The sequence below is a fragment of the Cetorhinus maximus genome, chromosome 12 (assembly GCF_964194155.1).
Source record: "Cetorhinus maximus chromosome 12, sCetMax3.hap1.1, whole genome shotgun sequence".
NCBI classification, from domain to species: Eukaryota; Metazoa; Chordata; class Chondrichthyes; order Lamniformes; family Cetorhinidae; genus Cetorhinus; species Cetorhinus maximus.
The window spans coordinates 117,318,956-117,391,044 of record NC_135890.1 but is presented as its reverse complement, the minus strand read 5'-3'; the positions used below and the strand labels follow the sequence as shown (position 1 = coordinate 117,391,044).

Sequence of the window (72,089 nt, the reverse complement as noted above, 5' to 3'; positions counted from 1 at the left end):
AAGATGGCATATATGATGCTGATTTCTCCAAAATTAGTTAAAAGTGAAGCAATATTTTTAATTAGTTTCCCTTTAAAAGTCTTCCAGGCCTTGTTTTGGCAATCTTCTATCTCATGAGACAGTGGTTTGTGCTTTGGTGTCATCTTCATGTTAAGCATCACCTGGTCTGACTCAGGAGCTCCACTCTAGCATGGCAGCCTCTGTCACATTTGCTGCCGATGAAGACAGCAGGCAGAGGAGGTACAGGATTTGCTGGCCTCTGTTTTCTCTGGGCCCTCGTCTCAGTCAGCTGAGTTTTCTGTTTCTCCTTGTCTCTTCAAATGCCCTTCTAAATAGTCAGCCTTCAGTGGTCACCAATATGGAAGACTGCCTCCTCGTTGTCTGCAACAATGTCTTCCATCTTCAGATATGCCTTGCCAGGTGTCTTTGTAACGGAGGTATGGGCATCGAGCAGTTTGTGACCCAGTGGCTAGTTCACTGTACAGGATGTCTTTGGGTATATGGCCGTTGTCCATCCAATAAATGTGGCCGAGCCAGCACAGATGTCTTTGGCTTAGTAATGAATGTATGCTGATGGGATTAGCACACTGCAGGACCTGAGTGAGTGATCTTGCCCTGCCAAGAAATGCTGTGGATACGTCTGAGACGGTGAAGGCGGAAACTGTTCATTCTTTTCTCCTGACTAGTGTATGTTGTCCAAACCTCACTACTGTAAAGGTGTACACTGAAGACATAGGCTTGGTACTCTTATAGTTTGGTGTTTTCAGTCAGGTTGCTGTTGGTCCGTGCTCTCTTCTTCAGCTTGGACATGACATGCGTTGCAAAAGCTGCAGTAGTTTTTGATTTTGGCGTCAACGGGCATTGCAGGTGATTTGTGGAGCCCAAATATGTGAAGTTCTCATCAACCTCAGACGTCCTATTGTCAGTTCCACACACACTGTCTTCTTACATACCAGAATTGATAGCTTGCTTGAGATCTAAGACAAATGTACATCAGTTTCTCATCAGAAAGTTGCTCTATGCCAATGATGCCACACCAGCATTCCACACCTAGGAACACCTTCAGTAGGAAATGGAAAGACTCATGCCTGTAAAGAATTTGGTTTGACCATCAGCATCAGGTAGACAAATGTTATTGTAATGGGCCTGGATGTTGTCTTACAGGAATCAGCATTGACTGTGATACTGGAGGCTATTGACAGCTTCACATATCTAGGCTCCACAATCACCTGTCACTTAATGCTGAAGTCACCATGTTTCCTGGTGTCCAGCTTGGTATTGATATGGTTCTCGTGCCACCATTATAATATGCAGAGAATGCAGTTACATATTTGTTCTTAGGCTTTTTTTGTGTCTGGTTTTTCCTTTTCATGTTGTTTTCAATGCACAAACTAGAGTAAGCTTTAGAACACATGCCCAAAGAGTACATTTGGGCCATACTGGATACTGTGTAAATTGAAATCAGAAAATATCCTATTATATTCCTATCTTAAAATCACAGACTAATTGTTTCCCGTAATTATACTTTCCGTTACTTGTTTTGGAACTAGTATAAACATTTGGATTCCATGTTAACCTCTGAAATAGCTCAACCCTGTATGCAATAACAATGTTTGTTCTGACAAAGCAGCAAACTTTACCAGAAATGGATCCAATGTAGTTAAGGGTTTTCTTATAGTTGACATAGAACAGCAACAATGTATTTATTGAACATTTTTGGCACAGGAAATGTACCTACATACCCAAGAAAACATGCTTACATACCTCAGAAGGGGAGGCAATGACATCGTGGTATTGCCCCTGGACTAGTAACCTAGAGACCCAGGGTAATGCTGTGGTGACCCAAGTTCAAATCCTGCCATGATGGTGGAATTTGAGTTCAATAAAAATCTGCAATTAAAAACGTATTAGCGACCATGAAACAAACCATTGTCGATTGTCGTAAAAACCCATCTGGTTCAATAATGTCCTTTAGGGAAGGAAATCCCTAGTCTGGGCTACATGTGGTTGACTCTTACATGCCCACTGAAATGTCCTAGCAAGCCACTCAGTTCAAGGGCAATTAGGGATGGGCAATGGCCTTGCCAACGACACCCACATCCCATTAATGAATTAAAAAGAATGAAAACAAAGAGGAAAAAGGGAAACTAGAGTAGGAAGGGTGGCCAAAAGCTTGGTTGAAAAGATAAATTTTAAGTAGGGTCTTACAGGAGAAGAAAGAAATTGCAAGCCAGAACGGTTCAAAAGGGAATTCCAGAGTCTGAATAAGGAATGGTCACCAATTTGGGGCAAAAGAAAGGGAGAGGAATAGAGAATGACAGCAGGAATTGTAAGGTTATAGAATGTTAGAAATGGGGGTAGGTAATGCCATGGGGAGGGATCACAAGTGCAACAATAATGTCATTGGGAGACCTGGAGCCAAGGTTGGTCACAATGGGGTGGGAGTGATGGAGAAGAGAGACTTGGTGCAAGATAGGATGTCGGCAGCAGAATTATGATAAGTTTCAATTTAGGAGGTGAAGAATGAGTGGCCAGCCAGGGGAGCACTGAAATAATTGAGTCTGGAGGTAAGAAAGTCATGGTGGAGGGTTTCAGCAGGAGATGGATTGCTGTGCACATGGGGATGGATCGTGTTATGGAAGTTGACTGTGTTTTTGATGGAGAGGATATGAATTGAAGTTCAACTTGGGGATCTTCAAGCTAACAGGGCTATAGACGGTCTAGTTGAGCTTGAGATTATTGCGAAGCAGGCTGTGGAGCTGATGGTGAGGGTATGGGGTTGGTTACAACGGTGATATATTTTTCCCAATATTTAACTGAAGAACTTTGAGAGTTATCCAAGATTGGATATCAGACTATCAGCCTAATAGTATGAAGGTGATGAAGTAGAGTTAACTGTCAGTGGATTATTTTTGAAAGCTGATCCCCATGTCTGTAGATCATGTTGCCAAGGCACAGCATGTAGGTGAAGAGTAGCGGCCCAAGGACAGATGCTTGGGGGGTAGGGGTACGCACTCTGAAGGGGACAGTGTAGTGTTGGGAAGATTCTCTGGCCATGAGTGGATTGATAAGAGTGGAGCTGTGTGAGTACACTCCTTGCTAATAAATTATGATGTGAATCCTTTTGAACAGCTGCTGTATCAGTTTGTCGGTGAATCAGGAATTGATCTTGTCAATGTTTAAAGAATTTAATGGCCTCTTTTCCCCAATGGATGAACACAATTTGTCAAAAGGTCTATTGTTGTATCATGGTAGCAGTTGCGTTAGATGGACCATGTGTCTTTTTTCATCTAACAGTTCTGTGTTCCTATCTAATATATCAATCCACCTGCTCCTAGTATTCTGTTGTCACTATTCTTTACTGAGACATTTAACTATTGGGAAGAAGATAGTCCTTGTTCATATAGTTAGGTTTTATTTTTGCTCTCTGTGGAAGAAGTGCCTGGCTTACTATGCTACAATTTGTCACTTAAAAAATATAGACATGAAATTCCCTCCAAGGCTCTGCTACAAAATATTGACACATCTGTGCTTTGTGCCATCAAGAATTTACAAAACTAGTTACTGAGCAATATAGTTATGAATAATTAATTTTAACATCTGTACTTTGACTTTTTTTTCTTCACTGTTTAAATGTTGCTGATTTTGGTGAGGAGGAATGAGTGAGTTCAGGTGGTGATTGTTGAATCGCCCCAGTTTTCACTGAATTGGTACACAGTCATTCTCAACAGCTGCCACATTTTATCATCTGGTTGCTAGCATTTAGCACATTGACAGTTTTGTGGATGAGCCACGCTGTAATCTTCATTTGCCGAGTGTTTCAAAAATATTTGGAAATGGACAAAAGAAAATGCACAGAAGGGGCTGAATAAAACTTTTTTTTCCTGTGGGGTGGGGAGCAGATGTCCTAAACTCCAAAATGTGAAGTGAAAGAAATAACTTCAAGCAAAGTAATCCAATGGTATTGATTTGCGTTTGGATTTACCCTGCTGCTCCTTTGGGCACTTCAAAATAATTTAGTGTTAAAGAATGCAGCTTGACAAGTCATATTATAAGTGTATTTCAGACCAGTTTCATAGCAAGTAGAAATTTGAGTCCTTTTTGAAAAGTGTTTGGCAAACACTGAGCAAAGATAATCATAAATGATTATCCCAGCTCCTACCCTTACAAGTATTTGTTCATCCTCCTTTTGGCATTGGATGTTTCTAGAGGAATGTTTGTCATTGAAGTACTCACCACTAAGTATGCTATGTATTCTTTTTAAAACTCATAGAACTGCCATTTTCTGATCACTTGGGTAAAAGAAACAGCTCTTTATCCTGCCAAACTCCAGTGTCAGTAGTCTTGGGCTTCATTTAACAGCATATAGTTGGTGGCGCCATGAGGCTGATACATGTTCAGCTGCATATGACACGGAAATATGAATATTACTAAGGGATGACCACCAGGAACTTTGCACAGATACAAGCCAACTTAACTAATATTGTAGTTACATTAAGTCTCAATAGTTGCCACATTTTGTCATCTGGTTGCAAGCATTTTGCATGTTGTTTGTGAATGATTAGTGCTGTAATATGTAGTACAATGATGGTTATAATCTACATTTTTTTAACCTCTGCTCCTCCACATGAAATAGCTGGAATTGAATACGAGAACCTCCATGTCTTACTCTTGCTAACCCTGCTGCACAAAAGAGTTACTTGGTTTGAACTGTTCCAGAAATGCTGCTGCTGCGCTCTCAAGATCATTATGCGCTGAAACAGTTGGTTTTCTCCTCTGCTCCAACATTTCTGCAACTCCCATTGAGGTGTGGTTCAAATCAGTTCAGAACTGATTGTCTCCACCTGCCTGCCACCACCCCCTCGCCAACTGCTTTAGTTTTCTTCTACCTCACCCCCTGCCTGGACTGTTTGTTCCAATATGATGCATCCACTTCACTCATGCCTACTGAACTAATCAGCCTTACTGGAAGTGATAGTGCATTAGTCTGGTTGGAATGGGCCTGTGCAGATTAAAAGGTGAAAAATATTGTCACCTAAAGCCAACCACTTTGTCATTCTTTGCCATCTTCTGTCTCCCCTCCCTCCCCATCTGCCCACAAGAAAGTTAAATGCACTGCTGTTTAGTTTTTATTATATTAACACATTGCAACACACGAGCAGTTCACTCCATGACTTGTGACTAATGCGAACTCACCTTTTGGATAGATTGAAAACTCAACACAGATCCCGTTACATTTTGGTGCCAAATTTAGTATTCCATGCTGTTGATGGTTGTACAATCTGGCATGTACAGGGATCCAAGGAACTTCTCACTTTTTTTGGAAATATGCGATTCACTAAATTTAGATACTTAATAGTGAATCATTCACGGTCAGGTCCCAGCTTGTTATATAAATCAGCCCAAGTATGAATGCAAGATGGTTATCAATTTCAGGCGATTGTTTCTTTTGGGCACATGGACTTATTCACTGCGGAGGAGGAATAAAAGAGTTAAAGCAAAAAATTATTCATGTGATGGTGAATAAGCAACAAATATCGTCCCATGCAGCCATTAAGACCCATCTTGCTTGATTTTGTAAGTGTGTTCACGGAATCTTAGTTTTACAGCATCATCGTGCCTCTGCCAGTTCTCTAAAAAGAACTTCCCACTTAGTCCCACGTCCCTATCCTTGATTTGTAAAAAAAATGTTTATTTTTCCCTTTTCCAAATATTTGTCTGCTTCTCTTTTTTTAAACAAAATGCTTTGGATCTGCTTCTACCACAGTTTCTGGGAAGCCATTTCATATCCAACTCCACATTTTTTAAATAAAACTTTGCTGACCTCTCACTTCATTCTTTTGGTAATGATCTTACATTTATGTTCACTTTTACAAACAGCAACCAGTGAAATTATGTTTACCCTATTTTACTTCAAAACGTCTAACAGATTTCCCCAACCTCAATTTTAATGAAAGCAAATGATGATAGGTTTAGCTTTACACGTTTTCTTTTGCATTCTATGCCTATAGTTAGAAAACATAATCCATGATTTTTTCCAACATATTTTCAACTGGTCCTTCCAATTTGAAAGTTTTGTACATTTGAATCCCTAAGTCTCCTTGATCCTTTGCTGCTTTTTTTCTTATGTGACATAGATTTTGCCTCCTTTCTCTTCTTTCAAGAGGCAGCACCACAAATTTCACCTGATATTTGTCTGTCCTCCTGAACTTGGTTATCTTTACAGTTAAGCAGCTGCTTAATTTTCTTCAGCAAATGTTTATAATGTGCATGCATACTGAAAGGAAGTAATCATTCTAATACTTATCCCTAAGGGAGAACACTGGTTACATCCCTGCAGTTTGAAAACCACACATTAGCCACAACTTTTGTTCTTCAAGTAACTGACTATAAGTTGGCCAGGCATGATTTGCCTTTCACAAATCATGCTTGGCTATCTTTTAATTAATCTGTGCTTTCCAGGTTATTAATTTTAACCTTTGTTAAACTTATTGAAGGATAACCAATCTTTTATAGCTGACTGCATTTTTTTCTGCTGTTTTGAACAATGTTAAATTGACAATCTTCCGGACTTGTGTTGTAACTTCTGTATCTTAGGAAGTTTGGAAGATTGTGTCAGAGCTGCTACTATCTCCTCTGATTTCACTTGGCACTCTTGGATGTTGTCAGGACCCAGGTGCCTTTTCCACTGAGTGCCACCAATTTCCCCATGACTTCATTATCTACACTTATCCTATTTAATTGCTGCAGCTCCTCTTCTTATATCCTTTAATTGCCATTGCTGCATTCCAATCAATGAAAACTGAAGCCAAGTACTCATTTAGGATCGCCACCATTCCTTCATTCTTCATAAGGTTTGCTTTTTAACCTTTTAATTGGGCCTGTCCTTTTTGTTTTTTTACTTTGTGTTCACAAAATCATTTACTGCCTCCCTTTATTACTTTCCAGCCTTTCAACATATCCTTGTGTTCTAATCTCCTTTTATGTTTCTTCTCTCTCTTTTCTATATTTCACTCAATTTTCTTCTGCCTTAATAGCTAATAATTTATTATATGCCTTATCCTTCCAATTTTAGTTCCTCTATTCATTCAAGGAATGCTAGCTGAATTATGAATGTTTGATAACCAAGTACTTTCAGCTCCCAGTCATGCTGTAGGCTAAGCCACATATGTTAATATTTATTATTCCCCACCTCACCCATGCTAATTTGTAATCCTTGTTTCACCAGTTTTAACCACGGTATACCTGAAGCTTTTTATGTACATGGAACTCAGACCTGCATTTGTTTTCTTGTATTGAGAATGTTGGCAAGTTAAGTTAATGCATGTGAATTAAATGTCATTAATATCTTCTCAGGTTATGAGCTGCTGTACCAACCTGACGTGGTTCGACTCTACTTGTCCTTGCTCACAGAAAGTCGAAATTACAACACATTGGAAGCTGCAGCAGGTGCTCTGCAGAACCTAAGCGCTGGACAGTGGACGGTGGGTGTAGTTAAATAAGTACAGCTGAAATATTATTGGGGATTTCACACTTTTTTGAATGCAACTCCCAATTAATAACCCTTGTTTCTCCACCCTGCCTCCAAATGCTAACATCTCTGTAGAGGCATTTTAGTTGACAAAGCTTGTTTTCCAGTAATAATTTCTGACTAGCCTCAAGAGTATCTACGGGGACACCATTTCAATCACATGCACTGATTTTAATAGAAAGCTCCCTTCGCTATAGTCTCTCAGTACAGGAAAATTTACTTCAAAACAACTTTCACCACTCAGTAAGCAAGGAAGCATTGATCAAAATAACAATGTTTTATTTCTTGGCTTAACATTATTAGTAAATGCACAGAAAACATATGCATGCTCATGCAAATGTGTATTGTGAACACATTCCTAATGGTGGTGACTATTTACTAAACAGAAATTCAATTATCCATATCTAGATTCCCAAATATCTGCATGTGGCTACTGGCTAATATTTAAGCCAATATTCATCTAAAAGACTTTCTTTTGCATAAGGAGTCAGGGAGAAGCACCTTCCAAACCTGTGACCTCTGCCATCAAGATGGACAAGGGCAGCAGATGCATGGAAGCACCACCACCTGCATGTTCCCCTCCAAGCCACTCACCATCCTGACTTGGAAATATATTGCTGTTCCTTCACTGTCGTGGGTCAAAATCCTGGAAATCCCTTCCCAGCAGCACTTTGGGTGTACCTACACCACATGGTCTGCAGCGATTCAAGAGGGTGGCTCACCATCACCTTCATGGTATCCCATGAACGAATTTTTAAAAGTAGCATTGCTTCACCATGGTGAAGTGCGTTCTAGTAAGGGTAACCATATTGCTGGAGCTGTACATTTTGCATCAAGTTGCTGAAACTCTACAAAGCCAGGGGAGCTGAAGAATTCCAAGAAGCTGTCCATGGAGATTGTAGCAAATCCTGTGGAAAAACAGCAGGTCACCCTGACTTGTAAGTGTTTTAGGGACTTCATACAGCAGTTCTTCTTATGGCCAATTGTTTTTTTTCATTCAGGTGCTTTATGTGCTGTAAAATTTGCACAAGAATTTTTGGCTCCTCAACAAATTGCGACTTGTTCAAAATCCTGTGCTTTATTATACTGCTGCAAAGCACATTTTGGATACGTAGAAACATGGAAAATAGGAGCCGGAGTAGGCCATTCAGCCCTTTGAGCCTGCTCCGCCATTCATTATGATCATGGCTGATCATCCAATTCAATAGCCTACTCCCGCTTTCTCCCCATATCCTTTGATCCCTTTCACCCCCAAGAGCTATATTTAACTCCTCCTTGAAAACATACAATGTTTTGGCCTCGACTACTTTCTGTGGTAGCAAATTCCACTGGCTCACCACTCTGGGTGAAGAAATTTCTCCTCATCTCAGTCCTAAATGGTCTACCCCGTATCCTCAGACTGTTACCCCTGGTTCTGGACTCCCCTACAATCGGGTACATCCTTCCTGCATCTACCCTCTCCAGTCCTGTTAGAATTTTAATAGGTTTCTATGAGATATCCCCCTCATTCTTCTGAACTCCAGCGAATATAATCCTAACCGACTCAATCTCTTCTCATATGTCAGTCCTGCCATCCCAGGAATCAGCCTGGCAAACCTTCGCTGCATTCCCTCTATAGCAAGAACATCCATCCTCAGATAAGGAGACCAAAATTGCGCACACTGTCCCAGGTGTGGTCTCACCAAAGCCCTGTATAGTTGCAGCAAGACATCCCTGCTCCTGTACTCAAATCCTCTCGCAATGAAGGCCAACATACCATTTGCCTTCTTTACCGCCTGCTGCACCTATAATTGCATGCTTGTGCTGCATGAAGCAGCAGTCACGAATAAGGTCTTAGTGGATGGAGAAGAGTATGGCTTCAGAGAGTGGAGAAATAGCCATTGAAAGAGAAGTTGATTTGTGTAGTAATTTCTTAAAAAGTAGCTTTTAGTTCTGGTCAATTTAAGTGGTTATTGTAATGACCTGAAAACAAAATATAAATGTGAATGGAGAAGAGAGCAAAAGAATAGAATACATAAACATGTCCATGTTTGGAAATGTGAAAACCTTTATTTCTAATTTTTTTCAGCGAGTACAAAATATAACTGAAATATTTTGGGATGTGTCACTTAAAGAAATATCCATTTTAGAGATCAAATGTTAGAATTAAAGAATGTTTTTTAAAATCTCATGATTACACATTTATTAAATACTGGAGCTTGTTAACTTTTAAAAAAATGTACAGCATATCAGCAATATCTGAAACAAAGCTACGTCAACAGAACCTAGTCAAGGTCAGAGGTACAGTTAGATCTGAAATATTGGCTTCTCTTTTTGGAAGCCCACTGGACTCTGCATTATTTTTTGTTCAGTTTTAACGGCAGCGTTGGAGTTTACTGAGTTTGGTGAGGTGCTGAATTAATGTATACTATTGAAGCAAATATTCCCAGATGAGATCATCAGCATTCGATTCTAAATCACAACCTAATTCTATGTGAATTCCACATTCATGGGCTGAGATATTTTACAACTGTTCCTTCATGATCTAAGTTTTTACTCTGTGTCAGCAAATAATCAATACACTTGACTAAACTGAGTACATTTTATATGTTAAGAAAATCTACACTGACCAAAAGAGAATTCAGTTTCTCTAACTAGCAAAATATCTTTTTAGTGTGCACTGATATGAATTTGGTAATTTCGCTTGTAATTACAGTGGTCCAATTACATTCGTTCAACTGTGCGGAAAGAGAAAGGTCTTCCAATTTTGGTAGAGCTGCTGAGATCAGATTCTGATAAGGTTGTACGAGCTGTGGCAATCGCATTGCGAAATCTTTCTGTAGATGGGCGCAATAAGGATCTTATAGGTAAAGTACCAAAGATCATTTTTTAATATCACAGTTTTTGTCTTGGTTTGAGTTACTCGATGGCTGCTCTTGTGGCAAACAGTGGATTCTCATCCAGAAGGCACTCATTAAAATTCTAGTCTCAACTGTTATTTGAACTTGGTCCTTGTGTCTCAATTTTGTTCTTTTTTATTTGGCCTATTGAATGGACTGCATTATTGTGAAGGACTGAAGCTTGTGATAAGATAAAACTGTCATGATTTGTCTCATCCTGTCCAAGGGAACTATCTCTCATCTGGTGACAGGATGGCAGAATCAATGGCTTTGCAAGTCCTTAGTGTATACTGTTACTCTCTCAACTGAGTGAGGCAATGTGCCAGCAAGAAACCATAGTGGGACTATAGAACCAGCTGAGGATGAATTGACAGGCCAGTTGGCTGCAAATTTCTGTGGTTTCTAATGCCAGGAAGGAGGTGGTGGCCTGTAATTCTTTATTTCTCCCCTTCAGAATTAAGAAGCTGCGCGCTACGTGGTGACCCAGTTAGTGACCAAAATTCACCAACTCTGAATTCAAGTTCCTCAATTTGGGGTTTAAAACAGCAATGCAATTTAGCCTCTACAAGGGGGAAAATTAAAGATTTTAATTGAGTACTCAGTTGCCCACCTCAATTTGTTGTTTTATTTTTTTGAAGAGTCAAAATGAGTCCCCAGGATCTCTTAGTCTATCTTAAATAACAACCAAGGATGAGCTCTCTGTCGATCGATAGGGTTCTGTGTAGAGTGGTAATACCTTGGGGTTAGTAGCACTTTGTTAATTTCTCTCCTTGTAAACTGTACCGTTGCTTGATTTTTTTCAAAGTATGCATAATTTTTTAAAAATTAAACCTGACAGTTATTAATCATTTTATCACTATTTCATGTTACCTTGAAGAGGTACAATCTGGTACACAGGCCACAATGTTGAATTCTTGGCTATGGCCATCAGAATAACACAGTACATGAATAACATGTGACCAATCAGAGCTCTGTTAACAAAGCTAGTTATATTTTGGGTATACCACCAGCACTCAAGTAGCAAAAATGTTCCACTTTCTGTAGATTTCACAAATAGAGGAATTCCCAACTACCATTTTGAAGCAATTTCAGATCTATTGATTTATTGAACCTTAGGATCCTAGGTCTATTGAAAATAAATTCAAAATGAATTTGCTCAGCATGATCAGCGCTGCAGAAAGGAAAACCTGGCAATTTTGGCATCAGATGTCAGAATAGAGCATCATCAAGTCAGTTTAGAGTTTTCTTAATAAAGCTCCTTAACCTCAGAAGAACAGTCCGCCATCTTAAACTCCATCACTAATTTTTCTATTTCCTACACCGACCATTTGTTTAACCTCCTTGGGGAAAATAAATGTTTTCTGACAGAGAGTGTTTCAACTATGAAATTGGAACATAGAATAAACCTGATCAAGTTCAGTTTACCTGGAACTTGATGGACCAACTGAGAGCCCAGACCTTTGTATTCCATTCATCTGTGAGAATCTAGAAACCTGGTGCCCCATTAACTTCAGAGATTAACCTCTGACAGTAGGATTACCATTGAGGTCAACTCGAGAAGGTAAATAGCAATGTTGTGCTAGTGGAGACTTCTCTTAAAAGAAAGGGGTGTGACCTACTATCTCTGACTTGAATGTACATGATGTCAAAGATCAACAGCTGCGACCCCCAAGTTGCAAAAATCTACACCCAATGGTTTAGAGTAATATTGGGGTAGTAACTGACCTGCAAGGAGAGAATGCAAGAGTGAAGGCAAGTGAAAAATTGGAGATTTACATGCCTTTAAAAAGAAAATCAACATTCTTGAAGAAAATTACCATCTAGAGCCATAGAAAATATTTCCTGTGTAAAACTAAGATTCTTAATATGGTTTTCAGTGAAGTCTATTAAAATGGCACACTAAGACATATAATTAGTAGGAACACTAAGAGCATGAAACAGAACCAGTTTTAATTGTCTTCAACTGAATGTTTCAATTCATGCTTTGGATAAACTGCAGATTGTGAAATTATTGGTTTTGTAAGCTCAGAACATTAAAAACCTATTGAAGTGTTACAGCTGATTTTTTTTTTGCAATTCAACAGAAGATTTTTGTTAATTTCCATAAAGGTTTCTCAACTAGATTTTAAAGGTGAAGTATCAGTGCAAAGATATTAGATCTAGCATTGCAGAATGCGAACACATTTATCACCATGCAAAAGGATACTTATTGAGAAATATTTGGCATCAATAAATTGTTAACTCAGTCTTACTAAAATGAAATCTATTCCATTCTGCTGTCTTGTCATTCTTGCAAAGTATATTCATCAAATGGGTTTTCATGGTTGTATTTTCTGCCTCCACGCTCTATTGCAGGTAATTATGCTATGCATGACCTGGTAAGCAATCTGACAGGTGGTCAACAAAGACCTGCAAAGAACCTTGAAGAAGACACAATAGTCGCAATACTCAACACTATCCATGAAATTGTTACTGACAGTTCATCGAATGCTAGATCCCTGGTTCAAGCACAGGGCATTGAGAAGCTTGTGGCAATCAACAAATCCAGGTGAGCTAAATAATGTTTATAAAGTAGCTTTAAAAATTCAAGATGTTTGGAGGAATTTACTAGAACACCTTTGCCTCTTTTTGGTGTTCAATTGACTTGTGTCCAACGGACTGCAATTAGAGAACTAAGATTTTATTTTCTAACAAATCCAAAATAAGGTGTGAAACTTGTATACATTTCCAAGTAATGGACTATCCTCACCAGGAATTGGAGGCATAAACTTACCCTACTGCTCCAGTTTGTTTTTTGCTATGTTTTTGATGGGTGAATGCATTGACAACCAAAACTGGGAGTATTTCTTATTATTTCACAACTCGGTATTGCAAGAAAATGGGACTTGACTATATTTTACAATATGGTCTATAGCAAGGAAAGTTTGGAACAAAAATTCCTGTCATGTGTTGCAGTATTTCATCTCTAACAATGAATAGCAGTGGTACCGTTAAATTTTGGTTTTTAATTTCTGAAAGCAGCTGCTTTAATTTGCGTTTAACATTCCCAAAATAATCCTGTGTATTCAAAAGAAACTGACTTTTAAATGCTGTTTAAAAAATCGGGCCTAATACCATCCATTCTGCTGCAACTGCACTTAAATATTCAAGAAATATTACCCTTCTAAATTTCCTGAAATATTATGAGAGTAAATTTGTATCACGCATTTCAGGATGTTCCTTTACCATTTTCTTTTGGGCCAAATTAGAGTTTTTATATTGCTTCGTGGGTTACGGGTGTTGCTGGCAAGACCTTGTTGTGTAGGTCCATCCACAGTGCTGTTCATGAGTTCCAGGACTTTGACCCAAAGATGATGAAGGAGCATTGATGCATTTGCAAGTCAGGATAGTGTGTGACTTGGAGGGGAACTACTGCAGGTGATGGTGTTCCCATGCTCTTGATGCCCTTATCCTTCTAGGTGGCCAACACCATGGGTCTGGAAGTAGCTGTAGCAGGAGCCTTGGCGAATTTCTGCTGTGCATCTTTTGGATCAATGGGTTTCAAACTAGAATCCATAGAGACCTTCCGGGGTGGGTGGGGTTCATGATGAAGGGCCTGCCCACTGGTTGGCAACATGGGTGACCTCCCAGTGCGTGTAGTCAAAAGTGAGTGGCAGCCAGAGGTGTGCTCAAGCTCTCCTCCACATCTGTTAGCTGGTGCCAAGCTTCTTGAATACTCAGTCTCTGACTGACCCTTGTGGCCACGGTATTTTTGTGGCTGATCCGGCAAGTTTCTGATCAATGTTAGCCCTCCAAGATGTTTATATTGGTGGTTGGTAATGTCATTGAATGTCATGGAGAGGTGGTTAAACACTCTTGTGCAGATGGCCATTGCTTGGCAGATGCATGATGTGAACGTTAATTGATAGTGAATGAAATGGATTTCTCAATGTTGTAGTGATGGCTCTTGATTAAGGTCCCAGCTTTGAAGGTTGCCTATTAAAGAATTGGTGTCTTTTATGCACTGCATTTTTTACCGTCCTTCTGGCCCATTTTTTCTTTCCATATTTACTGTGTAGGTGATTTTCTTAAAAAGGAGTTTTATCATGCTATGGAAAATGCATGCATGCATGGACAAAGCAAGTTTGTACATGCTGCTGTTAGATATCACCAGTGTACTTATAACATGTTAGAAATGCCTTTGTATGGTGTTAAGGCACAGGGGTTGGGAAATGCTGAGCTGCTGAAATCCTAAAGGGAAACTTGAAACAGCTGTCGCAACTGTTTTGCAATTTTATTTGATTTCAAGATATGTGCCTTGAAATCAGTAGTGATAAGTCCACCGAGCCTTCAAGGTTTTTTACAAAACTAAATTAAACATTTATTAATAGAAGAAAAGATTTTAAGCACGTAAATAGGTCTACAAATTACTCCTATAATAACTCAAATCTTCTAATTAATGTGACTCCCAGTTACATCTCCGTTAAGGCAACAGTAAAATAAATAGAATTAAATAGACCCAAGCAAAGCACACAATACAAAAACAAAAATACCTGGAAAAACTCAGCAGTTTCGAAACGTTAACTGTGTTCCTCTCCGCAGATGCTGTCAGACCTGCTGAGTTTTTCCAGGTGTTTTTGGTTTGGATTTCCAGCATCTGCAGTTTTTTGCTTTTACCAAAGCACACAATATCCTGGACAGTGACATTCTTAGAGTTTTCTTAGCTTCGGTTCCTATAGACAGCAACTTGAAGCGTAGAGGCTGGAGGCTTTTCACACTTCTGTTAGTCCTTGGAATGCCTTCTCCCTTACACACAACCTCACCACCTTTATACATGTTTCTCCCTTTTTAATGTAAATTCCATTGTTCCAATATGCCTTTGCAACTTTATTTTTCTCTTAATATAATAGTTTCATAGTACTCATATTATCAGTGACCTTTGGGAAAAATAAACACAGTTTGGCTTAGCTTCTTCTGGCTAGGTGTAACATCTTACCATCTCTTTGAAATTCAAACTAACCTAATTTATCTAAAAATGCAAATATTCCTCACATCACATTCTAAAACTTCAGCCATGCTTACGTCTTTAGCATTTCAAACCTAACTTCCCTTTTGATAACTCAAAAGCTCTAAACCAGCTGCCTTCAATTCAATTAAATCCCCCCCCACACACACACATCCACACAGAGAAACTAATCCAAACCCCACTAATAACCTACCTTTACAGTAAATCACAATATTATGAAAATTATTGTATTTTCATGACAATAGTTTGTACTTTCAAGAATCCTGAAACTTACGAGTTTCTCCAGTGGGTAGACTCCAATATCCCCATTGCTTTTATTGGTGTCACTTTATGGATAAGTGTGAGGTTATCCATTTTGGTTGGAAGAATAAAAAGGCGACTTATTATTTAAATGGAGAGAAACTTCAGAATGTTTCAGTGCACAGGGATCTGGGTGTCCTCGTGTATGAAAGCTAGTATGCAGGTACAGCAGGTAATAAGGAAGGCAAATGGAATTTTGGCATTTATTGCTAAAGGAATAGAGTATAAAAATAGGGAAGTGTTGCAACTGTACAAGGCATTGGTGAGACTGCAGCTGGAGTACTGTGCACAGTTTTGGTCCCCTTGACAAAGCTGGAGTTGCATTGGAGGCGGTTCAGAGGAGGTTCACTAGATTGATTCCAGAGGTGGAGGGCTTGTCTTATGAGGAGAGATTGAGCAGTTTAGGCCTATACTCGCTAGAGTTTAGAAGGATGAGAGGAGATATAATTGAGGTATATAAGATGCTAAAGGGGATAGACAAAGTAGACGTGGTGCAGATGTTTCCCCTTGTGGGGCATTCTAGAACAAGAGGCCATAGTTTTAGGCTAAGGGGTGGTAGATTTAAATCAGAGCTGAGGAGGAATTACTTTTCTCAAAGGGGCATGAATCTGTGGAATTCACTACATCAGTGGATGCCGGGACGCTGAATAAATTTAAGGAAGAGATACAGATTTTTGATTAGTAACGGGTTGAAAGGTTATGGGGAGAGGGCAGGAAATTGGAGTTGAGGCCAAAATGAGATCAGCCATGGTTGTATTGAATGGCTCAAGGGGCTGAATTGCCTACTCCTGCTCCTAGTTCTTATGTTCTTATGCTCCTAGTTCTTATAATGGACAGTCGGGAGATGCTTCAACCGAACAAAATATGTTCTCTTTCCTTCCGAATACTCATGTTTTTATGCAGGTTGACCCTAATAGCTCAAATTATTAGCTGCAGGAGCGTAATGCATTTCTAAGGTTTTGGGGATTACGTGAGACTTAGCTGGGAATTAAATTAATAGCCAAGCGCTTAAATATATGGAGAAACTTATTTTGTGTGCAAAACAAAGGCAACTACTATTTAATTTCAACAGTTTTCATTGTCACACATTGAATCTGTCTAAAGATGCATTGTTGTTTTTGCTCATTTTTAATTTAATCATACTGCTTTGAATTCAACATTGTAGCCAGTCAGTAAGGGAGATGAAGGCTGCAGCTCATGTCTTGCAGACTGTATGGAGTTACAAGGAGTTGAGAAATGCTCTGCATAAAGATGGCTGGAACAAGTCCCACTTCCAGGTAAGAGCCACATTGGGGCAGAAGGTAAATAAAGGTAAAATCATTGATTTTTTTTTGTTTATTGTAGCTTTGAACCAATCACAGTAGTCAAAAGCACTGAGCAGCAGTTGTCATGGAAAAGCCTATACTTCATTGCGCTATCAATTGAAACCCACTGGATTCCCACTCTCACCTGCTCTGTTTTTATCAGCATTAGTCTAGAGTCCTATCAAATAAAGATTGAATAATCTTGTGCTTATTAGCAACCAGAAATTGGTAGAAACAATTCCGTAATCACATGATTGCTATTGGTTTGAGATTCCCAGAGTTTGAGATTCCCAGAAAGCAGCATGAATAATTGAAGGGATGCATGATAACTGTTGACAAACAGGAATCCTCAAAAGGCACAGGAGAATCTTTTAATTACAGATTTCCATAGTACTTTGTTTTGGGAAGCTGACGGTATGTCCTAATGTCAGTGTTAAACAGAGCTTCAAGAAACACTGTGATATAATCTAAGAATAACTTTCTGACCATTTCAGATGTCTGTGATGTCTTGATGGGTAAACAATACGTGTAGCTTAGACACAAAGACCAGGAAAATCTCTAATTCTCAGATTGACCTCAGCCAGGTTGGAGGTATGGCTGCTATAATTGGCCCCATTAGCTTGTATTTTGCTGGAGATGAACAGACTGCGGTTCCTGTTGGTGGTCACAAGTAGATGATCCCTGCTGGAAAATGTTTGACTAAAGCAAAATTGAACATGGCTACAATATTCTGCAGTCAAATCAGCTGCTGATTCCCACTGTTTAGACTTGCACCGAAGATTGCTGTTTGGGAAAGGAATTTGAGTGCTTAGCACTTGTGAAACCATAGTCAATAAAAATCTCTTCAGGTAGAGCGGGAAAAAGTAAACAGAACTTGTATGTCTGTTTGATTACTAGAACTGGATTTCTTACAACCTTTTTTTTTAACAACATGCAGCCGAATGTGACTACACTTCCCAAAGGATCTAAAAGTAGTAGCAAAGCAAGTGGCTATGATGACAGCACTCTGCCATTAATTGAAAGGAACCAGAAAGATGGTGAGTGTTGGTCACTTAAATCACATTCTCTTCTGTCTCCATTATGTCGGCTGATTATGCAGCCTGACATTCATGGTCCTAGGTTTTGGAAATTGCTATCCATTTAATGATATATATATATATTACTTAAAACATTACCATTTTTTAAAATAAGGTTTGGTACAGTTTTCATCCCCCTGTCCTTGCTGTTGAAGCACTTGAACGTTGGCTCTCCTTTGCACTGTCCCACTTGAGGTCTAGAACAATGCAAGTACGAGTTACGACTCTGGCATTGACTTGTGAGCATGTGTGTCTTGCCAAGAATTAAACAAAAAGCTTATCATAGCCTCCCATCTGCCAGTCTTCAGATCAGATTTTGTACCTTTGAGGAAGGAAGTGCACATGGTGTAGAAAGAAATGAAGGCTGCAGCAATGCTGCTACTATTATAAATTGCACACCCTTTTTTGGGTCAAACCCGTGATGAAACACTGAGCGGTAGATCTGTACTGTTTGGCTATACATGGAACATAAGGCTGGAGTAGATCATGGAATGGGTGGAGAGAAGGAGGGATTTGAAGTTGAAGGGAGATTGGAAGTCAGTTCATGTGTGCTGGGTCCCCTATTATTCGTCATTTATATAAACGATATAGATGACTATGTGGGGTGTAGGATTAGTAAGTTTGCGGATGACACAAAGGTTGGGCCAGGTGGTTAACAGTGAGGTTGAGTGTCTTGGGCTACGGGAAGATATAGACGGGATGGTCAAATGGGCAGATAAGTGGCAGATGGAATTTAACCCTGAAAAGTGTGAGGTGATACACTTTGGAAGGAGTAATTTGACAAGGAAGTATTCAATATGACACTAGGAAGTTCTGAGGAACAAAGGGACCTTGGCGTGTGTGTCCATAGATCTCTGAAGGTGATGGGGCACATTAGCGGGGTGGTGAAAAAGGCATATGGGACACTTGCCTTTATCAATCGAGGCATAGATTACAAAAGTAGGGGGGGTCATGTTGGAGTTGTATAGAACCTTGCTGAGGGCACAGCTGGAGTACTCTGTGCAGTTCTGGTCGCCACATTATAGGAAGGATGTGATTGCACTGGAGAGGATGCAGAGGAGATTCACCAGGATGTTGCCTGGGATGAAACATTTAAGTTATGAAGAGAGGTTGGATAGATTTGGGTTGTTTTCATTGGAGCAGAGAAGACTGAGGGGCAACTTGATCAAGGTGTACAAGATTATGAGGGACATGGACAGGGTGGATAGGGAGCAGCTGTTCCCCTTAGTTGAAAGGTCAGTCACAAGGGGATGCAAGTTCAAGGTGAGGGGCAGGAGGTTTAGGGGGATGTGAGGAAAAACCTTTTTACCCAGAGGATGGTGACGGTCTGGAATGCGCTGCCTGGGAGGGTGTTGGAGGCGGGTTGCCTCACATTCTTTAAAAAGTACTTGGATGAGCACTGGGAATATCATAACATTCAAGGCTATGGGCCAAGTGCTGGTAAATGGAATTAGGTTGGTCAGGTGTTTCTCACGTGTCAGTACAGACTCGATGGGCCGAAGGGCCTCATCTGCACAGAAAGATTCTGTGACTCTGTATTGGTGAGGACATGGGCCATAGCTTTCTGGATGACTTGTAACTTATGCAAGTACAAATGCAGAAGCCAACATTGGAGATAAGATACACAATGGAGGGGTAGAGGTGAGCTAATTGAAGTAAAAACAAGTAATCTTGGCATATGATGACATGCAAGAAGCGGAAACTGTATACCCGCAGTGCCCTCGAGAGTGATGAGAAAAGGAAGAACTGTCAAAGCCATTCCTGCCTGCAAATTGTGGAAAGACATTGATAATGAATGTGAAATATCCCACAGGTTGAATGAAATTTACAGATGGGAGGAAGCAGTGGAGATGTTTGTCTTGTAATGGAAAGACTTATTTGAGGTACTTTGGATATGCGACACAGGGAAAGCAGTTATCTGACTGATGGCAGATATTTCTGAGAGAAGATTAGAATTTGAACTATTAGACTCTCAGGACTTCAAAAAATGCCCTACAATTCTCTAAGGGTTTGACATTAAATTCTGGAAACGTATTGATTTCAATAAGCAGATTAAGCTTTTTCGTACTGGGAACCTCATGGTCAATTCTATTTTTAGGTAACAAATGGTCTGGTGAAATGATACCCATGGAGCAGTTTGGCCCAGGTAAATATGGCTTTAAATCCCTCTTGCTGTTGTACGCCTGAACCAGCAGCAAATTGCCTTCCAATACGTGTTCCATTTAAAAAGCAGGCTTTTTACTAAACTCTAATAGCTGGGTTTGTTTTCAAAAGCAGTAATATGGCAACTATTTGAATTTGATTTTGAACTTGGCTTGGGTTTGCAAATTCCCTAGTTACAACTTTGACTTTTTTTGGGGGCGTGGTAATGGGTGTTTTCAACTTGTGTTGCAGTACTTGAAACAGCCACAGAAATGTTTGAAGTAATTCAACTGCAGCCCCTAGCTGCAGAAATCTGGTGCTACACTGAGAAAAATTCCAAAAAAACAAAAAAAATACTGTGGATACTGAAAATCTGAAATTAAAAAAACACAATGTTGGAAATGTTCAGGTCAGACAGCATCTGTGGAGAGGAATACAGTTAACTTTTCAGGCCGATGACCTTCCATTAGCACTGTCAAGTTCTCTGCAGCACTTGTTCTATTTAAAGAGCATACTTTTTACTGAAGTCAAGAGTACCTAATATCTAGCCTTGGTTGCAATTTGGTACTTATTTCAATTTGATTTTGATATGTGTGCTTTGCAAGGTGTTGAAATCTCCTGTTTTTTACTGGCCTGTACGTAATATATTTTTATATGTGTATTCTACTGACTTTTTCTAAAATGTGAACATTTTTTATACAATAGGGTTTAAGTTAATAATGTTTACAAACCGTTCCTCTGTCTCCCCTTCTCCCTTGCTTTCTTTCCCTCCCTCTTCCCCCTGACTTGGCTTAAATAACTATCTGTCCAAAATTTGCCTGTATGTTAACTTGCTATTGAGTGGTCTTGCTGCAGGTTGGGCTCTGACTGCATGTGAATTATTTTTCCGGTTTCCTAGTCTTTTTTGAAATTGCACTCTGCTGCGTGATATAAACTCTATACTTCGATAACATATTCATCGAAATAGTGCACTTGAATTCCATTGCCTTTGTATTTGAAATATGTATTCGTCACCGCAGATACTTATTCTACCTTGGATCAGAGGGAGAAAGAGCGCAAGTGTAAGACTACGGACGTTTCTGGGGATGCTTTTGAGCGGCAACCTTTGCGGGTAGGCTACGTTGCAGACGCTTTTACTTAGCACTCAATAGACCTAAACGCTACAAGTTCGATGAGGCAGGCCTCATTTGATGCCTGAATCCAGATCTGGATAGAACTGTTGAAACACAATCCTCAGATATTGTCCTGGCACAAACACACATACTTTATGATGATTAGCCATCATGTGTGATTGACCTGTTCATAATTGCATGGCAGTTGCTGCTGTAGTTAACTATTTTGAAGAGAATAATGACTTTCGTGCTTATTGCCCTAACTGATAATCTCTGATTAAAATGCTTTATCTGCTTTCTTACCCTCTTAGAAAATTCTTGTCTTGGAATTGCTCTTGTCATGTTTGATTTGTCAGCTATGTGCATGAATCTTTAATGCTACCCTCAACTGAAAGGGTTCTTAAGCGTGTATGTGAATTTTGCATGAAATGTTTTTGAATTTTTCCAGAAATGTTAAGGCCTCAAAAAAAAAAGTATATATTTTTTTTAAAGTTTCTCATGAAAGCACCACTGAATTTCAAAAGTTACCCTTTGAGAACTGGAATGCATATTGTGGTTGGTTGAAAAGCATTAATTTTGCTGCCTGATCTTGCTACAGTGCGTTGTCATCCCAGATTTAGAAGCTAGAACGGCAGATACAGCTCCAAGAGGCTCTGGGAACTGAATAAAATGTGCTGATACAGCTATATATGCCTTTCCTGAAGTGAAAGCACCATTAGCGAGGAAAGTATAAGAGTAGCATAATTTACAGGTGTGATAGACGGACATATTAGTGTGACTAGAACAATGGTAACAAATTCCGATACATGGGTATTGGGGATGAAACCAATATATGATACTCGTGAATATAATATAGAATTAAACCTCGTGCAGTTTTATTTCATCTGCGGTTTGTTTTTATTGCATGATCTCCATCGAACTTAATTGCATGATGACTTGACTTAAATTACATTTCCATCACCAAATTGCACATGCAACTGAGCTCATTTCAATTAGACCTGACTTTTTAAGTGGAACACTTTATAAAGCCAGTGTGCACAAAATTAGGATTTCAAATTCATGATTAATTAGAATTTTAAATTATCCTGATCTATTTTTGATTTTACAAAGAATAAATGAAGCAAGAAAGTAAAAATGAAGGGATAGGAGAATATAATAGGAGAGTTACATTTTTAAGAATATGCAGTTGTATGAGCTCTGTGCAATTAAAGCCTTAGATATTTTACAGTGAAGTAGAGCAGATATTCCCATTACTTTCCATTAAATCTTTGTATGCTTTCAAACTAAACCTCCAAAGATTTATAGCTTCACTTCAATTCATATTCTAATTCAGTGAATTAATATGAGTGAAGTTGCATTTCCTGTTCAACCAATCTCCATATGTCAGGCTGTTGAAATTTGACAAGATTTTCAAAATTACTCCAAATTCAATCATATCCAGTAGCCCTCACTTCCACGTGTCTAGCTAAGCAAATGAATTTGGATCAAAATGGATTTTCACTGCTCCCAAATTCTAATGTGCAAATTCCATATTAGGAGGTTTTTTAATACTAAAGATTATATTTTTGTGGTCTTGATCTTTGAGCTGTCAATTATACTTAATTGCTTTTATGTTAAACTAACTTGCCTTTATCTATTCCTGTTTTAAGACCAGCTGTCTTGCTATTAACCCTTTCCCTGTTGCCACAGAATGATACAAATAAGAGAAACATTAACAGGATTAGTAGGGCCTCAGTGAATCTTGTGGATGCTCATGATACTAAACCTCAGCCTGTTGACTCCTGGGTCTAAGTGCTTGCATGGTAGGTGTCTTGAGTTCCAATCACCTAATTAAAAATCTAGTCACATGACAACCATCAATCATATTGAAGTTAAATTGTTAATCATGTAACTTTTGGCTTTGAAGTGTCATTGATTAGTATTTGGACAGCAATTGCTTCCTACCATTGCTATCGCATTCAGAATTAAAAGGATATTTATGCAAACTGTTAGATCTTTCAGTAGCCTTGTTATTTTATACATGAAGGCAATTTTAAAATTCCATGTTTCTAATCTAATCACGATAAAATTTACTGCAGCTTTTTTTTTAAACCAGTTACATTTTTTCCTCCCATGAGATGACCCATCCATCTATCATACTAATGTATGTCTGTAGTCTAAGATAGATGTGTACTGTTTAAACAGTAACCCTGTCCAACATTCAGCTGAACCTCTGGAGCAAGCTTGGGCCACAGCTGTTCACAATCTGTATAAATGATTTGAATGCCGGGACCAAATGTATTAGTTCCAAATTTGCTGATGACACAAAACTAGGGAATGTGAGTTGGGAGGAGGATCCCCTCCAACTTCAGGGGGATTTGGACAGACTAAATGGATTGGCAAGAACATGGTAGATGGAATATAATGTGGATAAGTGTAAAGTTATCCACTTCGGTAGCAAAAAAACAGAAAGGCAGAGCATTTCTTAAATGGTGAGAGGTTGGGAAGTGTTGATGTCGTTAGAGGCCAGAGTGTCCTTGTTCATGAGTGACTAAAAATTAGCATACAGATGCAGCAAACAATTAAGAAGGCAAGTAGTATGTTAGCCTTCATTGCAAGGGGATTTCAGTACAGGAGTAAAGATGTCTTGCTGCAATTGTATAGAGACTTTGTGAGACCGCACCTAGAGTATTACGTGTGATTTTGGTGGTCTTACCTAAGGAAGGATATACTTGCCATAGATGGAGTACAGCAGAGGTTCACCAGACTAATCCCTGGGATGGTAAGATCCTCTTATGAAGAGAGTTTGAAGAAACTGGGCCCGTATTCACTCGAGTTGTGAAGAATGAGAGATGATCTCATTGAAACTTAGAAAATTCTAACAGGGCTCGACAGGGTAGATTTGCTCCAGCCTAGGCCAGGTGGGGGGAGGAGAGACTCGCTCCATGCTGGGCCAGGCTGGAAAAGGAGAGACTCGCATTTGGACTGGGCCTGGCCAGATGGGGAAAGGTGAGACTCGTAGCTGTGCTGGGCCGGGTGGGGGAAGGAGAGGCTGGGCTAGGTCGGGGAAGGAGAGTGTCTCTGTGGGCAGGGCCAGGCTGGGTGGGGGAAGCCAATACTTGCACCATGCCAGACCCAATGGCTCGGGGAAGGGGAGGCTTGTTCCATGCCGGACCGTGTGGATGGGTGAAGGAGAGACTGGCTCCGTGCCGGGTCGGGTGGGGGAAGGAGAGACTGGCTCTGTGCCAGACCAGGAAGGAGAGTTTGGGTCCAGGCTGGGCCAGGTGGGTGGGGGAAGGAGAGACTCACTGCTGGGCCGAAAGAGGCTGGATGTGATGGTGTGGGGGGTGTGTGGTGAGTATGAAAAGACTCGCTGCCCAAGTATGTGAGAGAGAGAGAGACTGTGAGAGTGAGTATAGGGAGGAGGGTAGTGAGGGGTTGTGTGTGTGTGTGTGTGGTGGGGGGGTTGGTGGTTGTGTGTGTGTGAGGTGGGGGGCGATGGGGGGGCGTGTGTGTCTGTGGGGGCGGGGGGAGCGTGTGTGTGGGGGCGAGGGGAGCGTGTGTGTGTGTGTGGGCGGGGGGAGCGTGTGTGTGTGTGGGGGCGGGGGGAGCGTGTGTGTGTGGGGGCGGGGGGAGCGTGTGTGTGTGTGGGGGCGGGGGGAGCGTGTGTGTGTGTGTGGGGGCGGAGGGGGGGTGTGTGGGGGCGGAGGGGGGGTGTGTGGGGGCGGAGGGGGGGTGTGTGGGGGCGGAGGGGGTGTGTGTGGGGGCAGGGGGCGTTTGTGTGGGGGGGGCGGTAGGGGCACGTGTGTGTGTGGGTGGGGGAGTGCGTGTGGGGGGTGCGTGCGTGTGTGCAGTGGGGAGGCAGGGGTTGCGTGTGTGTGGGGGCGGGGACTGTGTTGGGGGGGGGCTGGTGTGTCTGCATATGTGCGCGGGGTCACCCTGTGCACGGGGGAGGGGTGTTGTGTGTGGTGGGGTGGCAGAATTGAGAGGGGTGTGTGTATGTGGTGTGGGGGCGTGAATGTGTGGGGGCTGGCTGGGGAGTGTGTCTGTGGGGCAGCAGAATTGAAGTGTGTGGGGGGGTTGGTGAAGTAAGGGGGGATGTGTGTGTGTGTGTGTGTGTGTGTGTGTCTTGGGGGGTGTGAGAGGGAGGTATTTGGGACGTGTGTGTGTCTGGCTCACTCAGTCAGGATCCCCACTCGCCCCCCAACCCATCACACCCACTGTGTGAGTGGGTGTTATTGAGCGTGTGTGTGTGAGCATCAAGAGATTGGGAGTGAGCCAGACAAACGAGCTCTGTTCCTCCTCATACTCTAATGCTGACCTATATTAATTACTCTTTAATTATCAATTTATTGTTTTGACATTGTTTTATTTTTGCTTAGCAAGTTGTTTCTTTTCTTCTTACCTCAACTTTATTTTGAAATTCACGTTTAATGTTGTGCCAAACCTTAACTTTCTGAAATTTGCTCTTTGGCCCATTTGATTGAGAAGAAAATGGAAATGTGGCCCCTCCAAGTGAAAAGCTTGGACAAGCCTGCTCTAATTGAACGGTGCAACAAACTCTTGGCGCTGAATGGCCTACCCCTGTTCCTAAGTAGCACAATTTTTCATTACCTTTTTAAAATTGCACTTTGGACCTATTTTGGGTTAAATCACTGGCCAAGGCAAACACTTTTTTCGTTTCAAATTGCAACTTCAGGCTGCAAACATAATTAGCATAATTTAGGCTGGCAAATCTTGTGTGTTGGTAGAATTTTGGCTAGTTTTATTTTCTTTTAAATTCCTTCAAATAAATGATGGCCTTGGAAATTTTTTGTCATGTGAAGCAGTTGAAAACTTTATGTATAGGGTGCAAATAGTATATTTTGACAAAATAATACCTTTTTGAAATTCTTTGTGCAAAATTAACTTTCTGCTTCAAAGTGTCCTGTGAACCATGTTTACTCTTTATGGAGGTACATTTTCCTGTAGATTTTATTCTTTTTTTGCCTGCAGCTATAAATCTGTTCCTGCTCTGCCACTAAAATATCAAGTCCTGACCATGCATTAGTGCTCCAGCATGTCATACTGCACCTATCTTGGTGTGGGGGCTCAGGGAGAGAGACCTCTCAATGGAAATTTTATCTTTCGTTTCCTGGTCTGTCATTAGTCTCCGTTAGACGGCCAGTGAAAATAGACACACAGTTTCCACGCTGCTGCTCTCTCCATGGAAGTCCCCTGCTGCTACTTAGGATTTTGCCTCGAGTGTGTTGTGTGGAGTTGGCAGCAAGAGCTCCATTTGCCTGTCACTGGCACTCTCTCCAAATGTACAATAAGTAATGTGTGCACTTCGTAATGCCTGGCTCAAGTGGTGATGATGATCTCCTTGATTGCTTAATGAATAAATATAATGCAAATTCTGGTAATGAGATATACAGACTAGAAGGACCCAGACTGCATGCCCAACCTATGCCAAGTTTGCTTTAATTTAAGCAACTGTTGGCACTCTTGGTGTTGGGGGGGGGGGGACACAACAACGTGTGTTCCAATTTCTAGCTGAAAAGTGTGTGTCAGATGAAGGGCAGGACTAGGAATGGCTGTTTAGATAAGATCCTGCAGATCTAGCTTTGCACAAAAGAAACAAACTTGTGACTTCGATGAAGTATCACAGGATTGCCAGCACAATTATGTGCTTGTGTACTTAACTTGGTCAGCTCTGTCCAGCCCTATCGATTTTCTCCCTGTCCCCACAGAGCCAGTCTCAGTAATGGCTTCATGCTTGCTGCATATTACTGCCTGGTGTGGATTGCCTGTCTTTTCTGCATCATGCTATGCCATTGGACAAGCACATAGCCAGCTGAGTCACGTAACTTCTGACACTGGGAGAGTGCGCAAACATGAAGCACATTCATGGAATTCCTAATTGTTCGGTGTGATTTGTCGTAAATTTGTATTTTACTTTTAAAAAGTAACTTTTTGTTAATTTCACTAACTTTTACAGTTATTGCCCAGTTTTTTTAAAATGTCAAAAATTAGTTTGAGAGATTCTCTGAGGTTACCTGTGATTAACTGACAATTCTGATTTGCTTTTTGAAGTGTTAGCCTGTCGCCCAGGCCTATTTCCTGACCAGTTTATTCCAAGTCCCTCAAACAAAATGATGAATGACCAGTTAAACTGTTTTACGTCTGCCACCACACAGAGACAGGGCCTTGGATTAACAGCTCATCCAAAAACTGCACTTCTGACAATGCAGCACTCCTTTTGTATTGCATTGAATGGATGAGAACGATGGGCAGAGTAGTGGCAAATAGAATTTAATCCTGAGAAGTGTGAGGTGTTGCATTTTGGGAGGACTAACATGACAAGGGAATACACAATGAATGGTAGGACCCTAGGAAGTACAGAGGATCAGAGGGACCTTGGTGTACATGTCCATAGATCCCTGAAGGCAGCAGCACAGGTCGATAAGGTGGTTAAGAAGGCATATGGGATACTTGCCTTTATTAACTGATGCATAGAATATAAAAGCAGGGAGGTTATGTTGGAGCTGTATGAAACGCTAGTTACGCCACAGCTGGATTTCATTTGTGCAGTTCTGGTCGCCACACTATAGGAAGGATGTGATTGCACTGGAGAGGGTACAGAGGAGATTCATCAGGATGTGAGCATTTCAGCTATGACGAGAGACTGGATAGGCGAGGGTTGTGTTCCTTAGAGCAGAGAAGGCTGAAGGGGGTCATGATCGAAGTACACAAAATTATGAGGGGCATAGATAGGAGGAAACTTTTCCCCTTAGCGGAGTTGTCAATAATCAGGGGGCATAGATTTAAGGTAAGGGGCAGGAGGTTTAGAGGGGATTTGTGGAAAGAATTTCTCACCCAGAAGGTGGTTGGAATCTGGAACACACTGCCTGAGAAGGTGGTAGAGGCAGGAACCCTCACAACATTTAAGAAGTATTTAGATGAGCACTTGAAATGTCGTAGCATACAGGGCTACGGGCCAAGTGCTGGAAAGTGGTATTTGATAGGTGCTTGATGGCTGGCATGGACACGATAGGCCTAAGGGCCTGTTTCTGCGCTGTTTCACTCTGACTCTATGAAGTGCCAGGCTAGATTAGTTCAGGTGAACCTGTGATCTCACGACTCTGCAGTAAGCATGCTCTAACTCAGCCATGCTGACACCCATATAAGCATATTACCCTTGTAACAACAAAGTACTTGAAAGCAAACATGTTGATGCCTTCTAAACAAAAAATATAATACTTCAGTCTTAAATATAGCCTGCTGTGTGATATCCTTGTCTCATACATTATTCCTAGCCTCAAAATTCACAGTTGCCTCCGTTCTGTTAAGTAATTCATGCTTGTCCCATTGAGCAGTTATTTTGTAAAGCATGTTGCTAATTTAAAATTGCTTGCATCTAACCATTAAATAATTCTATAACTAGTTTAATATGTTGCTTCATTTTTCATTTTTGTAATAGCATTGCCTACATAAACAGTAATAATCATTTATGTCACTTGCCTTATTCCTGGATTTGCAAATACCACCATGAATATCAGAACAAATTGAATCAAAAAGTGCAGCTATATATAAATAACCTTGTAGGTTGGTGTGAAATAGATAAAGATGCTTGATTTTTAACACTGTTCAATTGAGGAAAGTTATTTTTTTAGACCATTGGTTGAGCATGGCAATGGTTGAATGAATTAATAAGCCAGGGTAAGGATTGCTTATTCCAGCAAATTTGTAAAATGAAATAATCTGCTCTATTGAGGTGTCTTAAATAAACAAGGGTATGAGTGAAAATAACAACTGGGAAATGTGTTTTGCTTATGACTCTGCACGTAAGGGGCTTCATGACATGTATGGTTGAGATCAAGACCAGGACACTTCACTGCTGTACAGAATGCGTCAAATGCCACACAAACAAAACCTTGTGCTACCTTAAATGGAGGTGGGCATTTACAAGAATATGATGATCACTTTATTCATTCCTAAAATGGGCTTCAGAGATAGCAGTGAGAGGTCCTATTGAACATTAGCTATTTGCAGCACACATGGCAACCATTTGGCCCACTGTGTCTGTGTGTCAGGCCTTTGTTAGAACAGTAGAAAGATAATCCCATTGTCCTGTATCTTCCTCACTTTCAAAGTTTTATCAACTCTTGCGTTAAAAAAATGCAATGCTCGTTTTCTCAGCAATGGAAGAAGCCCCTCGATCTTACGATAATACGACTGATGCTGTGAATGCTGCTGTGCTGCAAGGATGAAAAAGTCCATTTAACGACTGTTCCAATAGGTCCTGCTCATAGACTTACAGATTGTATGATGTTAATGAGGACCACATACAGCTTAACCTATAACTCTTAAGCCTGACTGCTTGTTCTACTAATGACAGGATAAACTTTCTGGAGAGGGTAGTTGTTACCTGAGACTTGACTGATCTATCCCAGTTCAGGCAGTTGGCACTTTGTGTCCTTGTATAACCATCATCATGCCATTCTCCTCAATAGATAAAGGAAATATAGTGGGTATTTCCAAGAAAAGATGCATTTAAATAGATCTCAGCGCTCAAACAAAAAATGAGCAAGTTTGACATGAAACTTGCATATGCAGCGGAATGCTAACAAGTTAGGTTGACTAGTTTTGCGGGTTATTCAGCTTTATTGTGTTTGTCAATCTTAGAGTTGATATATTTTTTAAATTTAATGGTGTCTTTAATATTGCAGGCTGGATAATTACCTCCCTTGGACTGGAAAGCCACCCACCACAAGACTACAGGGGGGAAGATTCTATTATTTCTGGGAAGAAAAATTTTTTAACAAGGAAATTACTCCACACAATAGGTGGCATTGTCAGTCCAAGAAAGTGTGACCAGTGACAACTAGAGCAAACATTATTTGATTTTAAAAAACGATCTATTTCCACAACCTATAACTTGTTTTTCTTTTCCCAAACTTGTTTGTTCCAGGCATGAAATGCAGCAGTATTGAACATTATACAGAGGATTTCATTGTTCACCACTGCCATTAGATTTGGAGGACTTCATTTCGCAGAAGCTATCGACTAAATTTAAAGAGAAGGAAAAAGAAGCCCCATCAGTCAAACCATAATATAACCACATCGTTTCGGGGAGATGGGTGGGGAAGTTGGGGGGGGGGGGGGGTGGAAGTTGCAATATAATCCCTCCAAATGTAGCCCTTAGCCAAAAAAATTGCTTTTGTCTGGTTGGCTAGATTTCTTTTGAAATCTTGCAGTAGGTGGTATGAAGGATGATAAGAGAATGTTACGTGGTGAAGAGAAAGGAAGCCAAGAGGGTCTTTTTTTTTATATAAACAAAAAGAATCATTACTTTTAAAAACTGGTTTCAAAATAGTGTTTTTTTTTCCCCCAATTTAAACCATTTACCATAACTTTGTTTGCACTTTCTTTTTGAACTGTGAAAACCAAGTTTAAATCTGTTTCATTTTACAATGGATTTTGTGTTCTGAGTGAAGATATGACATGAATACACAGCTGCTGGGATGAAGGAAGTAAATAGAGAAGGCTAGAAAGGGGTTTGATAGGTGACACAAGAAGGCTTTGAAGTTAATCAGTGGAGTAAGCTCAACTTATTAGACTGCTGGTAGACTGCTGGTTTTATTGAATTGTTGTAAGTGTATAGTTATAACTGAGGTGTTACATGTTCCATTAAGAAAATACAAAATATTTCGATAGACTGGAGCAAAGTGGTGCAAGTTATTTTAATGTGGAAGCAAATTTTAATGCATAGGTGACATTTCACTTTTTTTGGCATTTTGTATATTTACCCGGTTCCATTTTGGAATTTACTGGTTGTGGAATAATGACATAATGTTAACATTATTGGAATGCTTTGCAGTTTATGGCCCAATTCAGTTTTTGTACATTGAAAACCAGCATGACATAAGTGACATTGGTGCTGTACCAGTCTATATAATGACGAAACAAAAAGAGGTGTAGCCCTCCCCCTGCCCCATCCCACCAACCCAAAACAAATCAAAGAATTAAAGGCGCTGTCCCAGCACGGCAAGTTTGTCTATGTATTTTGAACCATTGTATGTCTTTTTATTCAAAAAAACAAAGTTTTGTTGTGTAAAGTTCCAATTGATTTTTACTTATTGCAGTTGAGTTACAAACTGAATTTTCAATCTGGATGCCTGGAAAGCACATAATTAAAAACAGTGACTTTTTCTTCAAGTGCTCCCAAATTACTGGAAAAGTTGAATTTATTTTGCATTCATAATAACTGGCATGTACAGTATGTATTCTTCGTGTCTAACAATATTGGTTAGCTTGACTTTTGCAATGCCTTTTTAAAGCAGAACTGTATCTTAACATTTTTTCTTTGAACTGGGATGGGTGGGTGATTCTGAAGCAGTGATTTTCTTCAAACACTTACGTACCTGAAGGATGATCTGGAATACGTCAGTTGCCAAAACAGTGTCATTGGATGGTACGGACACAACATTTGCTGTTAATTCTTGTTTGTTACCAAAGGGTTGGAAAATAGAGAAGGTCCCTAACTACATTACAAGAGCTGTTTGTGACCTTTAATTATTTTTCTTTTGTGTAGAATGTGCTACAGGTGACTGCTTTGAAGAAACAACAAGCAAGGTCTACCATTCTGGTTGTAGATATTACTGTTCAGTTATCTGGGACTTCTGGTTATTAGTGGCAAATGTGTTTGTACTATCATGTGCCTTAAACTTTTCATGGTAGAAAAAGATGATGTGTTTTTATATATATAATATATATATTACTCTTAGCATAACTGTAGTTTATACTGGTGGGTTTTGCATTGCATTGCATTACACTGTATTATAAATTACACTAAACAATGACTTACCGCTTTCTTAGAACTATGCTACAGTGACCGAATGTATTATGTTTAATTCCACTAATACCCTGCAGCAGGTAGAAAGCTTGTTAAACCAGGTTTGTAGAATTATAAACTTGGTGTGTTTTCAATAAACAATGCCTGGAAATGATTTTGTGTGTTTCTTCAAACTATTCATTAGAATTGTGCAGCCCACATGTAAGGATTACTGTCCAATGAGCCAGCTAAACTCTTCAACCAGCAGTTAACATTTCAAACTGTGAAGCCAGACATTGAGCTTGATGCTGTGTGTAAATGCACTTTGATCTGATCGGGCAAGTCCAGGTCCTATTGTCGGAAACCTGCTGTCTTCTGTAATGCTGAAACAAATTTTGGCATATAGGTCTAATCTATTAGCTCTGTGTATCTGAAACCATTTGATGGGATGCACTTGTACACCCTTCATAATAACTCGAGCTCAGGGGCAAGAGCACTTATGCCAAATAAGAGAACTGCTTCATTCAGTAAAAAATCTAGCACCTGTGATTTTATTCTAATGTTTTGGTCAATTATTGTGCATTTACAGAGACTCCATAGAGGTGTTTCAATGACTTCATTCTTTGGAACCTGACCTTTCTCTAATATTAATTGTAAGCCAGTGTGTGTGTGGATTCCCTAGGAAGCCCCAAAAGGTTAAAATTTCAAGTGTTTGCTATAAATGGATTTGAAAGGTATTCGCTTGGACCAGCTTCTAATTTAACACATTCTTCTTTTGGAATACAGTGTTACTATCATTCACAGTGTAGGAATCTGTTTATTGATAAGCGAACTTGAGTGCAGGTTCAGCAACTAAAGCTGTCTGTTCTGGAACAGAACAGGTCCCCATGGGGAATAGTCAAAATGTTTTATGCCCTGCCAAGGATATCATAGCTGCATCAGACAAGCCCATGACCAGACCACGAAGTAACTTCAGGCACCACTTATGTTAAAGATGTTCACTGATCTACGGGAAAATTCTACGAAGGAACCATTCATGCACAAGGATTTTCCATGAGAGTTAAAATGTACTTATTGAAACAAAAGTACAGCAGTATTTGATCAATTTTCTGAATCATCTTTGTGACAGAAACTTATGGGGTTAGTGATTTTAGCCTGCAGTTATACTGATTTTTTAATTTATTATTTCACTGGATGTGGGCATTGCTGACTAAGCCACCATTTGTTGTCCATCCCTAATTGTCTTTAAGAAGGTGGTGGTCAGCTGTTTTCTTGAACGGGTGCGACCCACATGTTGTGGTACACCCACAGTGAGAGTTCCAGGATTTTGATCCCATAGTGAAAGAATGCTGATCTAGTTCCAAGCCAGAATGGTGTGTGGCTTAGAGAGGAACTTGCAGATGGCGTATTCCTGTGCATTTGCTGCCCTTTTCCTTCTGGTGGTAGAAGCTGTTGGTTTGGAAGGTGCTGTCAAAGGAGCCTTGGTGAGTTGCTGCAGTTGATGGTGCACACTTCTGCCAATGTGCATTGGTGGTGGAGAGAGTGAATATTTAAGGTAATGGATGGGGTGCCAACAAAGCAGGCTGCTTTGTCTTGGATGTTATTTTCATTCATTGATGGGATGTGGGCTTTTCTGGCTAGGTTATCATTTATTGCCCATTCCTAATTGTCCTTGAGAAGGTGGTGCTGAGCTGCCTCCTTGAACTGCTGCAGTCCACGTGGCGTAGATACAACCACAGTGCTGTTAGGGAGGGAGTTCCAAGATTTTGACCCAGCAACAGTGAAGGAACAGCGATATAATTCCAAAACAGGATGGTGAGTGGCTTGGAGGGGAACTTCCAGGTGGTGGTGTTCCCATCTATCTGCTGCCCTTGTCCTTCTAGGTGGTAGTGGTTGTGGGTTTGGAAGGTGCTGTCTAAGGAGCCTTGGTGAATTCCTGCAGTGAATCTTATGGTGGTGCACACTCCTGCCACTGTTCGTCAGTGGTGGAGGGAGTGAATGTTTGTGGAAGGGGTGCCAATCAAGTGGGCTGCTTTGTCCTGGATTGTGTCAAGCTTCTTGAGTGTTGTGAGAGCTGCTCTCACTTAGGCAAGTGGAGAATATTCCATCACACTCCTGACTCGTCCTTTGTAGGCAGTGGACTGGCTTTGAGGAATCGGGAGATGAGTTACTCACCACAGAATACCTAGCCTGTGACCTGCTCTTGTAGCCACTGTATTTTTATGGCTAGTCCAGTTCAGTTTCTGGTCAATGGTAACCCTCAGGATGGTGATAGTGGGGTATTTAGCAATGGTAATGCCATTGAATGTCAAGGGGCAAAAGTTAGTTTCTCTCTTGTTGGAGATGGTCATTGCCTGGCAATTGTGTGGTTTTAATGTCACTTGCCCCTTATTAGCCCAAGTTTGATTATTGCCCAAAGGCATATGGGCATAGATCCTTGCAATATCTGAGGTGTTGCAATGGTACTGAACATTGTGCAACCAGTGAACATCCCCACTCCTGACCCTTATGATGGAGGAAAGGTCAGTGAAGCATTTGAAGATGGCTGAGCCGAGGACACTACCTTAAGGCACTCCCGAAATGATGTCCTGGAACTGAGATGATTGATCTCAAACAACCACAGCCATCTTCTTTTGTGCTAGGAATGACTCCAATCAATGGGAGAGTTTTTCCACAATTCCTATTAACTTCAATTTTGCTAGAGCTCCTTGAATGCACTCCTGGTCAAATGCTGCCTTGCTATCAAAAGCAGTTGCTCTCGCCTCACCTCTTGAGTTCAGCTCTTTTGTCCATATTTGGACCAAGGCTATAACAAGGTCAGGAGCCCCATGCAGAACCCAAACTGAGTGTCAATGAGCAGGTTATTGCTGAGAAAGTGCTGCTTGATAGCACTGTCGACAAACCCTCCTATCACCTTGCTGATGACCAAGAATAGAGTGCTGGGGTGGTTATTGGCTGGGTTGGATTTGTCCTGCTTTTTGTGCACTGGGCAATTTTTCACATTGTCAGGTGGATGCCAGTTTAATAGCTGTACTGGAACATCTTGGCTAGGGACGTGGCTAGTTCTGGAGCACAGTCTTCAGTGCTGCTGCTGAAATGTTGTCGGGTTCCATAGCCTTCACACTATCCAGTGCCTTCAGCCGTTTTTGATATCACATGAATTGAATTGGCTGAGGACTGGTATCTGTGATGCTGGGAACCACGGGGGGTGGCTGAGATTGATCATCATCTTGGCACTTTTAGCTAAAGATGGTTGTAAATATTTCAGCCTTGTAATTTGCATTGATGTGATGGAATCCCCCATTATTGAGGATGGTAATATTTGTAAAAGCAAAATACTGCGGATGCTGGAAATCTGTTACTTGTTCCATGTTCTTTTACAGAGCGCTGACCCTTGTTCAGCTATTCACACATTCTGCGTTATTACCTTTATGCCACTATCGGTATCTTTTTTTAGCCCTTACCACTACCATTAACACACCCTTTGCCTTGTGTCCATGACATCTTTGTCAATCACTCCTTAGCCCCCACCTATCACTGACCTATCTAGCTCCACCTGCTCCACACCCCCACCTCCCTTAAACAGTGTTAATTCCATCACATTTCTACTTCTCTTTAGCTCTGAAGAAGTCATATGAATTCAAAACGTTAACTCTTTTTCTTTCTCCACAGATGCTGTCAGACCTGCTGAGTTTTTCCAGCATTTTCTGTTTTTTTTATTATAGCAATATTTTTGATGTCTCCTCTTCCTGTTAGTTGTTCAATTGTCCACCATCATTCATGATTGAATGTGGCAGGACTGCAGAGATCTGATCTATTGCTTTCGTGATCATTTGGCTCTGAATATTGCATGCAGCTTTTGCTGTTTGATGTGTAAGTAGCCCTGTGTAGCTTCACCAGGTTGACTCCTCATTTTTAGGTATGCCTGCTCCTGACATGCTCTCCTGCACTCTTCATTGGACCAGGGTTGATCCTCCAGCTTGATGATAATGGTAGAGCAGGGGATGTGCTGGGCCATGAGTTTACAGAATGGGCCATAACTTCCAAACTCCCCAGCATTGGATTCGGGGGGGTACCCCGAAGATGCGCTGGGGAATCCCCCTCGGAACTCCACAGATGAGCATTTCCACAGCAGTTGCCCAGAAGTGCACACTTCATCTGGGCAATTGCCCTGCACTGGAAATCATCAGAAAATGTGAACCATCAGAAAATTAGATTTAAAGTGCCAATATCAGGTGGTTCCGACAGGGTTACACCAATAGTTACCCAGAAAAAGTTAGAAGAATTAAAACCTTTTTTGAACTTCTGGGTAACTATTGTAAAGACCCAGACCGATTTCACCCCCCTCCCACACCCCTAACTAACCACCTTCCCATGGTGTTCTCCACTCCCAAACCCACACCCCCCCCTCCCCCCACCCCCCCAAACTTGCACAGGACTGCTCACCCAACACATCAACCCCCACCTCACACAGGCCCAACTCACCCTTTGACCTGACCGAAACTGCCACCCTGCAGGCCAAACCCGACACCAACTCCCCACCCCGCCCGAATGTCCATACCCCCAGCAGCCCCCCACACCCCCACTCATGTCTGACCTCCAATCCCCCTCAACCACCAAATCCTATTGACTTACCTTAGGTACTTACCTTCACCCTGGCCTGTCAATTTCAATCTGACCTTTAAACTTAATTAGTTTACCACAGCTAGTGCCATAAAAAAAGGCGCTTGTCCTCCTTCAATTCAATGGTGCCGGACTTCAGAGACAGCCGTGCTGCCTGGTTCTCACCTGGCATGAGTTGGAAGGTCGGGCAAGACAGGCACAGAGAAAATTTGGCATAGATAAATGGGCATGGAGTGGCAGTCGGACGCTGACTGCCACTCCGAGGATGTTACGGCCCATTGTGGTTGAATACAATTCTTTTGCTGCTCATGGCACCAATTCTTTTGCTGCTCATGGCCCAAAGTGCGTCATGGATGCCCAGGTTTGAGTTGCAAGATTTGTGATAAACCTATCCCCCTTCAGCATAATGGCTGTGCCACACAACATGGAGGGTATCCTCAATGTGAAGACAGGACTGCATTTCCACAAGGACTGTGTGACGATCATTCCTACCAATACAGTCATCGACAGAGGTATGATCACAAAGTAAGATTCAATTAACCTGCACTGAACTGTAACATTAAGGAAAGATAGAAAGAACTTATATTTAGACAGTTGCTTCCAGGACGTCAAGATTTCCTCAGTGCTTCACAGCCAATAAAGTCTGAAGACGGGGTGAAGTAGGTTTGTCCCTCACAGACCTAGTCCAGCAACTATGCCCTTCAGGACTCGGCCAGCTTGGTCAGTAGTGGTATTACTGAGCCACTCTTGGTTATGGACATTGAAGACCCCCACCCAGGGTACATTCTGTGCCCTTGTCACCCCTGCTGTGCTTCCAATTGGTGTTCAACATGAAGGAGTACCAATTTATCAGCTGAGTGAGTGTGGTAGATGGTAATCAGCAGGAGGTTTCCTTGTCCATGCCATGAGACTTCATGGGGTCTGGAGTCAATGTTGAGGACTCCCAGGACAACTCCCTCCCAACTGTATACCACTGTGCCACCATCAGCACCTCTGGTGGATCTATTCTGCCACTGTGACAAGACAAGACATGTAACTGCAGTGGAGTCTGGGACATTGGCTTTAAGGTATGATCCAGTGAGTATGACTTGGTCTGGCTGTTGCTTGCCTAGTTGGTGGGACACTCCCAATTTTGGCACAAACCCCCAGATGTTAGTATGGAGGAATTCGCATGGTCAACAGGGCCAGGTGTGCCATTGTCATCTCTGCCTCGGTCGATATCACATGATCCATCCAGTTTCATTCCTTTTTGATTTTGTAGCAGTTTAATACAACTGAGTAGCTTACTAGACCATTTCAAAGGGCCGTTAGGAGTCAGTAGTGTTGCTGTGGGTCTGGAGTCACATCTAGGCCAGACCAGGTAGTACGGCGGATTTTCTTCCCTGAGGACATTAACAATCAAGAAGGGTTTTTGAGTCAACGATAGTTTCATGGTCACCATTACTGGGACTAGCTTTTTAAATTCCAGATTTATTAATTGAATTTAAATTCCACCAGCTGCCATGGTGGGATCTGAGACTCTGTCAACAGAGAATTAGCCTGGGCCTCTGAATTAATAGTCCAGTGACATGCCAATGTCTCCCCTATAATAGAAATGATCACAAAGTAAGATTCAATTAACCTGCACTGAACTGTAACACTAAGGAAAAATAGAAAGAACTTGTATTTCAGGACCTCAAGATTTCCCCAGTGTTTCGCAGCCAATAAAGTACTTTTGAAGTGTACTCACTATTGTAATGAAAAATTTGTAACAATTCAGCACGTTCCGCTTATAAAGAACGCTGGTGACATCTTTAATAAACTTAGCTGAAGAGTGCAGCTATGTTATTGAATGTGCAAAGCACCAACACTATCAAAATGAAATTAAATCAGAAAAGTGTTCAAATACTTCTGAATTTACAAAAGCCTTCTGTTGCAGTGTATGTTGGGCTATATAAAATTCCTCCTTTGTTCTGCCACTGTTTACTTTTCTCAAGATGTTGATTCCTTGTTAAAGTGCACTTTTGTGAGTGGCACCCTTCAGTTGTTCAAGGAAGGCCTTTCTTCATGTGTATACCACAGGGTGAGTCATATGTCCTCCTTTAGGAATCACATTATTTCCAGCATTGGTTGCTGGAGAAGGATTTTCCCCTATCTGTCCTATGGACACCCTGCGAAAAGTAAGACTTGCGTTTATATAGTGTCTTTCAGGATCACCAGACATCTCAAAATATTTTACAGCCAATTAAGTATTTTTGAAGCATGCCCACTGTTATAATGTAGATAATGCGGCAACTCATTTACGCCCAGTAAACTCCTACAAACAGTAATGTAATAATGATAAGATGACCTGCTTTTGAGATAACAATTGAGAATAAATATTGAGCCAGATACCAGCGATAGCTCCTTACTCTTATTCAAATTAGTGCAACAGGATCTTCTACATCCACCCAAGAAGGCAGACGGGGCCTCGGTTTAATGTTTTATCTGAGGGACAGCACCTCTGGCAGTACAGCACAACCTCAGTACTGCAGTACCACCAGCTGAAGTCAACTAGCTCAGCACAAACTGGGGATCAAACCTGATATGTTCCTGAAATACATGGGCTGACTGTTCATTATCTTAACCATCTAGACCATTTAGGAAGCAATATTCCAGTTTTCAAACTAGTATCCCGTAAATGCCCTTAAATCTCCTGGAACTTGCAGCTAGATGCTCATTGTTTTTTTTATTTTCCACCAGTCCCTAAAAATGAATACACTGCAAAATGTAAGGAATGACACACTATATGGATCTAAATGGCTGATGAAACATTGCTATGTATGGGTTAAAATTAGTTTTCATCATACACTGGTCTGTCCACAATTTAATGGACATTAAACCCTAAACAGAAATGCCATTCTTTTTGCCTGTGATTGTTCAGCAGGGCCCCCCACCCCCCCTGCCCAAACGAAGCAGCTCCAGCAAGCAGACGAGCAGGATCAAATCCTCCTTCACCTTGCCTTTCCAGTGCTATTTGATGGTGTCAACAATCTGCGACATTGGCATTACCTTCAGCAATATCATCTAGAGCTGTGCATTGTTCTTCCCAAGCCTGCAGAATGTTATTCAAGCTTTTAAATAAATGCACAAAGAATCTCCTCTGAAAATGCAAATCGTCTAATGGGCTTTATATAAGATTCTGGAGTTGCTTTGTGGCCCGGGGAGGCGGGGGGGGAGGGGGAAGCTTGAAGTAAATTATTTTAAACCATTCAGGAAATGCGGATTGAAGTTGTGTGCAATTTTCTCAGCCATCAAATCTTTGTCCCCGTATAAAACAACTGCTGTAATTTCAGAAAATCAATTGGCAACACAAGACTGATTGATTAACCTTGTGTTTCTAGATTTTAATCACGCCATTGGGCCTTATGCAGAAAAGATGCCCACGCTAAACTGCGTGATGAATACAAACTAGAGTTTTTAATAACACATAGCATATCCCAAACAGCAGTTTCCACCAGTGTTACATTTTCCAACAAAAAAAGCACAAACAGTTGAGAAACCATTTTGCAAAAGTTAAGGAATTTGGGAACTCTTGATTCATCTAAATTCAACCATTTTGGTAGAGTGCTGTATCTTGTGGAAAACATTTTAAACAAGTATTTTACTGCCTTTCACCTTTTATCCCTGAGGTCCATATAATGGGGCCAATAAAGGTTCTTTTGTGTGCATACTGTCATGTTGAAGGGTGTCTCTTGTTGGCTTTGTTTTACCTTGAGTGGTTTATCATTACAAGATGCTCCATTTAGTAGTCCAGCTAGAGGCTAAAGGGCATTTGATCCCAAGCCTCTGCACTCTGATGAGAATTTCATACAATACCACTGGAGCTAAACTCTATCTTTAGGTGAATTTTCCTTGTTTTAAATACATTCATTACAGTAGAAGCAACAGAATCACTGCGATTTTTTTTTCTCTTCTACTCTCCAGTGTCACCTACATCCATATTGTTCTTCTGCTTTAAGATGATGTTCCAATCTCTCATACAATTAGCCCTGAGGCTTAGTTAACAGACTAAGGAGGTCTACCTTGCTTTGTGCATAGAACCTACTTGGATTGTTTTTTCTTCTTTTATTAATGTGCAACTAGTTGGAACAAGAGTGAGTAGGTTTGGATGGTTACAGTGGATTGAAGAAGGGTTGTTGTGTGGTGCCATGATGGTTAGATTCAAGGTTAGGATTTGAAGTAAGGTTGTGATCTTCCATGTGTTATTGGAAGGTAGCAGTTAAGAGGCCAAGCCTTCCTATGGCACATAGCAATATGTTTGCATTTCAAGAAGCATCATTGGGGCTTGGGACGATGTTATCTGCCTCTTGAGAGGAATAGGTAAAAGTAGGAAGAAGAAGAAAAAAATGTTTTAGCTCCCTGTTAGAATTTTTCCAGTATGGCTTCTTTTGCACTATTGGAATAGCCAAAGTTGCAGTTAACATCTGCTGTTGCAGTGAGCAGTGCATTATCCCTTCTGCACCTCATCCTTTCTGCAGGATAGAGTCAACCCTGTCATTTGCATTTAATACTGCCTCTCCATCATCTAGCTTACTTTGACTGCCCCTGCATGAGTCCATTGCTACCTAATTGAACACAACCATGCCAGCAGTAGTTTCTTTTCCCTCCCCTACATCAATACTTGAGGTAACCGAAGAATCTACACTTGTTCCCTTTTTTTACATTTTGCCCCATGGACAAAAGTCAAGGTATGAGGTCAGTTTTCACAGATACAATGATACCACCTCTAACTCTCCACAACTCTTGACCCTTTGTCTTCTTGACATCAGACTGCAAGCCATATACCAAGTCTTAGCTTAGTCACCACCCTGATTTCTGCCCTTTACCATTGATTTCATCCCCTTTTTCAGCCATTCTCAGGCTGAACCAAGCTATTCATAACTTGGTATCCTGTTTGACCCAGCGTTGAGAGCTGTAACCATGTTTTAACAGCAAGACCACTCATAACATTGCCCATCTCTGCAATTGAAACATATACATGACTATGTCACCTTCAGGCTATTGTATTTTGCTTGTTGGCAATCGCATTCCTTGCACCTATCTATGAATTGCATTGGGATATTTCTTCATATTCAAGGCCTTGAATAAATTGTGGTTCAAAATGGTAAGAAAAGAATCTGTTGACAATGTGTACTGTTTAAAGAAAGAGAAAATTGAAGTAATAAATTTCAAATGCAGTAGCAGATTACTAGGATCTTGCTGTGCTGAATTAACCTGTTATACAATGTGTCTGTAAAGAAGCAGCTCTATAACTTAGCATTGAAGCAGCATTTATTATAGGTATACAGTTTTAGGTTGGAAAGATTTACATGTACTTAACACAATTGAAAGAAGAATTTTAATAGTACATAGGACAAGATGTTAATTTTAGCTGTTGCTCTTTTTGCTTTTCCATATAATTAGCACTTGAGTTACTTTTCACTCATGACTTTTCAGTTCAACTATCAATAGAAATGTTACATATATTGTAATGTTTAGTGCATGTAATAATTATTCTTTACCGTCCAAACAGGTAAGTCCTTAATTGAAGATCTTCCCAACAATACTGAGGCATTGGTACCATTCCACCCATCCTATCCACTTACACTGGCTGTGCAAAGTGGTTGGTATCTACTTAAGGAACAGCAGAAACTTTAAAGTTCAAACCTTAATGCTTTGAAAAATGAGAATGTCTGGAAAGGACATAACAACGGTAAAAAGAATAATATGGAATAATATCATGGTTAATTTAACAACTTTTTAATCCAACTTCGTTGTGTCCTCCTCTGGAAGTGGATGATTCATGATCAGGCACTGTTACCTACACACCAGCAGTTATGTGAGAGTCTGTGTGCCTTTCTAACCGTGGAAGGGTTATCACAAATGAACCTGACCCCAACATCCACAGGCTATATTCCAATTATTCTGTGTAGCATAAAGAATAGGCTTTCACACTGGAATGCCCATATTTGTTAAATTATTTGCTAATGCTGCATAAAAAAGCACACTTTCTGCAATTATAGTACTTTTCTCATTTAGGTCAATGTAATGGCCTTTTCGGTTAACATCAGTTAACCCCTAATCTATGAAATGAAAATCTAGCTAAGTATTAATGCAATTACATGCAATGATATTTGTATTGGGTCGGCCAGAGAAAGATTTTTGCAACAACTGTTGAACGTTCATGTCATCTGCTTTAGTGTAAACTTCACTTTCCTTGTTTCCCTGTTGCCACGTTTCATCTTTAGAATAGATGTGCAGGCACCTTGTGACTCTTGACTTCTCCATTTGATTGCTGGTGCTGTCACTCCTGTCCTGATGGGTGAATCGCTCTAACACATAACATCTCACCTTGACCAAGAACCTATATTAATAGACTGTTGAGGCTCCCAGTTACGTTGTGATTGTTACTTATGATTTTCGTAAGATGAATGCATTTTTATCAGATTCCAAGTATCTCACCATAGTTTCTACCATATAATCCTTAGTGTCGTTACATCCTTCTACCCTTAATGGTATTGATTTAAATTGCAGTCTAATTCTTAATTTGCCAACAGCGTACCCCTCTCCCCACCTTCCAACACACCTTAAGCTGCTTTTTTTCTCTTGTGGGCCACGCTGCTCAATATAAAGCCCCTCAATCTTGTCAGACATCAGAGCTGGGCCCCGTTTTTTTTTTGGTCACTGAGGAATGCTAATCCAGCAGCCGTGAAGCCAATTGTTGAGCATCTAGCACCACCCTGACTGAATGTGAGGGGCCAAATTGAGGACCAACCTTATTTTTGATGATGCAGTACCACACTGGGATTGCACATTTACCAACCAAAGCACTGTAGGATCTCTAGAGTATTTTTATAATGTCATGTTTGTTACCAGCAAATTGAACCATGTAATATGGCATAAGAAATTGAACTTGTGTATGTTTCCTACTCATTCTTCCTTCTGTTGTTGCCACAAGTGCAAGTTCAGATGAGTTCAGTTTGTTTCATTTTTTGTATTTTATGTTCATATTTTTACAGTTAGGGCAGTTTGATGTATGGTGACCTCATGACTGAGTGATGCTGATTGAAGCAGTCACTGTGATGTCCACACCAGAGAACACAGGGCACCAATGGCAATTTCATGAAACTGACCTCATCTGTGGAAATAAAACTAAACTGCATTCCTCTGAGGACTGCTTGGTATGTATTTCTCTAGATTACTTTTGTTCTATTTGCAGATTAATTCCCTCGAGTGAGTTCGCATTAATAGTCTTTGTAAATGGATGTTAAAGATAAAGTAAACTTGATTTTGAAAAAAAATCAAAGCTGAGGAATTATTTTATCAAATCGAAAAAACAACTTTGTAAGGAAGTTAATACATTTGCATCTTTAGAAAATTAAATTTTAATTCCAAAGATGTGATTGTTGTTAACTTGCAGATGATTCCTCCAACTGTTCCAATAAAATCCGTAATTAAACTCATCCTAATCAATGAAATTTTGGGGCTTTTGATGCTGGGTTCTAGAACTCATTGAAAAAATTTTTGAAGTCTGTGATGGATTAAACAGTCAGGGCAAAAAGAGGAGTGATATATGGGGGTCCTTGTAAATGAACCTCAAAGTTAATGTGCAGGTACATCAAGCAATTAGGAAAGCAAATGATAATTTGGTCTTTATTGCAAGGCAGATGGAGTTTTTTTTAAAATTCATTCACAGGATGTGAGCTTCACTGGCTGGGCCAGCATTTATTGCCCATCCCTAGTTGCCCTTGAGAAGGTGGTGGTGAGCTGTCTTATTAAACCGCTGCAGTCCCTGTGGTGTAGGTGCACCCACAGTGCTGTTAGGAAGGGAATTCCAGGATTTTACCCAGCGACAGTTGAAGGAGCAGTGATATATTTCCAAGTCAGGATGGCTAGTAGCTTGTAGGGCAACTTCCAGGTGGTGGTGTTCCCATGTGTCTGCTGCCCTTGTCCTTCTAGATGGCAGTGGTCATGGGTTTGGCAGGTGCTGTTTGAAGGAGCCTTGGTGAATTCCTGCATGAGTATGAGAGTTCCTTGGTGACTATGTGACCCAATGTAACCAAGCAAGTCTTGCTGCAATTGTATAGAACTTTGGTGAGGCCACACAGGAGTACAGTTTTGGTCCCCCTACCTAAGAAAATATGTACTTGCCTTTCGAGTGCGAAACAAAAGTTGTCCGATGAGGAAAGAGATTGGGATTCTCTGGATCAGGTTGGTGGTGGATCCCAAGAAAAGGAATTTGTGGAATGTCTACGAGATGGCTTTTCGGAGCAGCTTGTGGTGGAGCCCACTAGGGAACAGGCAATTCTAGATTTAGTGATGTGTAATGAGGCAGATTTGATAAGGGAGCTTAAGGTGAAGGAACCCTTAGGAGGAAGTGACCATAATATGATAGAATTTACCTTGCAATTTGAGAGGAAAAAGCTGGAATCAGATGTAACAGTATTACAGTTGAATAAAGGCAGCTACAGAGGCATGAGGGAGGAGCTGGCCAGAGTTGACTGGGAGATGAGCCTAGCAGGAAAGACAGTGGAACAGCAATGGCAGGAGTTTCTGGGAGTAATTTGGGACACACAGCAAAAATTCATCCCTAGGAAGAAGAAGCATACTAAAGGGAGGACGAGGCAACCATGGCTGACAAGGGAAGTCAGGGACAGCATAAAAGCTAAAGAGAAAGCATACAATGCGGCGAAGAGCAGTGGGAAGCCAGGGGATTGGGAAGCCTACAAAGACCAACTGAGGACAACTAAAAAAGAAATGAGGAGGGAGAAGATTAAATATGAGGGTAAACTAGCCAGTAATATAAAAGAAGATTGCAAGAGTTTTTTTAGATATATAAAGGGTAAGAGAGAGGCAAAAGTAGACATTGGACCACTGGAAAATGACGCTGGAGAAGTAGTAGTGAGGAACAAAGAAATGGCGGAGGTACTGAATAGGTATTTTGCATCAGTCTTCACGATGGAAGACACGAGTAACATCCCCAAAGTTCAAGAGAGTCGGGGGGCAGAGGTGAGTATGGTGGCCATTACCAAGGAGAAGGTGCTAGGAAAACTGAAAGGTCTGAAGGTGGATAAATCACCTGGACCAGATGGATTACACGCCAGAGTTCTGAAGGAGATAGCTGAAGAGATAGTGGAAGCGTTATTGGTGATCTTTCAGGAATCACTCGAGTCAGGGAGGGTCCCAGAGGACTGAAAAATCGCTAATGTAACCCCCCTGTTTAAGAAGGGAGTGAGGCAAAAGACGGGAAATTACAGGCCGATTAGCCTGACCTCGGTCATTGGTAAGATTTTAGAGTCCGTTATTAAGGATGAGATTTCAGAATACTTGGAAGTGCATGGTAAAATAGGGCAAAGTCAGCATGGTTTCATCAAGGGAAGGTAATGCCTGACAAATCTGTTAGAATTCTTTGAGGAGGTAACGAGCAGTTTAGACAAAGGAGAGCCAATGGATGTTATCTCCTTGGACTTCCAGAAGGCCTTTGGACAAGGTGCCGCACAGGAGGCTGCTCAGTAAGATAAGAGGCCATGGTGTTAGAGGCAAGAGGCAACTAGCATGGATAGAAGATTGGCTGTCTGGCAGGAGGCAGAGAGTGGGGATAGAGGGGTCCTCAGGATGGCGGCCGATGACTAGTGGAGTTCCGCAGGAGTCAGTGTTGGGATCACAACTTTTCACTTTATACATTCATGATCTAGATGAAGGAACTGAGGGCATCCTGGCTAAGTTTGCAGATGATACAAAGATAGGTGGAGGGACAGGTAGTATTGAGGAGGCGGGGAGGCTGCAGAAGGATTTGGACAGGTTAGGAGAAAGGGCAAAGAAGTGGCAGGTGGAATACAACGTGGGGAAGTGTGAGGTCATGCACTTTGGTAGGAAGAATAGAGGCATAGACTATTTTCTAAATGGGGAGAGAATTCAGAAATCTGGAGTGCAAAGGGACTTGGGAGTCCTAGTCCAGGATTCTCTTAAGGTTAACTTGCAGGTTGAGTCGGTAGTTAGGAAGGCAAATGCAATGTTGGCATTTATTCCGAGAGGACTAGAATATAAAAGCAGGGATGTGCTGCTGAGGCTTTATAAGGCTCTGGTCAGACCACATTTAGAATATTGTGAGCAATTTTGGGCCCCGTATCTCAGGAAGGATGTGCTGGCCCTGGAGAGGGTCCAGAGGAGGTTCACGAGAACGATCCCAGGAATGAAAGGCTTAACATATGAGGAACGTTTGAGGACTCTGGGTCTATACTCGATGGAATTTAGAAGGATGAGGGGGGATCTGATTGAAACTTACAGAATACTGAAAGGCCTGGATAGAGTGGACGTGGGGAAGATGTTTCCATTAGTAGGAGAGACTAGGACCGAGGGCACAGCCTCAGAGTAAAGGGAAGACCTTTTAGAACAGAGATGAGGAGAAACTTCTTTAGCCAGAGTGGTGACTCTATGGAATTCATTGCCACAGAAGGCTGTGGAGGCCAGGTCATTGAGTGTATTTAAGACCGAGATAGATAGGTTCTTGATTGGTATGGGGATCAAAGGTTATGGGGAGAAGGCAGGAGAATGGGGTTGAGAAACTTATCAGCCATGATTGAATGGTGGAGCAGACTCGATGGGCCGATTGGCCTAATTTCTGCTCCTATGTCTTATGGTCTTATGGAGCTCAGAAGAATGAGAAAATTGACGTATAAAATTCCTGAACTTGCCAGAGTACGTGCTGAGAGGCTGTTGTTTAGAACTAGGTGGTCATTGTTCCAGCATAAAGGATTAGCCATATAGGACTGAGTTGAGAAGAAATTTCTTCACACACAGGGTTGTGAGGAGTTTTCTACCTATCTGAGCTGTGGATGTTCAGTTATCGAGTCACTGAGACTGGGATTCAATAGATTTGTGCACGCTAAGGGAATCGTGGGATATGGGGATAGTGCAAGAAAAGAATTCGGGTGGATCATCAGCCATGATTTTACTGAATGGTGGAGCAAGTTCAAGGGGCGTTTGCCCTACTCCTATTTTTTATGTACTTATGCAGTGTTAAAAATCATTCCAGGAGGGAATTTCTGTTGGTGTGGAAGATGCTTCTCCCTTCTCTGCATCCTCTCAGCTTAGTATTATTCTTAAATCCCAGAACAATCATTTGTTTAAAGGCTACGCCCTGGAGACCAACAGACCAATGTTGTTCAGCAAGGAAATCCACTAATGTGATTCTTATGGTGCTGATTTTTTTTCCCCCAGAATGGAACAGCTAAACCTTTTATATGGATTATTAAAGTTTCCTGATAAATTTTGTAAATGCAGCGAGTTTCATTGGGATGTGCATTCAAAGATCTTTGCAATCTAGGGAGCAATTCAGTAGTGATCCATGCACAGTTATAAAATGTCAGGAACTTGCTTCGACATCACAGGAACTTTGAGACAGATCGAGAACAGCCCCCCTCATTCTCCCCAACTCTTGCATTTTTTACTCTTCTTCTAAATACTCCGACCCATTGGGTTACAGTCCCACTGGCGTTGGCAGCCTTGTGTGAGCCTAGGGAGTGAATGTCAGCAGGCTATTTGTGAATAGACTCACGGCCAAGCCTAATGCCCTGACATGCTCTTTCTCCCAAGAATATTGGCTTATCCATGGCCTCATCCCTCCCTTTCTTTGTAACCTCCTCCAGTCCTACATCCCTCCTACAACTCTGCACCCCTCCAAAACTGTTCTCTTGTGCATCTCCCACTTAGGTGATTTCATTCTTCAGTGCCATTTACATCAGACTCAAAACGGCAGCAAGTTGAGTAAATTACTTGCACTTTTGGCCAAGCCGTTATGTACAAATTTGGTCAACGTCAGTGACACCTACACCCAAACCCATCCCAGCCCCAATTGGCTCTGCCAATGTTAAGTCGGGATACTTAATGGTAGAATGGTTTGATACGGAAGTTAAGCACAAGGAATCATATTTACAAGTTAGCAGCAGGAGGTACATAAAAGGGTGCTAATTATGTGGGACAGATTGCTGACATGAGGGGTTGTTGGTGGTTACAAAAAGAAACTTTAATGAATTTCAAGAAGGAACTAGCCAGGTGAAGTGGACAGGTTGTTAGATAAACACCAAGGCAATACTGTGAATTAGGTGGACTAGATAGACCAAAAGTAATAGTTGCAGGCTGGAGACCAGATACAGATTTCATATGCACAGTACAATTCCTCACAACAATGTTCTAAAAATCCAGATGAAGGGAGTATTTGGATCGCTTATCATTACATGAACTTTGACACCTTATTTAGTTTCTCTGTATTTTACACCTTTAACCCTTAAAAATAGCTTTTTCCATTCCATCTCTCAAGTTTGTATATTCCAAATTTGAGGCATAGTGTGTGCACACGTAACGGGGATTGTTGCGTACATACTGTAGAAATTCTGGAGCTCCTGGTGCAATGACGTTGTCTGCCAGCAAAACAGTACCCTTTCTAAGCAGACCACACTCCTACAGGTAAGGAAAAGAATTCAATCATTGTGAACAAATGCAGAATTTGAGAATTAATAAAGAAAGAATATTATTTCAAAATTAATAGTTGTAGTGCCACCAGACCAATGAAATAAAATGCCTATTTAGAAGATCTCACTTCTTTGCCAGACTTACCTTTGTCAGCTGAACAGACTTGTACAACATTCCAGTCCGTAGCTTGACTGATTCAAGGCTGCTTGGTGCCACCCATACAAAGAAATATGTACCATGCCCGTCACCTTTTATGTAGATTTTATGACATAATCAAAACTGGTTTCAGGAACAAATCTATGACCGTACAGGTCCATAGTTTTTTTAGTCATTCACAGGATGTCGGCTTCGCTGGCTGGGCCAGCATTTATTACCCATCACTAGTTGCCCTTGAGAAGGTGGTGGTGAGCTGCCTTCTTGAACCGCTGCAGTCCATGCGGTGTAGGTACACCCATAGTGCTGTTATGAAGGGAGTTCCAGGATTTTGACCCCGCGACAGTGAAGGAACAGCGATATATTTCCAAGTCAGCATGGTGAGTGACTTGGAGAGGAACTTGCAGGTGGTGGTGTTCCCATGTATCTGCTGCCCCTGTCCTTCTCCATGGTAGTGGTCGTGGTTTGGAAGGTATTGTCGAAGGAGCCTTGGTGAATTCCTGCAGTGCATCTTGTAGATGGTACACACTGCTGCCACTGTGTGACGGTGGTGGAGGGAGTGAATGTTTGTGGATGTGGTGCCAAACAAGTGGGCTGCTTTGTCCTGGATGTTGTCAAGCTTCATGAGTGTTGTGGGAGCTGCACTCATCCAGGCAAGTGAGGAGTATTCCATCACACTCCTGACTTGTGCCTTGTAGATGCCCTGTCCTGCAGTGGGACAGGACATACCCAGGGATGGTGATGGTGGTGTCTGGGACATTATCTGTAAGGTCTGTTTCGATGAGGATGACTATGTCATGACATGTCTGTGAGAAAGCTCTCTTTGGCATTAGCCCCCAGATGTTAGTAAGGAGGACTTTGCAGGGTCGACAGGGCTGAGATTGCTGCAGTTGTTTCCAGTACCTAGGTCGATGCTGGGTGGTCCATCCGGCTTCGTTCCTCCTTTGTGACTTTGTAGCAGTTTGTTACAACTGAGTGCCATTTCAGAGTGCATTTAAGAGTTAACCACATTGCTGAGAGTCATGTAGGGTAAGGACGACATATTTCCTTTCCTAAAAGACATTAGTGAACCGGATGGGTTTTTACAACAATTGACAATGGTTTCATGGTCATCATTAGACTTTAATTCCAATTTATTGAATTCAAATTCAAACTTGGGTCCCCAGAGCATTACCCTGGGTCTCTGGATTACTGGTCCAGCGACAATACCACTACACCATTGCCTCCCCATGACTCCATACATCATCTTGTGATGCATTTATACAATAGGACATAGAATCCTAGTCATTTACTTATAGAAATAAATAAACTTATAATTGGCTTTAAATAGATCCTGAATCCCAAACTTTTCAATTTTGAAACATGTATTCTAATCAGAAAGGGAATCCTGTCCAAAGGGCGACTGGATAAGGGGAGGGTGCTGTTGTTATGAACTTCCACATATTAGAGAATATATGGAAATTGAACCCAAAAATTCTGGAAATACAGAGCAAAGTTACTGGTGTCTGGCCTGGTGCTTATTTTCTTTATCTTTGCTCATCTCTTGAAGGCATTAAATCCTCATTGGTGTTCAGTTCCACAATCTCCAAAACCACACACAAGTGATTGTAATTCGTGTTTTGGATCTTGATAGCTATTTGATTGCAGGGAACTTAATGTTCTGGCTAACATTATCCCTCCACCAGCATCACTGGTCATTTGGTCATTGCTGTTTGAGAGCTTAGCTGCTGCTTTTCCTACATCACAACAGTGACTACAATGCAAAAGTACTGAATTGGCTGTGGGATTGGCTGAGATTTTGAGAAATGCCACCTAAATGCAAGACTTTCTTTTCTTTCTATACCCATCCTGACCCAGAAAGAGTGTGTGACTCTGTCATTCCCACAATGCCACACTTCCTCTAATCCCCTGCCACTGCAGTAATTGATTGGTAATAGCTCAGGAACCCTAGTAAACTATCTAATCTTTGCTCAAATGTACATATTTTGGCTCCTTGCTTTATTAATGTTTACGCTGAGAGATGAGCTCCCTTCAAGCTTTGATTTTTATTTAGTTATCATTAGCAATAAATACATTGACAGTCTATAGTTTAACAATGTGTTTTTACATTCTAATTCAGATAGAATTGGTTTAAAATGCGCGCTCACAATTTGTGTTATTTTCCCTCGCAAGCATTGGAGAAGGATGAGTGTCAGTGTTGAAAATGGTGCTTTCTGAGGGTCAGCACAGATTATTAAATAATCCAGTTGGTATTAATAATACAAAATGGAGCTAAAAGGGTTATTAGGTTAAAAAAGTCACAAGGTTCTCATCATGGGCAAGTGCAAATGAAGGAAATGGCTGCAGTACAGTTAAGGCTCAGTAGCACACTACAAGCTGGTCAAGTCCTAAACGACACAGCTGCTAGACTGGGTGTGCGGCAGGTGGTGAGGGAACAAACAAGAGGGAAAAGCATACTTGATCTCATCCTCACCAACCTGCCTGCCGCAGATGCATCTGTCCATGACAGTATCAGCAGGAGTGACCACCGCACAGTCGTTGTGGAGATGAAGTTCCGCCTTCACATTGAGGATACCCTCCATCGTGTTGTGTGACACGACCACCGTGCTAAATGGGTTAGATTTCAAACAGATCTAGCAACTCAAGACTGGGCATCCATGAGGCACTGTGGGCCATCAGCAAGAGCAGAATTGTACTCGAACACAATCTGTAACTTCATGGCCCAGCATATCCCCCGCTCTACCATTACCATCAAGCCAGGAGATCAACCCTGGTTCAATGAAGAGTGCAGGAGGGCATGCCAGGAGCAGCACCAGGCATACCTAAAAATGAGGTGTCAACCTGGTGAAGCTATAACACAGGACTACTTGCATGCCAAACACCATAAGCAGCAAGTGATAGACAGAGCTGAGCGATCCCACAACCAACAGATCAGATCTAATCACCACAGTCCTGCTACATCCAGTTGTGAATGGTGGTGGACAATTAAACAACTCACTGGAGAAGGAGGCTCCACAGATATCCCCATCCTCAATGATGGGGGAGCCCAGCACATCAGTGCAAAAGATAAGGCTGAAGCATTTGCAACAATCTTCAGCCAGAAGTGCCGAGTGGATGATCCATCTCGGCCTCCTCCGGAGGTCCCCAGCACCACAGATGCCTGTCTTCAGCCAATTCGATTCACTCCATGTGACATCAAGAAACAGCTGAAGGCACTGGATACTGCAAAGGCTTTGGGCCCTAACAATATTCCAGCAACAGAATGAAGACTTATGCTCCAGAACTTGCCATGCCCCCAGCCAAGCTGTTCCAGTACAGCTACAACCTGGCTATGTGGAAAATTGCCCAGGTATGTACTGTACACAAAAAGCAGAACAAATCCAACCCAGCCAATTACTGCCCCATCAGTCTACTCTGGATCATCAGTAATGTAATGAAAGGGGTCACCAACAATGCTATCAAGCATCACTTGCTTAGCAATCACCTGCTCACAGACACACAGTTTGGGTTCTGCCAGGGCCACTCAGCTCCTAACCTCATTACAGCCTTGGTTCAAACGTGGACAAAAGAGCTGAACTCCTGAGGTGAGAGTGACTGCCCTTGACATCAAGGCAGCATTTGACAGTGTGGCATCAAGGAGCCCTAGCAAAATTGGAGTCAGTGGGAATCATGGGGAAAACACTCTGCTAGTTGGAGTCATAGCTAGCACATGGGAAGACGGTTGTGGTTGTTGGAGGTCAGTCACCTCAGCTCCAGGACATCACTGCAGGAGTTCCTCAGGGTAGTGTCTTTAGCCCAATCCTCTTCAGCTGCTTCATCAATGACCTTCCTTCCATCATAAGGTCAGAAGTGGGGATGTTCGCTGATGATTGCACAATGTTCAGCACCATTTGTGACTCCTCAGATACTGAAGCAGTCCATGCCCAAATGCAGCAAGTCCTGGACAATATCCAGGCTTGGGCTGACAAGTGACAAGTAACATTCATGCCACAGAAGTGTCAGACAATGACCATCTCCAACAAGAGAGAATCCAACCATCACCCCATGATATTCAATGGCATTATCATCACTGAATCCCCCACTATCAACATCCTGGGGATTACCATGGACCAGAAACTGAACTGGACTAGCCATATAAATACTGTGGCTACAAGAGCAGGTCAGAGGCTCGGAATCCTGCGACAAGTAACTCACCTCCTGACTCCCCAAAGCCTGTCCACCATCTACAAGGCACAAGTCAGGAGTGTGATGGAATACACCCCACTTGCCTGGATGAGTGCAGCTCCCACAACACTCAAGAAGCTTGACACCATCCAGGACAAAGCAATCCGTTTGATTGGCACCATATCCACAAACATTCACTCCTTCCACCACCATCGCACAGTAGCAGCAGTGTGTACCATCTACAAAATGCACTGCAGGAATTCACCAAGACTCCTTCGACAGCACCTTCCAAACCCACAACCACAACCATCTAGAAGGACAAGGGCAGCTGATAGATGGGAACACCAACACCTGCAAGTTCCCCTCCAAGTCACTCACCATCCTGACTTGGAAATATATCACCGTTCCTTCACTGTCGTTGGGTCAAAACCCTGGAACTCCCTTGCTAACAGCACTGTGGGTGTACCTACACCACAGGGACTGCAGCGCTTCAAGAAGGCAGCTCACCACCACCTTCTCAAGGGCAAACTACTGATGGGCAATTAATGCTGGCTCAGCCAGCGAAGCCCACATCCCATGAATGAATTTTTTAAAAGTATAGTTAAGGGAATAGGGTCCTTTTGCTACATAGATTGCAAGAGATAAGTCCTCAAAGGTTTGTATAATTGGGCAAGATTGAAAATGAAGATACAATGTAACAAGGCTTAAGAAAGGAATAGACCAACACAGGTGACACAGATCTCTTAGTAATGAAATGGGCTTATTTCCATGGCTGAATTTAATTCTAGCTCAGCAGGGATAAAGTTGTGAGCAGGTTAGTTAATCAGTGTCATTTTTCTCATTTTCTGTTGAAGGCTTTGAGGGGTATTGTTGGGGTATAGTGATATTTTGCACCTCATGGCATTATGTCAGCCTAACACAATGCTAGACAGTTTTCTTAAAAATTGCAGAAGGGAATATCAACAGGGATAAATGTGTATCTGTCCTTATTAATCAGAAATCTGGGATTGGATTAAAGTTTCAATTACTTCTCTAATGTATACCTCATTACAACAATTTGCATTCATGCAACAGCCCTGCCAGAACAATGGCCAGTTTAATGGCGGTCACTGATATAAATATGGAAATGATCAGCTTGTGGCAATGGAGAGATACCCCATGTTTGCACCGCTCCATTGTTAGCTTTGTGGAAAAGCTTGTCCTGCATCTTGCCATGAGTTTTATGAATTTGCTGCACCTACACATTGTTGCCCATCAAATGCATAACACAGTATTTTTTTTTTAATAAAAGCATTTTTAGCAACATGAGAATGGTTAAGAACTGATCAACCTCTCTGGCCCAGAACGTGAACAACTAAATGTTGTTCTGTCAAGTTGTGAATTGTTGGAAATATTAAAAATATTGAATCTTTAGTGTTAACGTTTTATTTATTTTTCTTTATCTCGCTTCTCTTCCATCTTTATTTCTCTCTCTGTACTTGATTTAACATTGAATTCACTCACTCTAATTATCCCTCCATTCCTTAATTGTTTTTTTCCTCAATCCTGGAATCTCATTGGTTAAGGGGACATACTGTTGGGTCCCTCCATTAATTAAGGTCACCGATATCCTGTTGCCCTTGACACAGCATTACCAGCTTGTCCTTCCAACAGCTTACAGGCTAAAAGGTGCAGGAGAACGTTTAACTGAACAGTCACGCCTTGCTCCAGTACATGCCAGCTCAGCATTTTTAATGCGGTCAAGTGTCCCAAGAGGACACTTTCACAGGAGCATGGCCAGACAAAATTTGTTCCAAGTTCCCGGAAGATTTTCGTGCTAGTGGAGTAAACAAAGATATAATGTCTCATCCTTTTCAGTATGATAACATTCCAGTGGACATCTATGCTGCATGAGTTTAACAGAAGTGAAGTTAGACAGCAAAGCAGTAAAAACAGATGTCTGCTAGTGTTAATTCACTAGATTGGAGATCAAACATGGGGACTTCCTATGTACTAATGAGTATTTTTAGCATCTGAGTCAATTAGGAGGCCTTGAATAATTCTTATTATAGACTGCACAGAGTGACACTCCAATACCTTGCAGTGCTGATTAAAAATATTATGAACCTAGTTAATAGTCAAAAGTGTTTCACTTTATGATTTTAAATTAACCACTGAATCTTATTTAATGGTGCGTCTTGAGATTTTATCCGTACTATTGCTGCTCTGTGAAATTTGAGCTGAGGATTATAATAGTGCATCTGCATTCTATTCTTTGTGGGTATTAGTGGAAGATGCTCAGCAGATAATTGTCAGGAAAGTTGCAGCTGTTACTTGCCAACCTGGTGTGAGGCTGGGCTGATGTACATGAGGCAGGGCTGAATACTTTTAATTTGCAGAAACAAGGGATCCAGTGACTATTTTTCACTGCTCTTATACCAATTCCACCAATGGGAAATGATTTGAACTAGAATAGAATATGCAGGGTTGTCTTGAAAGCTCACAAAACAGAATCTATATCCTGGGACTACTGGTACAGAGAATTTGTGTGCATTAAAGCTTGGTAAGATTAATCTCTGAATAGAAGTGGGAATGGACATGTTGGGTATATTACTGAACAATGAATTACTGAGTTTGAAGTCGTGTAACAGCCGTGGGCTCTGGATGGAACATGATCAGTGCTTTTGTAACTGGTTCATACTAAAAAGCAATAAAAGAATTGTCTGTTTCAATTAAGTCTGCACCTGGTAAATAAGTTCTGTAATTCTGTTGAGTAAAAATCATCGTGACTTTCCTGTTGCTGTTCAATCTGTAGTTCAGAGGTGTTAACCAAGCATTTCTCTTGTAAACTCCTGTTAATGAAAGACCTTACAAATGGATTAAGTATGCATTTCACTGTGATGATTTGCTTCATTAGTATGAAATAAAATCAAATTTATTTTTAAGGATAAGCAGATATCCTGTGGCATTGCCCACAGTAATTTATTAATTTATGGGATGTGGGCTTCGCTGGCTGGGCCAGCATTTATTACCCATCCCTAATTGCCCTTGAGAAGGTGGTGGTGAGCTGCCTTCTTGAACCGCTGCAGTCCATGTGGTGTAGGTACATCCACAGTGCTGTTAGGGAGTTCCAGGATCTTAACCCAGCGACAATGACGGAACGGTGATACATTTCCAAGTCAGGATGGTGAGTGACTTGCAGGGGAACTAGTGAGTTGGAGGATATACCATTTATGATGAGAAGAATGCAACTCCATGTCATGTACACTGTCTTGTAATACAGTTGCTATAATTTAGCATTGCACATGCCCAGAAATCAGTCCTAACTATTCCTGTAGCCCATACTCTGGGTCTGCCCATGTGCTCTGGCTTCCAGCCCCAACTATACCTCCACCCCATCTCTCTGTTTCCAATCCTCAGCTCTCTTTTCAGTACTTTTCAAGAGGGTTCTACACTTGCCTTGGTGTTCCCAGATGATGATTGCATTTATGCAGCGCCTTTAGCATTGTATAACCTCCAAAGGCACTTCACAGGAGTTTATCAGACAAAAATTGACATCAAGCCACGTAAGGAGATATTAGAATCGGTGACTAAAGGCTTGGTCAGAGAGGTAGGTTTTTAGGAGTGACATAGAGGGGAGAAAAGCAGACCGTTATAGGGAGAATATTCCAGAGCTCCCAGTTGAGGTAGCTGAAGGCATGGCAGCCAGTGATGGGACAATGAAAATGATGGATGTGTGTGAGGAAAGAATTAAAGAAGAGCAGAAATCTTGGGAGTAGGAGTTGGTTTGTAGAGCTGGAGGAGGTTACAGAGAAGAAGGGGCCATGGAGGGACTTCAACTGCAAAAACATCCAATGGAGAGTCTAAAGGAGTAGACAGCAATCATCTACTGCAGAGGCATCCAAGCTTTAATCTTCACAGCTACATGGATGTTTCCCACGAAGCCCTAGGCCACGTATTAAGTTTAAATCCCTGTTCCTATTAATTTGCCTAAATTTAAAGTTGCTGGTAGCAGATCTTGGTACACTGATTTAAGATCTATTCATTAATGAGACAGTAATGTTAAAAATACACCTTTCCAGACATGATATGAGCAAGTTAAACCAGTATCAAAGACTTTGAGGTGCAGATAGGACTGAATAGTCCGAGGTGCTTGGGGCTCCCTCAAGCCGCAGGTTAGACCAGCCTGTCCTATTGTGCTTGCTGACTGAATTATAACTTGTAGTCGGCAAGTAGGAAAGGAGAGGAAGGTATCCCAAAAACTGATGGGAAAACTACCAATGAAGGATGCAGCAAAATCGTCATTCCAGGTTACGGACAGATCCCGGTGGGTCAGGATGATCCTTGCAACAGTCTGATTGGTCACAACTCTGGATGGATTGGGTCTGTTGGAGCTGTTGCAGGGAGCGCGTGCAGCCCGGGTTAATCCAGTCAGCAAAGATGAAGGGGACTGGGGCTTGCTTGAACTGAAATAGGCTGCAGCCAGGTCGGAAGAACCTTGCCATTTGCAAGGGTAAAGTGTCAACAAAGCCAAGCAAAGCTCCAATCAAGTTCTTCAAATTGAATTACCGGCTCCCAACGTGACTTTTGGACTCTGGGAAAAAATATGTGTTCCAGGGGTCATCAACACTGCTGTGACCTCTGAGTAAGGATAAATATTTCATTTAGAATTGATAAATGTTTATGGATTTCTTATAAATGTTGCTTTTACTGGGAGTTTTTAGCTGTGGGGAAAAATGAAAGGTTACGAATGAAAGTTTCACATTTCCTGAAATGATTTGATAGTTTCCTGTTGCACATCAGTTTCGAATTGGAAGCTTGCATCAAAAAAAAAAGATAAATTTTCTGCTGGTTGATGCTGAGCAACTGAATCAAACAGATTGGTTTTTATTTGTTTATATTTAATTAATTAGATATTTGTTATGTTACGTGGAATGTATCGCACAGAAACAGTCCATTCAGCTCAATTGGCCCATGCTGGTGTTTATATGCCATATGAGCCTCTTCCCACCCTCTTCGTCTAACCCTATCAATGTAGCCTTTTATTCTTATCTCCCTCCTGTGATCATCTAGTTTCTCCTTAAAGGCACCTATGCCATTTGTCTCAGCAGACAGGTTTCAAAACTTGCAAGTTGCATGGAGAGACAAGGGGGGAACCCACTCAGGGTCTTTTTTCCTCAGCGTCTCATTTGCTTGTGCTGGTAACCACAGGGTTAGCTGGATTATTACATGACCCTCTTCAACTGCCCAGTGATCCAAATAGGTCATGGCTAGTAGATTCTAGTTGCCTGGCTTACCTGGCTTACATCTGGGTAAATCCTTTCATAGCCAGAGTTCCGTTGTCCAGGTAATTAGGTCTACTGGTTTGTCTCCACCCAATTGAGTACCCAGGTGATTGTCTGGGTGCTTTGTTAATTCAGTAGGAGATGTCCCCCATTTGTACTCCTTCAAGGCAATTGTTCTGGTGAGGCTTTGCAGTTAGGTGGTCTCCATTTCCATTGCTTTGGAATGTAGAAGGTACAGTGATGCAAACGTTCAGGTATCTTTGATTGCGATTTCAAGTCAAGCCTTTTTTAAAAATTCAGTTAGTGGTTTCCAGCCAGTAAATTCATAGTTTTTTATTTATAAAGCATGATTTTCTAACAGTGAAAATTCGTTTTGACCTGGTGTGGGAGCTGAAGTGGTGGCATGCTGAGAGGGCCAGGTACTCTACATAAAAATATGGTGTGAAGATCGAGATGCCATTGGGTATGTTTGTATATCAATCATGTATTCAATGTCCTGTGAAGCCAAGTACTCAGTCTGTTTTTTGGTTTTCCCACCCTTTCAGATATGTCATTTATTCCAGTTTTTCTAATTATTTGTAATCTCTTATATAAATGTAATTCAAATGAGCTTTCATAAATATATCTATGCTCAAATCAAAATAAAACCAACTCCAAATTACTGAAATGCACCAAAAAGCAATGTTTCCTGAGAATGCCCTCATTTTCCTTGGACAATAAATATACCTTCAATGCGTTTCACCCTTTTATAAATTTCTAAAGCTGCCCTGTACATGTTTCAAGCTGTATTGGTTAGATGCAGAGGGAAAACAGAAGGAAAACAGAACTCTTACCTCCAGGAGTTGGGTGTCGGGTTGATACCTGTCCTTCCAGTGATCAAGGAAAACAAAATCTAAAGTGTCCACCTCGTGCTGCTGCTTCAGTTGAGGAATAATAATTCCAGATGAACCTTCCAAGATCTCCACCTTAATTCATTGGAGCAGGAGACAAATAATGAGAACTATTTTTTTATTATTGATGAGAATAAATAAGAGCCTGGACTGCAGGAAATGGATTGAACTTGGCCTCTGCCTTGAACCCCTGTTGTTGGAAAGCTCCTTCATTGTTGGCTATGGTATCATAGTAACACAGTGCAAGCCTGTTCCTCCCTGTCGGGAGATTGAGGCCTTCTGCTGACATTGGCATGAGTTATTGGTCAGCACTTCCACTCGAACAATGGGTTACTCTGGCATTCCTCTCGCCCCATGGCAACATGGATGCAATATGTGCCATCTACAAGATACACTGCAGCAACTTGCTAAGGTTTCTTTCACTGCACCACCGCCTTGGAAGTTCCCCTCCAAGCATCAGACACCATCCTGACTTGGAACTATATCCCTGTTCCTTCCATGACACCGGATCAAAATTCTGGAAGTCCCTCTCTAACAGCGCTGTGGGTGTATCTACAGACTGCAGCTGTTCGAGAAGGTGCCTCACCAAGCAAATATTGACCTTGCCAGCAACACCCACATTCCATGAATGAATTGTTTAAAAATCATGAGGGTTGAGGCCCATAGATGCTGGCAGCTATTCTGCTTATCACCAACTATTCTTTCTTCAAGTGAGTCCAGGATCAGTGCTGAAGCCTCAGTCATTTACCACCTATACGAATGACTTATGAGAAGATACAGAAAGTAATATACCTAAGTTTGCCGATGACGCAAAGTTAGATGTAAGCTGAGAGGAGGACAGAGTCAGCAAAGCAACATAGACTGAAACACGATGACAGATGGAGTATAATGTGGTGAAGTATGAGGTTGTTCACTTTGGTCATAAGAACAGAAAAGCAGAATCTTTTTAGCAGCTGTGAAACTTATACATGTTGATGCTTGTATAAGGGACACCAAGTTAGCATCCAGGTACAGCAAGTAATTAGGAAAGCAAATGACATGTTGGCCTTTATTGCAAAGGGATTGGAGTACAAGAATAAAGAAATCTTGCTACAGCTGTATGAGGCTTTTGTAAGACCACACCTGGAATACCGTGTGCAATTTTTGTCTTTGTATTTAAAGAAAGATATAACTTGTATTGGAGGCATTATTGGGAAGAAGGTGGGGGATGGTGGTGACATATGGTTATGTCACTGGACTGGCAATGCAGAGGCCTAGGTGAATGTCCTGGGGATATGGATTCAAATCCCACCATGGCAGCTGGTAGAATTTAAATTCAGTTCATAAACCTGGAATAAAAGCTGGTCTCAGTAATAGTGACCATAAAACTATCACTAATTGTCGTTAAAAACCCATCTGGTTCACTTTAGGGAAGGAAATCTGCCGTCCTTATCTGGTCTGGCCTACATGTGCCTCTGGACCCACAGCAACATAGTTGACTCCTAACTGCCCTCTGAAAAGGCCTAGCAAGCCAATCAGTTATATCAAACTACTATAGAGTCAAAAAGGAATTAAACCAGATGAACCAACCAGCATCGACGTGGCTGGGTGTGCGGTCGTTGACCCCATGAAGTCATTCTTGCTGACCTCTGGGGACTTATGTCAAAATTGGGAGCGCCCACAGACTAGCAACTGCCTGACAGTCATACTCATGGAATCACACCACATTCTGTCCCTGACAGTACCATCACCATCCCTTGTTTTATCCTGCCCCAGAGACAGGACAGACCCACCAGGTGGCACAGTGGTATATAGTCAGGAGGGAGTTGCCCTGCGAGTCCTCAACATTGACTCTGGACCCCCATGAAGTCTCATGTCAAATATAGGCAAGGAAACCTCTGGCAGGTTACCACATACCACCCGCCCTCAGCTGACTGAATCAGTATTCTGCCATGTTGAACATCACTTGGAAAAAGCACTTAGGATGACAAGAACACAATGTAGTCTGGGTGGTAGACTTCAATATCCATCACCAAGAGTGGCTCGGTAGCACCACTACTGACTGAGCTGGCTGAGTCCTAAAGGACATAACTGCTAGACTGGGTCTGCGGCAGGTGGTGAGGGAACCAACGACAGGGAAAACCCTATTTAACCTCATCATCACCGATCTACCTGCTACAGATGATTCTATGCATGACGGTATTTGTAGGAATGGCCACCGCACGGTCTATGTGGAGATGAATTCCTGTCTTCACATGGAGGATACCGTCCTTTGTGTTGTGTGGCATGATCACCATAGATTTCGAACAGATCGAGCAACTCAAAACTGGGCATCCATGGGGCATTGTGGGCCATCAGCAGCAGAATTGTATTCAAGCACTATCTGTAACATCATATCCCCCACTGTACAATTACCATCTATTTGAGGAATCAGCCCTGGTTCACTGAAGAATACATGAGGGCACTGCCAGGTGCAGCAGCAGGCATACCTAAAATCAAGGTGTCAACCTGGTGAAGCTACAACACACACTACTTGGCATGCAAGTAGTCCTAAGCAGCGAGCAATAGACAGATCTAAACGATCCGACAACCAATAGATGAGATCTAAGCTCTGCAGTCTACCATATCCAGTCTTGAATGGTGATGGACAATTAAATAACCAACTGGAGGATGAGACTCCATAAATAACCCCATCCTCAATGATGGGGGAACCCAGCACATCAGTGCAAAAGACTAGGCATTTGCAACCATCTTCAGCCAGAAGTGCCAAGTTTTGATCCATCTCTGCCTTCTCTAGCGGTCCCCAGCATCACAGATGCAAGTCTTCAGCCAGTTCAGTTCACTCCATGTGATATCAAGAAATTGCTGAAGGCATTGGATACTGCAAAGACTATGGGCCCTGACAATATTCCGGCAGTGGTATTGAAGACGTGCTCCAGAACTTACCACGGCCCTAGCCAAGCTGTTTCAGTACAGCTGCAACACAGGTATCTACCTGGCAATGTGGAAAATTGCTACGGTATGTAGTGTCCACAAAAAGCAGCACAGATCCAACCTGGCCAATTACTGCCCTATCAGTCTACTCTCGATTATCAGAAAAGTGATGGAAGGTGTCATCAGTGCTGCCAAATGGCACGAACTCAGCAATAACCTGCTCACTGATGCTCAGTTTGGGTTCCACTAGGGCTGCTCAGCTCCTGATCTCATTACAGCCTTGGTTCAAGCATTGACCAAAGAGCTGAACTCCAGAGGTGAGGTGAGTGTGACTGCCCTTGACATCAAGGCAGCATTTGACCGAGTGTGGCATCAAGTAGCCCTAGCAAAACTGGAGTCAATGGGAATCAGGGAAAACTCCCCACTGGTTGGAGTCATACTTAGCGCAAAGAAAGATGATTGTGGTTGTTGGAGGTAAATCACCTCACTCTCAGGACATCACTGCAGGAGTTCCTCAAGGTAGTGTCCTAGCCCACAACCATCTTCAGCTGCTTCATCAATGATTTTCCCTCCATCATAAGGTCAGAAGTAGGGATGTTTGCACAATGTTCACCATTTGGTGGTATTCAGATACTGAAGCAGTCAGTGTCCATATGCAGCAAGACTTGGACCGATAAGTGCCAAGTTACATTTATGCTACACAAGTGCCAGGCAGTGACCACCTCCAATAATAGAAAATTCAACCATCTCCTCTTGATATTCAATGGCATTAACATTGCTGAATCTACTACTTTCAACATCCTATGGGTTACCATTGACCAGAAACTGAACTGAACCAGCCACATTGTGGCTGCAAGAGCATGTCAGAAGCTGGGAACCCTGACTCACCTCCTGACTCCCCAAAGCCTGTCCACCATCTATAAGGCACAAGTCAGGAGTGTGATGGAATACTGTCCACTTCCCTAGATGAGTGCAGCTCCCACAACACTCAAGAAGCTTGACACCATCCAGGACAAAGCAGTCTGCTTGATTGGCATCTCATCCACCACTTTAAACACTCATTCCTTCCACCATAGATGCACAGTGGCAGCAGTGTGTACCATCTACAAGATGCACTGCAGCAACCAACTAGGGCCTCTTCACTTTCCAAACCCACAACCTCTACCAGCTAGAAGGACAAGGGCAGCAGATACAGGGAACAGCACCACCTGCAAGTTCCTCTCCAAGCCACACACCCATCCTGACCTGGAACTACATCACTGTGTCTTTACTGTCACTGGGTCAAAATCTTGGAACTCCCTCCCTAACAGCACTGTGGTTGTTCTAAACCACATGGACTGCAGCAGTTCAAGAAGGTGACTCATCACCACCTTCTCAAGGGCAAATAGGGATGGGCAATAAGTGCTGGCCTGGCCAGTGATGCCCACCTCCCGTAAATTAATTTTATAAATGTATATATCAAATAAATAGAATTTGTAAAGGAATTGCAAAGAGAGTTTTTAATGAAATTATTGAACTTCTCCTTGTGCTTTACCTTGTCCTCAACCCCAGCAAAGCGGAAGATCTGTTTTGCAATGTTTGCATTGGCTGGGTTGAACTCAATGGTCAGTAAACGAGCACCAGGATTAAGCACAAGGACCATGCGCAAGGCTGAGTAACCGCAATATGTCCCCAGTTCCAAGACGGTTAATGGATTTGCCTCCTCCAACACTTTGTCCAAGATTGCACCTGCATATAAATGCATAACAGTTACAACACAGAAACAGGCTAATCGGCCAGTCAGTCTGTGTTAGCATTTATCCTTCACACAAGCAAATTATTCTCATCACATTTACCCAGTTATGTTCCCATATACCTTCAACCCCTTATCTTCATGCAGGTATCAAGTGAAAAATTATCGTGTTTCTATACAACTTCTTGCTATAGGTTATTTCTTTAGATGGGTTGGGTAAGTAAACTGTGAGCCACAGATTGCCTGTTAAGCATTCATTAATTTAATTCAACCATATCTTAATGTTCAATGTCCTAAAAACTGACCCCAGAGCAACATAAATCAGCTGCTGCATTTTCAAGGGTTTTGAGGATTTATTTGTGGCATTTAAAATAACTTTTGTTTGAAGTTTTGCTGATTCATTTTCATTAATATTTGGTTCCCTTTGCAGGAGTTTTACACTTGGTCATCATTGACCAGGAGAGGGTAGGAGGGTCTGGACTACAGGCATTTCCAGATGCTGCTTAGGTGGATTGAGTTGAAATAATGTCAGGTAATTTCACACATTGTTTCTAAGCTTTCTCCCCTACCCAACTAAGCCCTTTGCAATTGTGTAATGTGGAATATCTTCAGCAGTTTCATGAGTGTTTTACTGGATTTTTCTTCTGTTGAATTTGTAATTAATGTTGCCTAGTTTTCCATCTCTTTCTGTGCTGAAGGCCATGATTCGTGAAGGGGTATCCCACTGTGGGTACCACGGTGATCACTGTTCACGTGTGAGCTTAAAACAGACAATTTAATTGTGGGAGACTTTGTAGTTTAATCTTCAAAGCCCATACATGCACACTTATTAGCAGATAGAATTGGACAATTGTTACAAACAGGGACTTCAGTTGAATTCCTTTTGTTGAATCAGCCCACTTAAACCAATTGTAGGTCCCATTGCTGCCATTCTGAAGAGATCAGCTAACTAATCACAGACATGGGACCTTCCCTCCTTGCATGGCTTGGATCGTACTGGAATGTGTCTAAGCTTTTTGCCTTCATAAACTACTCTTGTGAAAACTCTAAAACATTCCGCCATAGGTTGAGGGGCAAGATTCTTCTTGTGATTTGTTCCTCAGGAGCAAGTAACAATGCAGACTTATGTGGATGTACATTATCCTTCCTTGCTCAGTAACACACATTTATTATGAATACTTTAATCTTATTTACAAACGTGGGCTTTCATAATGATACCCTTGTACCTTTTCCTTTCTGGAAACCAATTTTCCCAAAGTATGTTGTGATCTAAGGATAAATTATTCTGCGATCATATCAGTTTTTTATATATTGAATTTGGCAGGCAATCTTCAATGTCCCTTGACTCAGCCTACCCAGTAGATAGCTGCCATGGTAACAGACGGGAACACTGAACTCCGCTCCACATTTCAGTTAAATTACATTGCCTTCTTAGCTGGTTCATTTATCACGTATGTCATTTATTATTTAAGGCATGGACCCCACACAGATTTTTTCACTTGAGTCCAGAATAACCTGGCAGCTCATCGAAACAACGTGTCTGAAAACCCAAACTACTTTGACAAAGAAAGGTCATCTTGATCACACACCAAAAAAAAGGCTCTCCTGAAATCTTGCATTGAAGGAACTTTTTTTCGCATTAGAGTGAGTTGAAATTGAGGAATCATAGTTTGGTATTTTGATTGTGATAGTGGGTTCAATTTTGATCCAGCTTAGTTATTTTGCACATCTTGGCAAGGACCATGATGAATCAAGTGATGTTGTGCCTGTGTAGACTGTCCAGCACTCACGTGAAACTTTGTTCACAAATTAAACTGCATTCATCTGGCAGCAATTTGTACATCACTCGTTGGAGTCAGCATGCCTGGGCTAGGGGCAAGATGACTCAGTCAGGGTTCCAGATTTTTATTGCATCATGGAATGGGTACAGCGCAGGAGGAGGCTATTTGGCCCATTGAGCCCATGCCTGCTCTGCACGAGCAATTTAACTTGTGCCTTTCCTCAGTCCTTTCCCCATAGCTCTACAAATGTTCTCCTTTCAGGTGGTTATCCAATTCCCTTCTGAAAGCCATGATTAAATCTGCCTTTTCAGACAGTGCATTCCAGATTGCAACCACTCGCTGCATAAGAGTTTTTCCTCATGTCGCCTCTGATTGATTGTTTTGTCAATCACCTTAAATCCGTGTCCTTCCACCAATGGGAACAGTTTCTCTCTATCTGTTCTATCTAGATGCCTCATGATTTTGTCCAACTCTATCAAATCTTCTCTAAGGCAAAGAACTGCAGCTTCTTCAGTCTTTATTTTTAACTGAAGCGCCTCATCCCTGATTCTCATCTTTTCTGCACCTCCTCTAATCTCTCCTCGTTGCTTTGCAGGAATGCGACACCCTGGTATGCTCCTGGCTGCCAAAGCCATGAAGCTGACTCCTCTAGGTGGGAAGGCTGTCCACCTATAAATGTAATATTCTTGATCGGACCTGTATTTTTCACATGTTCACTGCTTTGAGTCATAGGAAAGAATGCATTCTGTCCAAGGATAAGATAGGGTATTAAAGCAGAAAATGTTGGAAATACTCAGCAGGTCAGGCAGTATCTGGAGGGAGAAACAGTTAACCTTTCAGGTCTGATGAAAGGTTGCAGACCAGAAACGTTAATTCTGTTTCTCTCTCCATTGATGCTGCCAGGCCTGCTGGCTATTTCCAGTATTTTCTGTTGTTTTTTTTCAGATTTCCAGCATCTACAGTATTTTGCTTTTGATAAAATAGTGTATGCAACATGGTTATCTTGTGATAGATTATAGCAATTTTTAATTTAGCTTCAGTTTTTTTCTCTCTTGCAACTTTAGGTCTATTATCTACAAAAAATAGTTTAAGGATTTTGTCATTGTGGAGCTCTTCCCGGAATCAACCTGCTTTTCATCTCTCCAACATATGAACCCAAACAATGAGCATTTAAAAATGCGATGTTGCATTGTCGAGGGTTCATGCCATTGTCATTGTCCCACCAGGGGAGGGGACGTGGCAGGGCAGATCATGGTGTCCCAGGATTGTGCCTCAGTTCTCACTCTTCACTCCACAACCACTGCATGTTGCTTTCAACTCCAGGTTTCTATATCCCGCCCTTGGGAGTACAGAAGAAATGGAAGTCTATGTGGCTGATCAGCTACCTTGCTATGAGCTGACGGCAGTTTCTTTTCTAACCTCAACTTTCTCTCGGGTAATTAAAGGCGAGCATGTAATTGTAGTATCCTTGAATTTCTGAAAGGCCTTCAATAAAGGTGCCACACAACAAGGTTAATATGCAAGATAAGAAATCATGGAGTTGGAGTAATATATTAGCATGGGGGATAGAGGATTGATTATGGACAGGAAGCAGAGTAGGGATAAACAGAGCATTTTCAAATTGGTGGGCTGTAACTACAGTTCTGCAAGGATCAGTGCTCAACTTTTTTTTCTAATTCATTCACAGGATGTGGGCTTCGCTGGCTGGGCCAGCATTTACATTCTATGTTGATGGTTTAGATGAAGAGACCAAAAGTAATGTATCTAAGTTTGCTGACTATGCAAAGCTAGGTGGGAATGTGAACTGAGGAGGAGACAGGCTGCAGAGAGAAATAGTCCAGTTAAGTAAGCAACAAGGTGGCAGATGGAGTATAATGTGAGGAAGCGTGAGGTTACTCCCTTTGGCCATAAGAATAGAAAAGCAGAAGAATTTTTAAAAGGCATGATTTGTATAAAGGTTGATGTTCACAGAGGCTTGGGTGCACTCACACAAGGAACACAAAATGTTAACATGTAGGTGCAGCAAACAATTAGGAAGGCAAGTAGGTCTTACTTGCAAAGCAACTGGAGTACAAGAATAAGGAAGTCTTGCTACAAAGGGCTTTGGTGAGATAACACCTGGAGCACTGTGAGCAGTTTTGGTCTCCATATCTAAGGGAGGATATATTTGTCTTGAAGGTAATACAGCAAAGTACACTAGATTGGTCTCTTGGATGAGAGGCTGAGTAAATTGGGACCTATACTTTCTGGAATTTAGAAGAATGAGAGATGATCTCATTGAAACATGCAAGATTATGAAGGAACTTGATAGGTTAGATACTGAGAAGTTGTTTCCTCTGGTTGGGGAATCTGGAACATGGGGACACACTTCAAGATAAATGGTTGATCCTTTGGGACTGAGATTGGAGAATTTTCTTCACAAAGGGTTGTGAATCTTTGCAATTCTCTACCCCAGAGGTTTGCAGATGTGTCATCATTGAATATATTTAAGGTTAAGATAGATTATTGATCTCTCAAGGAATCAAGGGATATGAGGAGCTTGCAAGAAAGTGGAACTGAGGCAGAAGATCATCCATGATTGCACTGAATGGCAGAGCTCGAGTAGCCATGTGGTCTACTCCTCCTATTTCTTATGTTCCTCTAACTTAAGGCTTGAAGTTCATTTTTAAAGATTTGTCAAAGCTTTATGTCAATTTGGGCCCCAATCCTGAAATGTTTCATTATTAAAATGCAAAAGAAAACATATCTATGCTGCAACATGTTTAACTTCTACACAGTGAAAATCCAACAAAACATTGCATCTGTTTTTTTTTCCCTCTTGAAGAGCACATTTGCTTTAAGAATTTAGAAAACTCTGAGCTGCTAACATCTCTTTAATATTTCGTTTGAGGAAGAAAATACTTGGTAACCTTTGAGCTATGCAGTATTGTTTTAGGTAGGGGTGGATCATCATCCAAATAGAAATGTTGTTAAATTAATTTCTCCAGAATACCGGTTTTCAATTTAGTTATTGCATTTTGCAAGAATCAAGTTGTATTTTTTCCCCTGTGTGTCCCCCCCCCCCCCCCCCCCCCATCCCCCTTTGAACATCTTTTTACATTAAAGGCTCGAGATAAATGATAGTTACCATTATATTATATCATTAGAGTTTGGGCTGTGTCAAATTTCTGGCCAAGTGAACAAAGGGACGGTACATTATGGGTAAAATGAAGACCTTACTGCTAAAACCAATGTGTTTAAATTGCAAGGGTAAAATGGGATCTTAGATTATTTTTCAAATAAAATTTTACCTTTTTCATCCCCTACGTTCATTGCCCACTCCTTCTCTCTGCAGTATTTGTCAATCTTGTCCACCACACTCTTTGCATCACCTTTCACAGCATTTTGCAACACGAATTCTAAAATTCTGTCCTCCTTGCTTTTTCCGGTTATGAGCCGTGCCATTTTCTCTTTCAGGACGGCGTGCCAGAAAATTGCAACTGTGCTGTTGCTCCTAGCCAGAATAGGGAACAGTAAGAGGAGTAGACTTGCCACGAAGGTGCCAAGGATTGTGAGATACTCCAGCATCTAGGGAGGGGAAAAATACACACACACACCTACATATGTGTACAAAAGATACAAGCCTGTTCTAAATTAAATTATATTAATTAAATAATTATAATTTCTCACCGTGATAACTTGTAAGAAATCAAGCGTGGACAGCAGCTGAATTTAGTCACCCGCCCCATCTGAGCCTGATTGAAATCAACTGGCCCTGCATTCCAGGAATTTAACGTAGATTAATATCGCTGCTGACACTGAAGTTGTTGTCACCGAGGGGACTATGAAGGATTTAGTTGGACTGTATAGCATTGCAGTTCCTGCAGATGCGCACACAACAGCAGCAGTTTTCTACCATCTATTTCAGTCCATGCCAATGCTAACCTGCCAACTGTGAGTTTGAATAGTTAATTTTAATCTTGTGTGTAGAAATTAACAGTGATCAGTAGGGGGGAAAAGACCAGAGGCTGGCAAACTCTGGACATATTCGAGGAGGTTTCATCACATAAACTTCCCACCTCCAGCAGCGTCACCCAATTAAGCAGACTTCGAAAATCCTTGGCCAATATTTTTATAACTAATTAAAGCGGAAACTACACATAACTAAATGTCCCCAATGATTTTTTTTTCTCTCTCGGGTTGCTGGCAGCGGTCCCTGAAGATTAATCTCCAATTTCTGGAGATTCCAGGACAATCCTGAACGGTTGGAAATCCTCAGATAACCTCAACAACCTGGCCTTCTGCAGCCAGTATCTGAACATGAAAAAGTAACTGATTGCCAGTCAGAAGAAAGGTGCTTCTTACCTAGCGAAGCCAACTTTAAACAGTGATTTTTTTTCCCCCCAACCGCAGCACTGCATTATTGGCTGTTCACTTTGGAGGTTTTGTTTCACTGTACATTGTCTATTCGTAGTTCCTAGACAAACCTTTCCCCTCCCCTGCCACCATCTCCCTTTAATGCAGTCCCTCGGATTAAACAAAAAAAAAACGTTTGTGTTTTATTTGCTCAGCAAAGGAGCTGGTGTAGCGGGAGCGGTGCTACCCGGAACGTCCTGTTGCCACGGATACATCCTGAAATCCCACTAGCAAGAATAAATAACAACGTGTGCCTCACAGAAATACTTAAGTGCGTGTTCCAAAAGTGATCTCTCTAAATCGTAATCACATCAATCCCAAAATGGGAGTGCCTTTAAACGAACAATTATGTCAAGGCTGTAAGAATAATCAATTAAGCCGTTCTGATGTTTACACCCTGAGCGATGGGATGGTAAATTCTGGACCAGTATTGTATAACAGATGTATCACTCATGTCATGCAGTAATAATATTGGGGTGCAGGATTGCATCCCCTTAATTAAATTACTTTCTTATAAAGAAAAAAATAAATGTACAGCTTAAGCGACCTGTATTTATCACAAGAAGGTACATTTACAATTGGTATTTACCTTTATGGAAGGAGAATTGTTCAGATCCAGTCCACCTTATTCAAAACAAGCTGGTTTATTAAAGATCATGTTTGGGTAGAGCTTCTGAGCGCCAATCACACATGATTACATCATTCTGCATGCACTAAACTGACATCTGGAAAGCCTTAAAAAGGCGACGTTTAACCCTTTCTGCTTTACCACCACCTCGGGTGAGCATTGCTTTGTTTTGTTATCTTAGATTTCTCTTTGATTTTGTCTTTTTCTTCAAGTTGAATTTTTTTTGTGTTTCATCCAGTTTTCTGTCATCTTCTGGAGGCACTGAATTCACAGCGTGTGGTTGCAGGGGGAGTGGACTGCTTCTATTTCCCTGCAACGTGCCCCCCATCCTCCACCCAGAGCGGCTGGTCCATCAAACCTGCCCCACGTCAAACTGGCTGGAACCATCACGGCTTCTCACTCCCACTATCCCCACTGCCATGTAAACTCCTGGGAGAGGCAAAAAAAGGGGGAAAAATGCCTTAAAGTTCATCTCTCCAATCCCACGAAGCGATTGAAACCAGTCCAGGAGATCACTTGGTCCAAGTATTCGCTCCAAAGAGACATTGCTTTTCTATAGTATATCAGATAGCGACCAGGAAATGGAACCTGAGGGTGACCATACCAATGATATTACCCTCGTTGTCACCATTGTGGGGATTGGCTCCGTAATCCTTTTGATCTGTGAGACTCAGCCACACGTTAACTTCACCGACTGAAGCATCAGAAGGACGTTTATACTGAATCTGACTGACGGAGGCGGCCATTCAGCCCATCGTGCTTGGTGGAGGCTTTTTGAAAGTTATCCAATTAGCCTTGCTGCTTGTCCTTTCACCATAGCCTTACAAATATGACTGTTTAGGGATTTGTACTTATGGGGTTAATATCTTGGATTTTATGATTCATTTTACATTTAGCATTTTACTTATGATCCCTTTTCACTTCGGAGCTG

At 41.6% G+C, this 72,089-nt stretch overlaps 2 protein-coding genes across 14 annotated transcripts in view; one reads left to right on the top strand and one right to left on the bottom strand.

The window, feature by feature from the left end:
- Positions 1-32,319, top strand: part of arvcfb (ARVCF delta catenin family member b) — a 360,264-nt gene extending 327,945 nt beyond the window's left edge. For 12 of the 13 annotated variants that reach the window (XM_078554490.1, XM_078554492.1, XM_078554486.1 and 9 more), the window contains 8 exons: positions 7,357-7,484; positions 10,227-10,377; positions 12,766-12,958; positions 16,881-16,992; positions 17,957-18,056; positions 20,194-20,241; positions 21,257-21,348; positions 23,039-23,155. In XM_078554490.1, the coding sequence (XP_078410616.1) occupies positions 7,357-7,484; positions 10,227-10,377; positions 12,766-12,958; positions 16,881-16,992; positions 17,957-18,056; positions 20,194-20,241; positions 21,257-21,348; positions 23,039-23,140 (926 nt within the window). In that variant the 3' untranslated portion in view covers positions 23,141-23,155. Of the gene's footprint in view, positions 1-7,356; positions 7,485-10,226; positions 10,378-12,765; positions 12,959-16,880; positions 16,993-17,956; positions 18,057-20,193; positions 20,242-21,256; positions 21,349-23,038; positions 23,156-30,281 lie in introns of those variants that run through there. The other variant, XM_078554487.1, reaches the window with a different exon arrangement.
- Positions 32,320-48,545: 16,226 nt separating this feature from the next.
- On the bottom strand, positions 48,546-71,435 carry LOC144687146 (catechol O-methyltransferase-like). Its single transcript, XM_078552892.1, has 5 exons — positions 71,120-71,435; positions 69,426-69,702; positions 64,157-64,350; positions 59,653-59,784; positions 48,546-49,226 (listed from the first exon to the last, which is right to left on the bottom strand). Exons 2-5 carry the CDS (start codon positions 69,700-69,702, stop codon positions 49,047-49,049), a joined length of 783 nt encoding a protein of 260 aa, XP_078409018.1. The 5' UTR covers positions 71,120-71,435; the 3' UTR covers positions 48,546-49,046.
- Between the last annotated feature and the right edge of the window lie 654 nt (positions 71,436-72,089).

Coding starts and splice junctions, on each gene's coding strand:
- LOC144687146 (XM_078552892.1), bottom strand. CDS start 69,702: ATGCTGGAGTATCTCACAATCCTTGGCACCTTCGTGGCAAGTCTACTC. Junction 64,351..69,425: donor GAACGTAGGGGATGAAAAAG/GTAAAATTTTAT, acceptor ATTTATATGCAG/GTGCAATCTTGGACAAAGTG. Junction 59,785..64,156: donor TTGCTGGGGTTGAGGACAAG/GTAAAGCACAAG, acceptor CAATGAATTAAG/GTGGAGATCTTGGAAGGTTC.